At 41.2% G+C, this 72,089-nt stretch overlaps 1 protein-coding gene across 4 annotated transcripts; it reads right to left on the reverse strand.

Moving 5' to 3' along the window:
• Nucleotides 1-25,055: 25,055 nt before the first annotated feature.
• hmg20b (high mobility group 20B) lies at nt 25,056-53,074 on the reverse strand. 4 transcript variants are annotated; one of them, XM_041205222.1, is made up of 12 exons: nt 52,903-53,073; nt 50,798-50,893; nt 48,917-49,014; nt 48,631-48,682; nt 46,141-46,285; nt 44,444-44,653; nt 38,889-39,009; nt 36,850-36,887; nt 33,048-33,126; nt 31,303-31,518; nt 28,982-29,114; nt 25,056-26,252 (listed from the first exon to the last, which is right to left on the reverse strand). In XM_041205222.1, exons 4-12 carry the CDS (start codon nt 48,669-48,671, stop codon nt 26,240-26,242), a joined length of 996 nt encoding a protein of 331 aa, XP_041061156.1. In that variant the 5' UTR covers nt 48,672-48,682; nt 48,917-49,014; nt 50,798-50,893; nt 52,903-53,073; the 3' UTR covers nt 25,056-26,239. The 4 variants fall into 4 exon arrangements, with proteins under 4 accessions (XP_041061156.1, XP_041061155.1, XP_041061157.1 ...); XM_041205221.1 differs by lacking the exon at nt 50,798-50,893 and having other exon boundaries at nt 52,903-53,074; XM_041205223.1 differs by lacking the exons at nt 48,917-49,014; nt 50,798-50,893 and having other exon boundaries at nt 52,903-53,074.
• Between the last annotated feature and the right edge of the window lie 19,015 nt (nt 53,075-72,089).

A 72,089-nucleotide genomic window follows, 5' to 3' on the forward strand; every position in this document is an offset into this window, starting at 1 on the left:
TTGACATCAAGGCAGCATTTGACCTAGTGTGGCATCAAGGAGCCCTAGCAAAGCTGGAGTCAATGGGAATCAGGGGGAAAGCTCTCTGCTGGTTGGAGTCATACCTAGCACAAAGGAAGATGGTTGTGGTTGTTAGAGGTCAGTCATCTCAGCTCCAGGTCATCACTGCAGGAGTTCCTCATGGTAGTGTCCTCGACACAGCCATCTTCAGCTGCTTCATCAATGACCTTCCATCATAAGGTCAGAAGTGAGAATGTTTGCTGATGATTGCACAATGTTCAGCATCATTCGCAACTCCTCAGATACTGAAGCAGTCCATGTCCAAATGCAGCAAGGCCTGGACAATATCCAGGTTTGGGCTGGCAAGTGGCAAGTAACATTCACACCACACAAGTGTCAGGCAATGACCATCTCAAACAAGAGAGAATCCAACTCTCGCCCCTTGAGGTTCAATGGCATTACCATCACTGAATCCCCCACTATCAACATCCTGGGGGTTACCATTGGCCAGAAACTGGACTGGACTAGCCAGATAAATACTGTGGCTATAACAGCAGGTCAGAGTCTAGGAATTGTGTGATGAGTAACTCACCTCCTGACTCCCCAAAGCTTGCCCACCATCTACAAGGCACAAGTCAGGAATGTGATGGAATACTCCCCACTTGCCTGGATGAGTGCAGCTCCCACAACACTGAAGAAGCTGGACACCACCCAGGACAAAGCAGCTGCTTGATTGGCACCCCAACCACATTCACTCCCTCCACCACCACTGTAGCAGCAGTGTGTACCATCTACAAGATGCACTGCAGGAATTCACCAAGGCTCCCTCAACAGCATCTTCCAAACTCATGACCACTACCACCTAGAAGGGCAAGGATAGCAGACACATGGGAACGCCATCACCTGGAGGTTCCACTCCAAGTAGCTCACCATCTAGACTTGGAAATATATTGCCATTCCTTCACTGTCGCTGGATCAAAATCCTGGAACTCCTTTCCTAACAGCACTGTGGGTGTAGCTACACCACATGACTGCAGCGGTTGAAGAAGGCAGCTCACCATCACCTTCCCAAGAGCAACTAGGGATGGGCAATAAATACTGGCCCAGCCAGCGAAACCGACATCCCACGAATGAATAAAAAAAAGCTTTAAAATAAAATTGAAGGATAAATTAAAAAATAATCTTAAAATGTACCGCCAAACCTTGGAGTCATGGCAGAATGCTGCAGAATTTGTGACAGGGAGGACATTATCCTTTAGATCGTCCAGTTGTGGACAAAGGTCAACAGGAAAACATGTTGAGAGACATCTGAATAAACTTTCGCGCACCCACCTAGCCCCTGCAGAGTTCATACTGATCCCATTGCTGAACGCTAACATGGTGAAACTCCCTGATTGCCTCCTAATGACTACCAGCCAGTGCCGCCCACTGCGATAATGGCATCAACACTCCCACACCAGGCCAAATAAAAAGTTCAACATGGAATAAGAAACTGTGGAATTAGAGCAAGCTGAGATAATCATATACTCCCTGACTCAAAAGCAGCGGGAAGAGGACATATCAACAAACCTCTTCCCACTGCCCACATAGATTATACACCATGGTACCGGAGCATGCTCCATCCGTACCGAATGGATTAACTGTCAAACTCTAAGGGCATATCTAAATCCAGAACGTGTCAACAAAGCAGGAAAATACATCCCAATACAACTTCCATTTACGGAATTAGGTCGATAGCATTATCCAAAACGCTCAGCATAGCACATTAATGTATTATTGTACCATCTGCGTGCTATACTACAGATGCAACCTTGCCAGTATTCTTGATTCTGTAACCAAGACCATTTGCAATTTAAAAAGTACGTTATATTGCCACCCTTTGACAAAACTTAGGTATTATATTGTGGAATATTTGGATTTTTTCATAAGCTTCTTGAAGGACTGTCTCCTGATCTGCCGTGGCGATTGGAGTTTTCACTGAACTGAGACTAATCGAATGGGAGATAATTACTGCTTTCCACTAGAAACGAGGATTTTTATTTTATAAGTGCTTGGAAAGACTCTTGTTTGCAGGGGAAGAAAAGTAGTTTTAGCCGTGACAGCATTATGTATGAGCGGCACAAAGACATTTTTTGCTGACTTACCTCGTTCCATTTTTTAAAGATGAAACGCATGTTTTAGTTTAGTGAGGGTGCCTGTTTGACATTAGTGATATTGCACATTAAATATATACGTAATGTGAATGGCGGAGCTCTGAATAACCTGGTCATTTTGCTTATTTATTGACAATTATTATTCCTTAATGCTGGGTAACTGTAAACTTGAATTAACATACCATGTACGATTACAAATTGCCCACAGAAACATTCCTCTCTTGCCCCAGAGGAAAATAACAATTAAGTTTCCCCTTGCAGGACCTGTCATTAGCTGGAGATAACTAAAGAAGATTCAATCTCCTGTAAAAAAATAGGTTCAAACACAATTCGCTCTCATCCAACTCAAATACCGGGACCGTCAGCAACTCATGGCTCAATTCTTGCACTAACCTTTTGTTTCATTTATACAATTGGCAGAGAAGTTGTTAAGAGCTTGTTAGTTATGTTCTCAAACATCTACAATTAAACAGTAGTAGTTAGTGATATAGGGCATTGCTCCGTCGTCATTTAGATATTAGCCTTCTGGAAACTAATCCCTTGTGTTTGTTGATAACATGTTTTTATTAGCGAGTTGTTTTAACTTTGTAACTGGCAGATGTCGTGGGGCAGGAGAACTGGGGCCGTTCTGAACATTGGCTTGTTGAAAAGTAGCGGGGGATTTCCCGCGGGTGGATTAAGGCGGAGGGAGTGGGGGGAGGGGAGGGGGTGATGAAGAGGTTGGGACAGACAAGTGGAAAATCTGGTCACCCAACACCACGTTCATGCAAACGGAAAACTGAAGATGCTGGAGATATTCAGCTATCCATTGAGAACTCAGTCCCGAGGACTGAACGTCACCCTCTCGTATCTTCTCGGCTAACGCAGTAGGACCCGTTTGGGTTCGGATTTCCTGCATCTGCGGTGTTTTTTTCCTTTTGTTCACCACTTTCATGAATTCGTGCCCGCCAGTCTTTTCTGGAACCGTTCTGACCAAAACTTGGAAAGACAAGACCTGAACCTTCAGTTCATAATGGAGACCACAAAGAACTGAGCAATGACAAAGTATTGAGGGTGAAGAAACAACATTGTGGTCAGGAAGAGTGTAGGGAAAATCGATTTAACTGTTTCAGGGCCGCATGTGGTGGCTTAAGTTTTGATAGTTCGCTGCACTTTTGTTTTCTCAGATAAGGAATAATTTATCGCCGCGGGTTAAATCCAGAATAAGCCTTTACATGCAGCTGCCTCAAACTGCCTCCATTAACATCACACCTTTTAGGGTTTCAGTTCCAGTTCCCTTGGTTGGGTGTGTGATGAATTGCATCACCTGAGTACTTAATAACCGGCTGTGTTCAAGGAAGATTTTGGCACTATTAATAGAATTAATATGTACACCATGCAACAAAAGAGTCGTGTGGGTTTTTTTAATGGATGGGGAAGAGGCTGGAAAGTAATCCCCTTTCTATAGCGACATCCCACCTCGGCAGTAGCGCGTGAGTCAGTTCATTACATAAAAGGTGGTCTTACTGCCTTGGTGAAAGGGAAGCTGGAACCCGCTGTCACCAGCGAGACGGTCTGTATTTAAAACCATCTGCGAGTGTCCTCTGGTCATATTCAATGTATTCCCATAATGTCAAGCGAACCTGGTTCAGGTTTGTGTGTGCATGGACAGATTTTTTTTGTAGCAGTTATGAGATATTTGTGTTGTAAAACGTTACTAATCCATGCTCACAGAAAGCTTTCCTTCACTCTGTGCCCATGCCGCTCTTTATTATTGCTTCCAAAGTGAATACTCACCACAGCGCAAGCACCCGTCAATTATTACTCGATGCTGGAACCGCGTTCCACTTTCCTGGACGTTTCTTTACTCAACCTGAACAGTTGACCGTAAGACAGATACAATGTAGAAGCGGTAAAGTGAAATTACTGCTGCTTAATTCCATTTCCCCCAGAAGAAGAACAGTGGGGTCATCACATTTGTAAATGAACGAAACTGGGTGGACTGTTCAATGTTGCAACAGCCTGCAAATAACATTGTGAGTGATGCCAAAACTGCATTGCCTGACATACCGGGAAAAAAAGCAGCCATTTCACAAAATCAGTGTAAGAGGCATTTGAAAGGTACGCCCCAGTGGAACCATTTTAAATCTGTCAAATAGTGCAATCTTTATACACCTTCACTGCACTCGAGGTGTCCTATCATTTACCATGTGACTGTTGGTGTGTTTGAAATTCCATGTTCTGACATGAAAGCAGTGAATCATGATTTATAGGGCGACCTACTTTCCGTTCTGTCTGTAAACCTGCTAACGGCAATTGAATTCTCATAACCACATAACTAATCTATCTAGAAGTGCTATGGTTTGCTCTGGATTTGAGGGCAGTTTACAATATTTGTGACTCGTTTAATCATTTATTCTGTAAGTGTATCTAAATTGACAGTATAAAACACCGATAACTTGCTAAGATAAGAAATGGGTGACCCATAGGAAGTGTGCTGTGCACCGAAATCAGAAATAGTTACATTATGTATTTAAAGGGCACTTATTTGATGCATCAAACATTCGTGTGTGTGAGAGAGAGATAGAGAGGGCCAGAGTGCCTCAGTACACTGGAATATGGTCAACGTTGCGATGGTGAGGGTCAGTGGCTGTGTTCCACATCATCGATCTCAGATGCTAATAGCGCGAGGAGAACTCCTTCTCTGAGAAAACTGAGACGATGCAAGCTCAGGAGGACAATTATCCATGGCCGCTCGTTTTTTTTAAATACTAGTGACTGGTTCATAGTATCATTGTCACAAACCTAAAAGCAAGGCAGCCACCAATCTTTTTGGCTACAGACCATGCATTCCAGTGGAAGACGAGCAAGGTTGGGGAGGTGCGGGAGTATGTCTGTAACACTGGAACTCAGGCCAGGCCTCAGGAACAATAGCGCAAACTCGCCTCGCATCGCAATCTGCGGCGTGTGCACCGTTTCTCCCACTGCTGATGGTATTGGTGTGATGAGCCTTCGCTATGCGGTGGTTCCGACCCCAACCGTTGCGAGCCAGCGTCTACTTTGCCGTCATTTCAGGGTGCCAAAATGGCATTGTTTCTCACCACGCACTTGGCAATCTCTGCCTTTCACATCACAGTCAGCTTATGCAAAATTCACATGCAGGAAATTAGATAATGTGAACCTCCTGGCAGCCTGGGAATAATGTACACTAAAGTTAAACCTTGTAAGCAGGATTTACTTCTGGGAAGTTTCTACTAGGAGGGGGGGAGGGGGGGTGGCGGCGGTAGGGGGGTAACATGGCACGAATTCCATAAATCGTCTTCAGCTTCTGTACATATCCATAATAATAATCAGAGCATTTCAATGCTGTCTTTGACATCACAGACAGTGCAAATACATGTGCAGCAAATGCGCCCTCTACAGTTCTGGCATCATCGAATTAATATAATACTTAAAGAATATGATCCTTGTACAATCCAAATAATGTTGTCTTATGGATTTGCGGTAGTACAATATTACGTAATTGTCACTTGAATGCACTGATCCCTGTTCTGAGACTGCTTCTGATGTAATTTCCACACCTGCTTAGCACTAGTCGAGCTGCTCCATCACACAAAGAGAAAATGCTCCATTGATCATAAAGCAGTCTTTCTATAACAGTTATATTCAAAATGGCCAAAATAAGAAAGTGTTTTTGAGTTGGAGGCACCTTGAGATGTCGAGATAGACTGATGTGCAATTCGGAGGGCTAGAAGCCGTCCTGGCTTTGGGAATTTAGTCTTAGCCTTCATTCCTAATCGGTTAGGGAAGGTGAATCTGCCTCTGCTTTTGGGTAGCTAATTTTTTATGTTGTATTAATTTTGGTGTTTTTCCCATGTCAACATGGTTCTACAGTAGCATTGTTGCTCAGAAACAGAAAATTGTGAGTTCTAGCCCCACTCCAGAACATTGTCACATAATCTAGCCTGTCACTTTAATGCACTACTAAAGGAGGCCTGCATTGACTGTGGTAATGTCCTTCAGTGAGAAATTAAACTGAGGCTGTTCAGGAGACATAAAAAAATCCCCTTGCACTTATTATAGAGCAAGGAGTTCTCCAGATGTCTCAGTCAATACTGAACCCTCAATTAACTTCCTCATTTGCTATATATGAGATCATGCTGTATGCAAATGTTCATTTGCCTCAGAATGACAGTGACTACATTTCAAAGGTAATGTGTTAGCTGTGGTTCAGTTTCAAATGTCCTGATAATGTGAAAGGTGCTATATAAATAAAAGTTTGTTCTTTATTTCCAGTTCATTTATCTGCCTAGTAATCCTAAATGGGACCACACATAAAAGGTATAGGAGTCAAGCAGTTCAAGAACACTTTCTTTACCTAGTAGGAAGATTGTGAAGGTCATTGGTGCATAGAGTCTCAACTTCCCACAATTTTAAAAAGTGCAAAATAAAATCAACCTTCATACATAACATGAAACTTTATTAAAATGTTGGAGAGATTGTAGTAAGGAGACCACAATATTCTCCATTTTCTGATCTGGTCATGCAAAAGGCCTTCCTCACATTCCAAGAATGAATCAAAATAACTTTCATTTAAAAATTGTTCTGAAAGCAATACTAGAGTTAGTGATTGATGCAGTGATCTTGTCAGAATTTAATGATAGGTTAGATAGGTTTTTGAAAGAAAGGGAAATAAAAACACGGGGTCAAACACTTGCATGGGATTGAGTTTATTGCACAAGTGGAGATAAAGATCCACATGGAATGGTTGGCCTGAATGTCCTCTTTCCCTGCTGTAATTTCTATCTAATTTTCTTCATCTCCAAGGCCGCAGTCACTAGTAAGGTTATCTGTGCCTTATTTTTCATTTCTTCATTTCTCTTGTCGCATACATTTTCCCAGTCCATTACAACTTTATTCACCTTCCACCCTGGAAAAATACTCTCGCTATCTCTCTCTCAATTCACTTTCCTCTAGTGTTCCACCAATTACAGTACCTGTAGTACTGCTGACCTGTTCAATTCCTTCCATGTCTCCACCTTCAACAATCTAGTCATGCATCATAACCCACTTCTGCAATTTCCCCATAGAGTTCACATCTTCATCCACATGTGTCTGTGGGCCAAAGATTTGAACATATTTGGTGCATGACTGATGTACGCCATTGGATGCCAGTTCGAGCTTGACAATGTTAAGCAATACCATGCCTCCTGCTCATTAGGCAAAGCCTCTATTACTTCAAGTTTATTTTGGTGCAAGGACAAAGGTCCATGTCTCTTTTTCTCCTGGGTGAACTGTCCCCTCAAGCTCCTTTCACTCACCCCATGTACCCTCACCTCCAACACCAAGGAGATCATGTTTCTTTGTTTCAAAGGATGTGACCACCTGTGTAGCTGCCTTTTCTGCCAATTCCTCCTCTTCCTAGCTCTTGCTGCCACACTAACCCTATCTGAATTCCCCTTCATTCTGCCTCCACCTTCTTAAAATTCATCTATTCCTTAAGATTCATCTTCTGCTTTGTCAATCCCCTCTCCACCTAATTCCAAATCACTCATTTATCTTTCCTGACTGTCTTACATGATAATATTCTTAGTGATTTATTTGCTTAGGCACTGTTCCTTTCTCTTTAAAACTCATGATCTCCACCCCTTTATTCAAAAATCTGCCTTGACCCATTTGTTCTTTTCAGATATCATCACATTTCTAACTTTCCCACCTTGTTCAAGGACCTTGAACATATCACAGCCGCCTAGTTTCATTTCTCTGATCTAAGCTGCCTGCAGCATAAAACGACCACCTAGTCGAAATAACAATTTCTATGTTTGCAACCACAGTGCATTATCCCTATGTTCTCCTCAACCTTTCTTTGGCATTAATGTGGGTCATCTTCACTATCCTCCTCTGGCATCATTCCCCTGACTTTGCATTGCTCAACTCCTGCCTGTGCCAATGAAACAGGGCATCTCTAACTATGGCATCTCTTCTCACCAGTGTAAGCTTCAGAATTTCTGAAGAATCTATCTTTTATTCCTCCAATACATTCTATCTCTCAGTGATTTGACCATATTTATGCTGGAAGTTTACTCATTTGCTTCCCTACCACTTATTCACCTGACAGACACTGCAGTGCTGTCAAATTGCCTGTCTGATAAGTTGCAGATGAGTCAAAATTTTCTTCAACTCAACACTGGAAGCAATCATTTTGGCCCTAATCATAAACTGTGCTCCTTTGCTGACTCCAACCCTCTCACTGGTCGCTCGCTAATGATAACCCTGTGAAATTCTGACACCCTGACTGCACCAGAACTAAGTTTCAAGTCCTCTATCCTATTCATCACCAATATTGTGTCCGCCTTCATACCATTAGTTCTGCCCTTATCTGACCACCACTAAAATAGTTACTCATGGTTTTGTCATCTCTAAGCTTGGTTTTTCAAACATTCACCTTACCAATTTCCATCCCATTCTCTCTTCTTTCCCTCCCCACCTACCCCCCAATCCATAAACTCAAATTTGTTCAAAACTCAGGTGCAATAATGTCTCACTAATCAGTCACCCTCATCTTCACTGAACTACACTGGCTACCAGTACCCCATTGCAATTAATGTAAAGTCCTCATCCTCATCTGAATTCCTTCTTTGAACTTCCCTACATAACTTTTAATTTCAGCCTTATGTTCCCTCCTGTTTGATCCTCCAACTTTGCTGTACCCATGACCCATCTACACTCAGTTACTATTATCCCTTTTTTAACTTCCTTCAACTGACCAAACCTAATCTCAGGAATTCTCTTCCTAAACAACTCCACATTTTTACTTCTTGCCTCTTGGCAAGTATTTATAAAAAAAACGTTCTGTACCAAGGTTTCAGTCTCCCCTCCTAACTCTCCCATTAAACCTCAATTTTGCCTTTGCAAAATGCCTTGGGATGTTTTTCTACTTTAAAGGCACTTTGTAAACTACAACAACTTGTATTTATAAAGGCATAGCCAATGTAGTGAAAATAAAACCAGGCACTAATATTACTGCAACCATGCCAATAAAAGCCATTAATACTCAGAAGAATCCGCTCCAGGGTAATCCATAAACTGCTTTGTAAGATTCAATCCTATCACTTTGTATCATGGATACTGGACCACATATACTTCACCCTGACCCAACAATTTACAATGTTGTAACTGAGAATGGATGCAATAAAAAATGAACACTTATTGATTAGAATAAGTGAAAAAGATCATCTTTCCTAACACAAACATGTTCATAACATGAAGGAAAACTGTTACTTCATAAGACTTTTTATTGGATTGCTAAGCAAAATTTTCTACAACAATCAGACTGGTTAGTTAATAGCATATTTTTTGATAGAACACAAATTATATTAGTCAAGGTTCGGTTTGCAGTAGATAGACATTGCACAAGATGTATACATAAAATATCCAATATACTGGTATATAAATCTATGAACCATGCTACATTGGCAGTGTCAATCTATATATATATAAAAATGAAACATCTGTCTGTTTGTTTGCTAGTTTGTTTGTTTGTTGACTTCCAAGCACTTTGGGCCAACCTTAACCAAATTGGTGGGATGATGCCTTGGACCAAAGAGCATGTTGTAGAGGAGTTGATATCTAAGCATTGCCATCAGGAAGGGGAGCTTTGGCTTCCTGGCAGAAATCATGCAGCCCTGCTTATCCTGTGTTCCTGCTGACACCATATCTCAGACATGCTTTAACCAAACTTAACCATTCATTCCAAGCAAGAATACAACAAATTTATGACATTAATCCCCAACTTTCTTTCATATTTCATTTTTTCTCATATTTTATTTATTTCATGTAAGTTATGTTCTGAGACACTACACATTATTATTTGGTAAGGGAAGCGACAGGTGGCAGGCACACAGAGCTAGGAAAGTGGAGAGGCTAAAGCAAAAAGGCAAATGGTTGATAGAAAATGACAGCCAGCAATTAGAGAAAGGGAAGATGACGAGGCTGGAGCGAGAAGGCAAAAAGTTGACAGAGGGCGATGGAATGCAAAAAGAGCCAGTTCTGCAAGTAAGAGATGAAGACTCTTTACAGAAGCTTTCACCTATGAGCCTCATCGTAATTATTAGTTTGACCTGGCAATAGATCTGAGGTATTTTGGTGCAAAAATGTGGAAAAAAGTGCCACCTTCAATGTGTTGCACAACTGGTAAAGCACAACTGCTATCTTTAAGTAAGGCACCTGATCCACTGAGTGCTCTTCTTATGGGGAACAACAACAAAATCAAAATACTTCTTGAAAAACATCAGAAAATATAACAGGTGCTACCTCCCCTCAAGGAGTCAGGTCGGAGCCCTTGGGCACCCGAAGGGAGGAGGAGCGGCAGCTGGATACCCCTGGGTCATCCACTGAGGAATCTCAGAGGCTGTCCACTCCCTCCGAGTCTCCTTTGCCTGTGACCCTCTCAACCATGTCCTGTGTCACCGCAGAGGAGCAGCTGACCCACAGGAGGACAGCCAAAGCAAGCCGAAGCCCTCAAGAGCTTGGAAATAAGCAGCCTGGAAGACCCATCACAGCGCTTACCCACATCCTCCACCAGCGCAGAGACACACACCTCGGTGGGAACCCCAATCTAGAGCAGGCTCGGGTTCACAATCTGGTGGTCACCACACGGACATGTGTCCGCAGCAGGAGGAGGAGGCAGGTGCAGCCGAGCTCCCTGGCACTTGGAGGACTGATGGGGAAGAGGCATCTGTGAGGCCTGAGTCAGATGACAAGCTCCTGGATTCGGCCTTCCCACTCATCCTGGAGAGCCAGCAGAAAGCGGGGGAATATCACGCAGACTTGGAAACCCTCAACATAGTGGCACGTGAATCAGAGGATTGTGTCCGCCTGCTCTCTGATGAAGTGGTGCCCACATGTGCAATCATGGAGGTCTCTATGGGAAAGATGGCAGACGCCATGGAGACCCTGGTCCAGCAGATTGTGGAGATATGCGCAGACTTGCACTCCATCGCAGTAGCCATTGGAATGTGAGCTGTGGAGCCGTGTCCCAGCATGCAATGCACATGTTGCTCCAGGCACCGGTAGCTGTGGGGCTCCAGCATCTTCTGCTCCTCGCATGTCTGTAATCTGAGCAAGAATCTTAAGGTAAGTCCTGACTTCTGCACATCTCACTTGTCCAGCTGTGTTCCAGGCCAGCATGTTTTCTCACCGGCGTAACGGTAAAAAGGTAAACCGATTCCAGTCGGGCTTTATTTTTGCATCCCATTAGCAGAATGCAAATTGTGTTCACATCGGCCACTAGGGGGATTCAGGTTCTACCATGGCATAGCCCATCGGATGATCCCGCTGTGAATTCATTCACACCGACATGAAACCAATTCCTGCCCCTCACAGAGAATTGTGTCTCCCTCCACCGCCCCCCCCACCGCCCCGTCCACCAACAGGACTGGATAATTCCACCCTTGGGCAGGATTTTCCAGGATTGTGATGGCAGGACCCGCTGCAGGGGATTCAGCGGCCCTACCAAAAATCCATTGACTTTTGGCAGAACCAGATGATCCCAGCAGTGGGCAGGGCCTGAAAGGCCTATTGACCATATAACTGGAGTTTTGAGCCTGTAGGGCAGATTGTCATAGTAATTACAGAAAACTTTCAAAAAGGGACAAGGAAGAACATTCTGAATGAATTGGACACAAAGTCAGTACTGTTGTTGTCTGGCTAATGGGACATTATGCCTACACAGAATTATATAGAAATGACAACAGGCATTTGTCCCAGTTAGTTCACTCTATCTAATTAGCAGAAGCCAGTACCTTCAGCAGGAGAGATTTTGTTTTAAACTTTTAAATTATTTAATGTTGTGAAAAAGATAGTAGCAAACTGTTGCAATCTTTGGATACTGTTGTTATTGGCAACTGCTATTCATAAAATTATTCAAATTATCAACAGTAGAATTATAATGACATTTTGCTATGAATGTTATGCCTGGGTAAGAAATTGTACATAATTGCTCCAATAGTACAACATATAAAGTGCTTTAAATTGATAGAAGCCTTATTTAGTTACTTATATGGTCCTTTGAACTTACGCAAATTCTGCTTTGAGTTGGCAGGAATCACAAAATACCAAATTTATTATTAGCAAATCACAGTGAAATAAATCCACAGGGATGTTGAAGAAGGAACACTCTGTTCTATACATGCCACTCATCCCGTTTTTACTTGAACAGTCAGCATATTTAGGTCAGTTTCTACTTGCCTACATTCATGGATGAAAATCACTCCCACTCACAGCTACTGTAGGCGGAAATGTTTGAGACGATTTTGCAAGATTAGGAATTCTCTCCCACAGCAATGTTCCATCTGCTAGAGCAGAAACTGTGGTGACAGTAAAGGACAAAGGGAAAAGAGTACCAGCATGAATTGGACAGAGAGGGAGAGAGAACCAACATAAACTAAGCAGAGGACAGACAGGCATGATTTGGGGAGGGAGGACAATACCAGGATGACTTGAGAGGAACGGAGAATGGCAGCATGAATTGGGAAAGTGTGACAAGAAGAATGTCTCCATTAACTAGGGGAATGGGGAAGAGAATGCCATTGTGTCACTATGATAAACATGGAGGCTGTTTTTAAAAAAGTATGACAAGTTTAGCAACAGAGATTTCACAGCGATACATATTCACAGTAGTCAACAATGAGGGAATGTGATGGCATGTTAAGTATTCCTTCAGCATAAATTCTGACAAGCCCACAACCCTTTGCATTTTCAGTGTAACTACGTCACAGATTAATATTCAGAGCTGTTTTTGAGGTGTTAACTTTTTGAATCTGTCAATTGGCCTAGCAAGCCACTCAATCCAAGGACAATTGGGAATAGGCAACAAATGTTGGCCTTGCCAACTCACATCCCATGAAAGAAGATTTTTAAAAATGTTTTTAAACTGTTAATCAGAAAGGGGAAGATTTTCTGTGGGGTTTTCCAAACTTTCTACTGTAAGTTTGGAAGATTGGGAGAAACCCCATAGAAAGTCTACCCTGGTTTCTAGTATAAACATAGGTAATTTGTTAGAATTAGTATAATTGTGGTTAACTTAATAATAGGGTACATATGATTGACTAGAAGATGAGGAAAATCATTCCTTTCATGGGATGAAGTAGTTGAAAATGAGTATAAAAAGTATAAAAATGACAAGGGGTGTGACATAAGGAGAAAAAACAAGATCTGCACACTTCCCAGAGGATTAAATGTTATTGCATTCTCATTTTTCCTTAAATTGTTGTTTAAAATCTTAAGTACATTATACTTGGTATTCCTTGATTCAATAAACTAAACTGTCATATACATATCAATTGTCCTCTCCCCCTAATTTTCTTACACTAGGTCGTGAATCACCTATGCTCTCCAACTGAGCATTTGAAACTAAATTTCTTCAAAGAGAACATTTTGAAAGAGGTTTTGAAAATTATCCATTATTTTACATCTGCCAATACCCATTTTTGCATCTGGTGTTATGTTCTTTCTCCAACACAATTACATGTGAAATGTTGTGCTTTAGATTCACCTATACAATTCATTGTATTTTTTAATTCTACAAGCCAGCATATATAAACTTGACCCAAAAAAGTTGCTTGATTCAATCACAAACTCTGCAACGAAGGGACATTGGCTCAAGTTCTGAAAAGTGAAAACAGAAAGGAAAACTACAGAAAAATAATTCTTGGTCCACTTTCACAATTAGCCTGCAGCTATTTTCAGTGCAGGTTGCTTACCAACTACTCTTTTAGTTTCTGATTAAACCAAGGAGTACATTTCTGAAAAAGGGACCTTAACCCTAAATTTAAGTGTAAAATGTATACTCTGCTAAATGCATTTATCATTCCCTCATAAAAAATTAAAAATTCATGTTGATGAGTCTGCTGTCTAGTGGTGAAGATAATTTAAGACCTTTATACTTGTGGTTTAAAATTATCTATTGCCCTTTAAAGTCAAAGCAGTTGTATTGACAATTACAAAGCTGACTTTTCTCACTGCTTCTCATTAGCAACGTAAATGAGAATAGAAAAATCAGTGCAGAGGAGGGAATCAAATCTGTAGCATGTGATAAAGGACTTGAAAGACTTGCCTTTGATAATCACTAGACATCCCAAAGCACTTTACAGCTAATGAAGTTTATTGAAGTGTAGTCACTGTTGTAATGTAGGAGTTGTGGCAGCCAATTGTGCACAGCAAGCTCCCACAAACAGCAATGTGATAATGGCCTGATAATCTGTTTTTGTGATGTTGATTGATGGATAAATATTGACCAGGATACCTGAGATAACTCCCCTGCTCTTCTTCAAAATAGTGCCATGGCATCCTTAAGAGAGAGTAGGTGGGCTTGGTTTAATGTCTCATCCAAAAGACAGGATGCAGAATATTGGTGTTGCAACATTCGAATGTCAAGATTTGAGTTCAGACCCACAGGCCACTTAGTTAAAAGTCCTCATTTCATCACTTCATACTTCTATTTAATGAAGGGGCCTAAATATTGTCAGCATTTATGTGGTGGTTTAATTTGGGTCTGCCTAACAAAGGAAACATATTTCATGTTGTGACCTATCTGTATATTAATTAGGCTCATATAAATAACTGGCTGAAATTAGTAATCTTTCTTGATCAAGTTGTAGCTCCTCCGACAATACTCAAGAACCTCCACACCATCCAGGACAAAGCAGCACACTGATCAGCACCCCCTCCACCATCAGCACACAGAGGCAGCATAGTGTACCATATAGAAGATGCACTGCAGAAACTTGCCAAGGCTCCATTTCGACAGCACCTTCCACACCTCCAACATCTACCACCTAGAAGGACAGGAGAAGCAGATGCATGGGAACACTATTACCTGCAAGTTCCCATCATTGTTACATACCAGCCTGACTTGGATTTATACTGCTGTTCCTTCACTGTTGCTGGGTCAAAACTCTGGAACTCTCTCCTACATAGCACTGTTGGTGCACCTACACCAGATAGACTGCAGTGGTTTAAGAATGTGGCTCACCACCATCTCCTTCTCAGGGCAATTAGGAATGGGCAACAATTGCTGGCCTTGCCAGTGATACTCACATCCCATGAAAACATTTAAAAAGAAAAAAAAAATTACTGTCAATTAGCTATAAACAAGTGTGCTATTTGTTAGGATTTTTATTTGATCCATTTAATGCTGAATATTACTTTCCTTGAAGAATAGGACTGTTTCCAAACAAACTGTTGGACCAGGCTGAATAATGTTTTGCTTCTTCTTCCCCAACACTGGGTTACCCGGAAAGAGAAAGTCATCTCTGCTTAATCTCCCTGTTACACATATATTACTATGCATTAATCTGTATTAATTTTAAACATCTGCTGCTGTGTTTTATGCCTCAGAGATATGCATAGGTGATGCACCAGGTTTTGCATATGCACAGGTGTTTTATTTACTGCTTTGAAAATGCCTCCTCTCATACTTCCAGCTGTTTACCTCAGCATAGTTTCTCTTTCTCAGTAACGACACTCAGGATTAACTAATCACACACAGAGAACAGATACCAGACTCTTTTCCCCCCTCATAAAACTAAAAACCTTATTTTAATTTAAAGCTTCCCAAACAATAAACCTATATTTATCAAATAATTTCTTAGAGTTCAGCTTGTCCATTTTCTCTAAGTACAGAAATAGTCTTTGAGGCATGAAAGTCTCCGATCGGACACCGCTGAGAGCTACAAATTTGAAGTTGTGGTTCCATGTGATACTCAACCTCGAACATGCACTGATGAAGACGATTTGATAACCTGGAGATATGGAGAGGTGTAAGACCAGATACTTACATGGTTAGCAATGTATACAGTGCTTGGTGATTAGTGCAGAGAGTGACCATTCTATCATAGAGATACATGTACTAGATGCAGGCTAGTGCTTCTCGCTCTCCAACAGAGTATTTGAGTTCAGGTTCCAACAAAGTGTGTGAGGTATAAGCGATTGGTCATTCTCTTCCTTCAATGTACTATTAAAGTGCAACTCAAATCACATTTTCGGATACATCTGTTGTAACATACGTTCCTACATGTGGGTTGAAATGTGTAAAGACTGGCGGTAAAGCTACCTTCACTTATAGCGGGTGAAAGGCTGTTTTCTGTGCAGTTGTTCAATCCCATCGTACAACTTTGCGCAGTAGCTTCCGAAGAGACTCCACAATCTCTGTGTTCTTAGGAATGAATTTATGATAAATTTGGTAGTGCCGAGGAATGATGCCACGTCTTTTAAGTTAGATGGGGTTGAAAGCGCATTAATGGCTTTGATGTTGTCAGGTGTACGTTTACTCTGTGTGCTCTGGTGGGGTCTGCAAGTTTGAAGCCAAGCTTATCAAGTACATTTATCTTCATTAGGCTTCTGCCTTTGGCTACTAGGGTGACATTTTGTAGTGTACTGGAACTGTGATCATTCCCAAAACCGGAATAATCGAGTTATCGCAACATTGAAGAGTGTCAGTAACAGGAGTGAGAGAAAGTTGCACAAGATACCAATGGGTGAGTTTGTCGCTCAGTATAGATACTTTCAGGCCAACATTGGATGAGAAGTGACACTGAGATGCCTGCAACCTCAACTGAGCTTTCCATAAAATGACATAGTGCTTTACTGTGTGTGATGGTATACCACATGCCATTCATCCCTCTCAGGAAGACACTCCTTGTTATGATTTGCCAGATGATGTGTGCCAAGCAGATCAAATCCACGAGGAAAACTTGATCACACTATCACAACAGATTTTCAATTTGTATTTATTTCAAGACGCGTGCCCTGAATTCAGAAGTAGTAAGTCTTCAGAGATATATTTTTAAAAACTAAATTAAACATTTATTAACAAAATAAAAGATTTCAAGCACATAAATGCTTGAAGGTCTACAATATACTACGATAATAACTTGTAAAATCCCTAATTCATCTGGCTTCCAGTTATACCCCCATTAAGGCAACAGTAAAAAAAATAGATTTTAAACAGATGCCAGGACAGTAGAATTCAAAATGGCTTTTCCCAGCTTCAGGTTCTGTAGGCAGCAGCCTTAATGCACAAATACTGAAGGCTTTTCACACTTCTGGTAGACCTCACAATGCCTTCTCTGACACATAGCTTCATTCTCCTTTATACATATTCCATTGTTTCCATATGTCTTTGGAACTTTACCTTCCTGAATAGTATAATTTTTTTTCATGGTGCTAATATAGTCAGTAACATTTGGGAAAAATAAACACGCTGCTTAGCCTAGCTTCTCTGGCTAGGTGTAAACATCCTACCATCTCTCTGAAATTCAAACTGCCCTGATTTATCTAAAAAATGCAAATCCTTCTCAACTTACATTCTAAGACTTCTAGCTTTTCAAACCTAGCTTCTGTTGAAGCCTCCAGACCCACTGTCTCCAATTCAATTAAATCCCACACACACACATAGCAACTTAGCAAGTATCCAAATCCCAACTATTAACCTACTTTTACAATAAATCACAATAATATTATGTGAATTGTTATACTTTCATGACACTCCTCCATGTGTGAAACTGAAGAAGTGTTCTTCAACTGGCACACCTTTGCAAAGTGATTCCATTTTAAACGTGAGTGACACTTTTTCCCTTGAGCTGGACATAGTGTTGTGAATCAGTGATCACTTCCACAATCTGGGCACAATGTTAAAGATAAAGATAATGTGTTGAGGAGGCTTCTGAGGTCTCTTTTTCCATAACCCTTGTATTTAAGCTGTTTGGGCAAACTGTGTCGGAAACGGAGTCTGAGGGTGGGTTTCTGTGTTACTTCTTCAAATCTAACATGGCAGACTGGATTTGGACTCCCAACTCATGGCATTTCCCCAGGTTAAATAATCATCCTCCATGAGAAGGCATTCCCTAATTCATGGAATTGAAGTCTTTTCAATTAATTAGTCACAAATTAGTTCATTAATTAGTGTGTCAAATTGACATGTAGAAGCCAAATATTACAACACTGCCACATTTTGTTTTATGGGCTTACCATTTCCCTGGCATCCCTGGCAGAATGTATATCATTTGATCATCAAACTTTTATTTGGCCCAAAGTACTTTTTGAGAGCACTTACTACCAGGGGACATTGACACTGTTCTCTGCAGTAAAGAGCGAGAGTCCAGAAGGCAGTGTTGCTGCATAGGAGGCAGAGAGTGGGGATAAGGGGGTCCTTCTCAGGATAGTAGCCGGTGACTAGTGGAGTTCCGCAGGGGTCAGTGTTGGGACCACAACTTTTCATTTTATACATTAATGATCTAGATGAAGGAACTGAGAGCATCCTGGCTAAGTTTGTAGATGATACAAAGACAGGTGGAGGGACAGGTAGTATTGAGGAGGCAGGGAGGCTGCAGAAGGATTTGGACAGGTTAGGAGAATGGGCAAAGAAGTGGCAGATAGAATACAACGTGGGGAAGTGTGAGGTCATGCACTTTGGTAGGAAGAATAGAGGCATAGACAATTTTCTAAATGGGAAGAGAATTCAGAAATCTGGACTGCAAAGGGACTTGGGAGTCCTAGTCCAGGATTCTCTTAAGGTTAACTTGCAGGTTGAGTCGGTAGTTAGGAAGGCAAATGCAATGTTGGCATTTATTTCAAGAGGACTAGAATATAAAAGCAGGGATGTGCTGCTGAGGCTTTATAAGGCTCTGGTCAGACCACATTTAGAATATTGGGAGCAAATTTGGGCCCCGTATCTCAGGAAGGATGTGCTGGCCCTGGAGAGGGTCCAGAGGAGGTTCACGAGAATGATCCCAGGAATGAAAGGTTTAACATATGAGGAACATTTGAGGACTCTGGGTCTATACTCGATGGAGTTTAGAAGGATGAGGGGGGATCTGATTGAAACTTACAGAATACTGAAAGGCCTGGATAGAGTGGACATGGGGAAGATGTTTCCATTAGTAGGAGAGTCTAGGACCCGAGGGCACAGCCTCAGAGTAAAGGGAAGACCTTTTGGAACAGAGATGAGGAGAAACTTCTTTAGCCAGAGAGTGGTGAATCTATGGAATTCATTGCTACAGAAGTCTGTGGAGGCCAGGTCATTGAGTGTATTTAAGACCTAGATAGATAGGTTCTTGACTGGTAAGGGGATTAAAGGTTATGGGGAGAAGGCAGAAGAATGGGGTTGAGAAATGTATCAGCCATGATTGAATGGCAGAGCAGACTCGATGGGCTGAATGGCCTAATTTCTGCTCCTATGTCTTATGGTCTTACGGTGCCAGGTTTACGACATCTGCTCAGGGCTGGAGAGGAACGTGCAATGGAAGGGGGAAGGATCCAGTTGTGGTGGTCCATGAAGGTACTAATAACATGGGCAGGACGAGGAAAGAGATTCTGCATAGTTAGTATGAGGAGCTAGGCACCAAATTAAGAAGCAAAACTTCAAAGGTAATAATCTCTGGATTATTACCTGAGCCAAGTGCAAATTGGAATAGGACAAATAAGACCAGGGAGATGAATATGTGTCTTAAGGACTGGTGTGGGAGAAGTCGGTTCCAGTTCGTTGCACACTGGCATCAGTACTGGGGAAAGTGGAAGCTGTACCATTTGGTCAGTCTACACCTGAACCATATTGGGACCAATGTCCTAGTGAGCTGCATAACTAGGGAAGTAGAGAGAGCTTTAAATCAATCAATGGGGAATGGGATCAAGCTTTGGTAGATTGAGCAAATCAAAGGATAGAGTCAAGGCAGGAGAGCAAAATAGTAAAATATGGGAAAAGAGGGTCAGAAAATGGCAAGGAGGGACAGAGAGAAAAAAACCTAAGAATGCACCAACAAAGACCACATGTTACAAAGATGACAAAAAGACAAAACTAAAGGGCCTGTATCTTAATGTGTGTAGCATTCTTAACTAAGTAAGTTAATTTATAGCGCACATTGAAGTAAATATATATGATCTGATAGCCATTATGGAGACGTGGTTGCAGGATGACAAGCATTGGGTCCTAAATATTGAGGGGTAAACGACATTCAAGAAGAATAGGAAGCTAGGTAAAGGTGGAGGGGTAGCACTGTTAATCAAGGATGGCATTGGTGCTTTAGTCAGAGATTACCTTGGTTTAGGAGATCACGATATAGAATCAGTTTGGATGGAGATGAAGAGTAGTAGGGGAAGAAAGTCACTAGCGGAAGTGGTCTACAGGCCCCCTAACACTAACCACAATGTAGTGCAAACTATACAAGAAGAAATATTGGGCTCTTATGATAAAGGAATGGCTATAGTCATGGGTGATTTTAATCCATATTTAAACTGGAAAATCAGATTGGCAGTAGCCTAGATGAGGAGTTCTTTCAAGGTAGTTTTGTAGTGCAGCACGTTCTGGAACCAACCAGAAAGTAGGTTATATTAGACTTGGTATTGTGTAATGTGACAGGATTAGTTAATGGCCTCAGAGTAAAGGCACCCCTCGTTAGCAGCGAACACAAAATGATTGAATTTTACATCCAGATTGAAAGGAAGAAGAGTGGGTCGAAGAATAATATTTTAAACTTAAATAAGGGCAACTATGTGAGCATGAAAGCTGAGCTAGCTAAAGTGAACTGGGATACTAGGCTAGAGGATAGATCAATAGAGAAGTAGTGGTAGACATATAAGGGGATATTTCAAAATACTCAGAATAAGTATATTCCTAATATAAAGACAAATTCTAAGGGGAGCACCCACCATCTGTGGTTAACTAATGAAGTTAAGGAAAGTACCAAGCTTAAGAAAAAAGCATATAACTGCGTAAATTGAGTGGCAGGGCAGATGATTAGTCAGAATATAAAGAACGGCAGAGAATAACTAAAAGGTTAATCAGCAGAACAAAATTTGAGTATGAGAGGAAGCTAGCCAGAAATTTAAAGACAGATAGCAAGAGTTTCTACAGGTTTTTAAAAGGGAAAAGAGTGAGTAAAGTGGGTGTCGGTCCTTTAGAGAGTGAAAATGGGGAGTTAATAGTAGATAATAAAGAAATGGCAGGTGAAATGAACAAATATTTTGCCTGTGTTCAATATAGAGGATACAACATTCCAGTAATAGTGTCTTCAGAACAACATGCCTTGCCCATTGGAGCTGGTATTGAGTGATTATCACCTTGATTCTGGACATGTTGGCTTGGGAGTGGATGCTGCTGTTGACCACCTTTCATGCCACCTGATTTGGAAGATCTTGTGAAGGCACTGTTGATGGTACTTTACCAGTGCTTTGAGATGCCTGCTGCAGGTTGTCCAAGTCTCTGCAGCATTTGGGGCGCAGGAATCACTGCTGCATTCAGTTACCGTGAGGTGAAGAGCCTTCTTCCCAAGCAGAAAAGCTTGCATATTGCATAGAAGTGGAGTCACATGTAAGTCTGACCAGATAGGGGAAGCATAATCCCTATCGCAAATTGAATTTTTAACATCAGCTTTAAAACCTTAATTCCCGCCCCCCTTAAACATCCTGTAATTGGCAATGTTACTGAATTCAGTTCACAACATGGAATATAGGAACATGACTTAGGAGCAGGAATAGTTCATATGGTCCATTTACCCTGCTTCTTCATTCAAAAAGATCACAGTTGATCTCTACTTTTACTTGAGCCTATTTGATCGGTTCAGCTCCATATAAAAATTAAAATTCCCCATGATTATTGTCTTATTATTGTTGGCTTACTTCTTGATCATGGAACTACAACTCAGCATTGGGTCGTCTTCAAAAGTCAATTCCTTTTAGATAAGTTTTTTGCTCAAAACACATCCAGTTGTTAGCCAAAACATCTCTAATGGTGACAATTGACAAAAAATCAATTTTCCATTACTTACTCCCATTGTATTAATCTGGTTTAATTTAAATCAACACTTTTATTGCCAATTGATTTGTGATGCTATTCCACAACTGCAACATTTCAATTATTTTAGTTTAGGTTCTGATGGCCGTGTGAGTGAAGGTACCGTTGGGCTACACTGCAATAAGCAGAAGACTCCAGATTTGATTCCAGTTCTTTGTTGCAGAAGTCAGATGGCCACTCAGCTCACCTGGTCTATCCTGGCACTAATGTTTCACACAGGTCTCTTCCCATCCCTATCTCCCTCACGTGCTTATCTGGCATCCTCTTAAATGCACTTTGATAATGTGGCATAAGCTATAAAAGTTAATAAGATTTTCTGTATTTAAAAATCAGTAGCAAAAGTTACATCTCAATCCACAATCCCGCTCCCTGCAGTGCTCCCATTCTGTCCTCTCTGGCTTTGGTTGTTGAAAAAAAAAACGGCACCCCCAACTCAGGTGTTGAGCTGATCTCAGCCAGAGTGGTGACTGGAGTGCTACAATTGTTTGGAACGTTCCTAGATTAGGAAGGGCAAAAATAAAAAAAGTTTCCGAATGCTACACATCAGTTCCTGCAGGATCAGGACCTGCGTGTATCTCAGGAGACAGCAACTTCAAAATAGAAATGAGGGGATGGTGAGAGAGAGGAAGTCACAGGGGCAGGGCCAAATGAGCAGAAACATTTCAAAAGATTACACGGATTTTTCATCCTCCTTGCTAGGAGAGGAAACAGTCAGAGAAAGTCACTCTTACAACTTTTAGTAACATCAAGAACCAATTAACAGCTAAACCTAAAAGAAAGAAGACATTTCTAAGGGGATAGAGTTGCACTTTGAACACATTTAATTGACCACCCTTGCTAACTTACTGCATTCACCTACGATGCCAAGACAGGTATTTATTTGCTCATTTTAAACATTTCATTGGTGCTTGCGAGGTTGGCGAACAGAGCTATACTTTAAACAAAAACAAAAATACCTGGAAAAACTCAGCAGATTTGACAGCATCGGTGGAAAGAGAAACAGAGTTAACATTTTGAGTCCGTATGACTCTTCCTCAGTGGTAAAGAGGAGTAGCAATGTGATGGATTTTATGCTGTTTTAGAGGGTTTGAAGCAGGTGGAGCAAAATGGAAAGTCAGGGATAGGTGGGAGGTCAGGAGAAATTAACAAAGATGCCATGGGCACAAGACAAAGGGAGTGTAGTGGTAGCGATTGTGGCATTAACAGTAAGACAGTATCTATCTTATCTTTATGCCACTATCATAAAGATAGCAGATACATTCTGCTATCTTACCATTATGCCACTATCAACATCTTTTTAGTCTTTAACACTACCTTTGTTTCATGTCCATGACATCTTTGTCAATCTCTCCTGAACCCCCACCTATCCCTGACCTTCAATTTTGCTCCACCCCCTCTTATAAGAAAATCTTTTTATTTCATTCATGGGATGTGGGCTTCACTGGCTAGGCCAGCATACAGTATTACCATGTATTTTGGTGGACTCCCAGCACTGGCCAGGGGCTAGTCCGCACCATGTAAGCGATGGTGACTAGGCATAAATCAGATGTTTTTAAAAATCAATGTATGGGATGTGGGCTTCACTATAAGCCAGCATCTATTGCTCACCCTTAATTGCCCTCGAGAAGGTGAGCTGCCTTCTTGAATCACTGCAATCCCTGTGGTAAAGGTACACCCAGTGCTGTTAGGGAGAAGGTTCCAGGATTTTGACCCAACGACAGTGAAGGAACAGTGATATATTTCTAAGTCAGGATGGTGAGTGACTTGGAGGGGATCTTCTAGGTGGTGTTCCCATGTATCTGCTGCCCTTGTCTTTCTAGACGGTAGCAGTCTCGAGCTTGGAAGGTGCTGCCTAAGGAGCCTTCTTGAGTTCCTGCAGTGCACCTTGTAGATGATACACACTGCTGCCACTGTGCATCAATAGGGGAGTGAATGTTTGCAGTGCCAATCAAGTGGGCTTTGTCCTGGATGGAGTCAAGCTTCTTGGGCGTTGTTGGTACTGCACTCATTCAGGCAAGTGAACAGTATTCCATCACACTCCTGACTTATAGATGGTGGACAGGCTTTAGGGAGTTAGATGAGTTACTCACCGCAGTATTCCTAGCCTTTGAGCTGCTTTTGTAGCCACAATATTTATATGGCTGGTCCAGTTGAGTTTCAGGAGCGCTAATCCATCAGCTGAGGGTGGGGGAGGCGTTGAGGTACATGGCTATCAGCAGGAAGCTTCCTTGCCCATGTTTGACCTGAAGCCTTAAGACTATGTTAAGGACTCCCAGGGCAACTCCCTTCCAACTCTATACCACTGTGCCACCACCTCTGCTGGGTCTGTCCTGCTGGTGGGACAGAACACACCCAGGGATGGTGATGGTGGTGTCTGGGACATTATCAGTAAGGTATATTTCCGTGAGAATGAATATGTCAGCCTGTTGCTTGATTAGCCTGTGAGGCACCTCTTCCAATTTTGGCAATTTAAGCCCCCAGGTACAAGGAAGACTCTGCAGGGTCAACATGTCATTTCCGGTGCCAAGGTCAATCTGGCCATTTTCATTCCTTTTAGGCTTTTTAAGTGGTTTGACACAACTGAATGGCAGTTAAGTATCAGTCACATTGTTGTGGATCTGGAGTCACGTGTAGGCTGATTTCCTTCCCTCAAGGGCATTCGTGAACCAGATGGGTTTTACAACAATTGGCAATGGTTTCAGGGTCATCATCAGACTTTTAATTCCAGATTTTTTTTTTAAATTATTGAATTCAAATTTCACTGTGTGGTTTGAACTGGGGTCCCCAGAGCATTACCATGGGCCTCTGGATTACTAGTCCAGTGACACTACCACTACACCACCACTGGTGTAGCTATAAAATGATGTGAGGATGCATGGTGGAGGAAGAAATAAAGAAAAGAGATCCTCTAGTTTATTATGAAGAGCTTTTTATAGTTACCCCAGTGTCAGAGGTGACTTGCCTTTTTCAGTATCACAAGTGAGCTATGAACAATTTTGCAGTTAGGTTGGGAGGGAGAAAAAAAGAGCATGAAAAAGGAAATATGGTCATTTTAAAGTAAAAGAGAATAGACGTAACTTGAATATTTTTATTCCAGTACACTGATTTTGTCATACAATTTTATTGGGCATATAGGAACAGCAGTATGAAATGTGTCTTTGCTAGCAGAAGAATCTATCACAAATTCCAACCACCAGCAAAAGACTACTGTACATGTAAAATAATTCTATTCACCTTCCATCATGAATCTATTCTAAATATTCTAGTTTCACCTTAAAAGTAATTTACAGAATTAGATTTTCTTTTAATATAATTAAATGTATATCATGCTGATTTTAACTGGATCAATTCTAATTAGTGCAGAGTTGTTAACAATTTACGACCTATATAAATAGATACCTTCTAAAAAGAACTGCAGCATTTTTGTACCAAATGTAAAAAGAAATTCTACAGAATTGTTTGCATGAGAAAAAGACTAGCATGTTCCCCATGTTCTGCACCACATATATCCCCTCTTTTCTGTACTATACATATCCCCTCCCTAATAAATTTCTGCGGAATGTAATCTTAATTGGTAAAAAAAAAGTGATAAAATTTCTAATTCCTCATTTGATCTCAGATCCCAAAGAAACTCACTTAATTCAATCCTTTTATCTTACCTTTCAGAATATATTATTTGTACAGGTGTAAAATATTATAAATTGCTGACGTTTTTTAGTCTAGCAATTTCTTACACTAGAAGTAATGCATTTTGTAGAAAATAGTGTCTGAAAACATTAAAAAAGATAAACTGAGACAGTAAGATCTACTGCATCATGTATAAATGAAATACTCATGCTTTTGGTTGTACAAAATACCAGAAACTAGTCAGTAAGAATCGGAAAAAAATAATTCATATATATATAATATAATCTAAACCTCCTAGCTATGATAGCCTTAGGTTCCTATCTTTGCACATAATTCAATTCATATATTCTAGTTTACCATACATTAAAGATATTCAAACATTATAAACATGCATACAAGACAGAGCAATACCTTTCAAATCACAGACATCCCAGTAGATCATAGGATTATCGAAACCAGTGCACCAAATATATGCAGTCACAAGGAGACTAAAAAGTTAACATTTTGCATAATTTCAACAGTTTGTGGTGAAAATTAGCTATTTTAAAAAAAATCCAAGTTCCACAAGTTGCAGCCCATGGTTTTGGATCAGCGATGAGTATGGTCATTTTGTGAATATTTCTTCCCATGTTCATAGTTTCTCACTGAAAGGCAAAATTTAATAAAGTAAAACAGTCACAAATCAAATTTCAAAACACCAAACCATTTCTATTTTATAAATTATTTTGGTATGATAATGAGTCAAATATCATTCTCACTCAAGGAAAATTCAAGAAAGATTTTAGATTTCTATTTTGGGGAGTTGTTGAGCAGCTGTAAGTAATTTTCCCACATTAGACTTCAAGTGTTGGCAATCACTTCAAGATTAGATACACAGTCAGGATCATACTGTTTATGCAAACCTCAGACCGTTAACTCTAGCTGCATTAATGTGATTTTTTTCCATCTCCTACATCATTTTCTAGCCTTTGAGTGAGACTGCTAATTTAATGCTACAATATGGAGTGTGTACACAGAATAATGAGTAAATGTTTAAATATTTTATATAATGAATAAAATTTGTATCGGACTTTTGTACATAGATATAACAAAGGTATAGAATTATATGTTGCTGAGTGTGTCAGTTTGCACAATGGGCAGATAATTCTGTTCACTGCAGTAAATATGTGAAAGTTGATCAGTCAGAAGGCAGGTTGAGGTATAATGCGTAAGTAGTATATTGCTATTTTAAAAATGATGGAATTGTGTGTTTCCACAGTTGGATGTATGAAGGGTAGATGTTATGGGTCAAGGACGAATCATGTCAGTGGTGAGTAGGTACGATGCAAAGATGGAAAGAGGAAGAAACAAGTGGAGATGACGATGAGGAGAGGTTGATTATAGCAGCAGAAAATTCTGTTCCAGGCCTACAGCTGAGAACATGCAGGATGCCAGCTTAGGGTTAACAGAGATTCCAAAAATGTAAACACTGCTCCACGGGGATTCAGGTCAATGTAACTGTAAAGCACACACCATCTAACTTGGGGAAAGAAAAAACTACATTAGTACTTTTCACAGCCATGGTTCATCCCACAGAACCTTGCAACTAATGAAGCAAACTGCGAGCTGGGTGGTTTCAATGTAAGTTTTAAGTATGATGAAAATACCATGACTAGAGGAGGTAATTATTTGTTACTAAACAGGAAGTGCATGTGTGAAGATTTTAATATCTTGTGATGCCACTCATGGTGAGCCAAAGTATATCTTATTTTATAACTGGTATTATCAATTTGCAATGAGCAAAGTGCTGCAGAATGTGCAAGTTATACACAAAATTTTCATGTACATTGCTAATAGATCTCTGTGACATTACACACAAGAAGCCAAACCAAATGAAGTCTTATGCTCAAGCAGAAAATAAGGACATGTAGAATCCCCCATCATGAAGCCATAATTGTATTTATTTATGTCCACACTTAAAATAGAAACTTCCTATGCAAACTTGTCATGCTGTAATGATATTCTCCTACTAGAGGCAGCAAGGCAATACCTCCACTGAGAATGTAATTACAGGGTGACATATTTGGATAGTTGGCTTCCATCAAAATGGAGACAGGAATTTAAAAAATGGGGGAAAAGTTGACTGATAGTATGTGAAGACACCACAAGTGTATGATTATGCTCGATGCAGCAGCAGATTCCTGACTGGTACAGTGAAAAGTGATATTCCAAGGTCAGGGTTAAGGTAGTGAATTGAAAGACAATCAAGGGATCAGCAAATGCAAAGTTTGGCTGCAATACAAATTCAGATAACTTCAAAGAATAATGTGGTAAAGGAATCCAGCTACACGTGGGCACATGTATAAAAAGGACACCAGATTCATTGCAGGTTGGAAATGATCCAAAGTGTGATAAGCCTTTCAGAAGAGTGAAAGAATTGGTGAGACACAAACATAACATAGGATTGCTTACAGGTCTGACCAGGGTTGAATAACACTATTTCTATAAAGAAAGATAAAAATTCATATTAGAGAAATGCCTTGAAGTCAGTCATTTTTCTTCTGTTTGGTTATCCCATAATCTGTATGATAAATCCCTACCTAAATATTATAATTAATTTTCCATAGATTATCCCACAAAGGGTGCAACTATTTAGTACAATCAACATTTTTCCTTTAGGCTGAGGACTTCCCCATTAGGATTTGACGGACGACAAATATCACCAGCCACTTAGAAACTTGATAAAGATATTATAATTCTGGCTATCGCGGAACTGTAATTTTGTCCACAGCAAGATGGAGTTCCCATCCAAAGACAGACTAATTTCCTCATGATCCAAACTATAGATCCTATGTGGCATGGAAGGGAGCAGCATGACACAGAATTAACAATATATTATTTTACACAGGGTTACTTTGCACTGGAGGTTACACATCCTGCTCACCACACATTTATTTCAGTTGGGAAACACCATGCTATTAATCTGCATAATTCAGGCTACAGCTAGTGGTCAAATTTACTTGCACAACTAATTATGCAGAAGCAAAATGTTTACAGAAATGCATTTAACATTCCAACAACCTACCATGTTAGTAAGCTATTCAACCACAGGGACCACCACAACTGAGCCCATTCCTATATTTACCCAACATGCACATATGTAAATCTCTAGCTGGTGTTGCTATATAGCAAGGAGTGGGAACCTTGAACAATCTTCCCCTTCCTATCCTGCAGTGAGGTCAAACATCAGGCCCAACCACTAGCTTGATGGAGATGAATTAATCCAACAAAGACTAGAAGTCAAATCTAGCAATTAGATTCAACATTGCTCAAGATTTGAATTTAAAACAAGTAATTTTCCTCATTTTTATCCAAATTATTTGTCAAACCTTACCTATCTATCTGGCTGATGATCTCCTGCACCCTTCCAACCAGTTTTTCATATTCAATGGGGCTGCTCCCGATGATATTGTGGAGTTTGGCCATGTATGTATCAAGTGTTCCTTCTGTTGGTGTTTCTCCAGTGCCTAGTTACAGAAAGAAGTGAGAGAGTATTGGATCTGATAGCCTGGAGTTGAAAACATGAACATACAGATTTGGGCAGAAATCTCAATCATTCCCCGATGACATAGAAGAGATTGTAGTGCTTATTTGAAAAAAAAATTCCATATTTACTACTACCAAATAGTAGAAAAGAAATTACATAAGTCCACAACATTGTTGATGAAATGAAATCTGAATGATGGTGCTCCGATTTCTGGACATGTTAAAATCAAGTGAAAATAACTTGAGCAGAAAAACAAATCAAATATTTTACAATGGGAGCAATACACACCCTTGCACTTTACTAAAATTCTAATGAATATCAAATCACTGAAAGATACAATCGGCTCCTTAATAAGATCCTGGGTTGGGTAAGGATGTTACTGTGATACATTCATTTAGGTAGAGGTAGACTTTGAGGAGAGTTGATTGGAGTCTTTGAAATAATAAAAAGAGAGAGGCTAGACTGGCCAGCTGGGCAGACAGACAATTTCAATTAAATAGGATAGGGAGAGCCAAGAGTCTTGCATGTAAGCGACGCTAGCACAGAATTAGAGGTTAGGTTCTTTTTGTTAGAGGGTCATCAATCTTTGGAACATATTGCTAGGTCATGCAGTGAATGTAGATTCGCTGCAAGCATTCAAAAGTGAGCTGAATGAGGCGCTGGCTGTGGCAGTGTATAAAAGGGAGTTAGTAGTATGGTCAGTGATCTCCTGGAACTCTTTTTTGATTGCTTTCCGGCTGGGGGTTGGTGGTGGGGGGTGGGGAGGGGAAAAAGTTTTCCAGATTTTTAATTTCCTTAACTTGACCCAGGGTTGTTGATTAATTTTTGATTAAATCTTTTTCTTTGCCTCTCCCAGAAAATTAAAGTGGTTGCTGTTGGGGGAGTGATAGGGTTCATGATGCTCAATTGCACCTTGATCATATGGGTCAGGGTCAACAGATGAAGTGAGCTTTCATGCTCCCATATGTAATTTAGCCTCCTAATCTCAACCACCTCCATACATGAGTCATTAACAGTAGAATCTTGTAATCATGCACGCAATGGAAAATAACACTCCGGTGCTGAGGCAAAGCTGTTTCATTTTCAAAAGTTACTCATTAGCTGTTTTATAAAATATGAAAAACAGGTAGTTGCTATGAGATATTCATTTCTACTGCTGATTCAACTTTCTAAACTCAATAAAAGCAATTACAGGAAAGATATCAAGCTATTTAAACAACGGAAATAAATATCACAGGACATAGGAGGTCACATCTACAACAGAGGCAAGAAACTTTACATGGTTATGCTACAATATTGTTTATACAGCAGACATTGTAATGATTTTATTATACTTGTGTTCAATTTCCAAATTAGTGGTATTTTTGTTCAATGGCAAAAAAGAAAATTAGTGAAGCAGAGCCCAAATGTCAATAGTATTGTCTAAAAACTCCATATATTTCTGCTTAAATGACTGACAAAAAAAGGAGCACTATTATGTGATGCACAGCAGGAAGATGTGGGTTACCAGCTTTCACTCCTAGCCACATCATAGTAGAAAGGAGAGGCAGGTACTTCCCTAAAGAAAGAAGAGAAAACTGAGGGACGGTGCTGACCAAGTTGAGCCCATACACCTTTGAAAGAGAGTCAGAATGAGTCTATTAAAATGGGGCACCTATTCTCCCTTCACTTGGAATATGACTATGGTTAAGTACGGAAGAAAATAGCTTACAAGGACAGTTTCATACAACCTCCCCACAGATTAATACAATACTATGGTGGAATAGCCTATCTTGGAAGCACCAGATCCTCGGAACATAGGACTTCGGAGCAGGAGTTGGCCATTTGGCCCTTTTGAGCCTGCTCCACCTTTAATAAGATCATGGCTGTGGTCTCAACTCCAATTTCCTGTTTGCCCCCCATCCCCATAACCCTTGTCTATCAAAAATCTATCCAACTCAGCCTTGAATGAGTTCAATGACCCAGTCTCCACTGCTTTCTGCAGAAAAGAATTCCACAGACCAAAACCCTTGGAGAAAAAGTTTCAGGGAAAAGTTAACATAAAAAAACCCCAACAAAACTGCATTATGAACTACACCAGTTATTCGAATACCCCAAAAACTATACCTACACAAAAGAGGATAAATATTTTAATTACAATTTTCTTTTAAACAATTTCCTATTCTCACCTGGAATGGGAATAGAAGCAAAGCTAGCAGTCAGGGCCTGGCGTACAGCCTGTAGCTGATGTTGCAGTGTCAGTGTTTGTCTCTCTTCCAGTGCCAACTCCTGCTCTAATTTCTCTTTGGCATTATTCATACTCTCTATGTGTTTCTGTAAGATAACATTCTGCTCTTCAAATTCCACATTTGACTTCCTTAATTTTCGCAGTTCTGATTCACGAGCTTAAAAGAAAAACCAAAAACAACTTACATCTCAGTGTTGGTAAGAAAAGAAGTGACAAGTTCATCATAGTCAGAATATGATTTCCTCAACATTTTGCCTAAATAGAACAGAGTATATTCATTAAAAACGCTTGACTTATATTCTGTTCACCAAAGATTAATGCACTGCAGGAACACAAACTTAAATTAGTCTTAAATTAGCATGATCAGTCCCTTGTCAGAGCAATCAAGGGTGGATGTTATTCTTTCTGGACCCTGTTGAGATTTTGCTGTTTGAAGAAATCAGCAAAATACAAAACCAAAGCATATCACATATATTCAACCCAAAAATAGACCTACCATACAGATAACAATGTTTGGAAGCAAACATGCTCTAGGGTCGCCTGTTTGGTCTAAAATTACGCTAATGGCTGGCAAAGTAGCTAGTTTATGCTGCTCTATGAGATCTATAAACATATATATAAAACAAGCACACATTTAGGAAAAAATTATTTGTTACTCAGGCAACACACCTTCTCAGTCACCAACATAAAAGGTATCATACAACTGCATACAGTACCTGATGAACATCCTACCTTTAAGGTTTTACAGCCTCACCTCTGCCAGCTGTTCTAGAGACAAGCCGAGGGGACTGGTGAAATCAGGGTACCTGTTAATTTTTCTCATGCAAAGTATTTCTATACGATTTGCTTCCTCATGAGGGTGGACCAACATCGTACAGCTTTCAAATGTAACTTCGCTAGTTACCACTTTACGTCAAAATAATTAAAACTTTAAGCTGAAATAAGGGGCCAGTAAAAGACTAAAATAATCAAAGTGAACCTGCTAAGTAACTCTCATGGGCCATAGCAACTTGATTGCCTTATCAGCTGGATCACTTACTATTTTTACTTAAAGTTGCTGAGAAAAAATTGTTTTGTTTCCCTAATTTGTCACTCTCCTGAATTGGGGAGCTGAATTCTGCATCCCACTGGTCCCTGAGGCCATTCAGTAGCTCAATAAATTGGTCATTTATTTTACTTATTAGTACTGCAAGGAGGTTTTGGCATGTTACTTGACTGTGGGGAAACACAATCCTGTCCTCATCCATTAAAAACAAATTGGGAATTTTTTTTGCAAAGATTTACTTTTCACTAACGTCCATTTATATTCTCTGACTTTATACTGTTGGGAATAAATGATTATAGTGAAACATTGATTAATATTAATAAAATTTTAAGGGTAATGCTTAAATAATGTTTTGCATACTTCAATGTTTTGCATAATTACCTTATTTAATAGATTAATGTTCATCATTGATGCCAAGTTTTTAGTGGCCCTTTCTAGCAAGAGTGGGAACTGACAATTTTTGTGTTCTCTTCAAAAAGATACTGTAACATCTCATCACCACACTGGAGACTAGCCAACTAGATCAGACACGAACCCTGAGATCACCTTGGTCTGTATGCCTCAGCACAGTATCTATCCAGTGAACCAAATTTTGACTTCCAGAAAAGGCAAACAGCATGAAAATCATAGTATCAGAATACCTTTGGTTTGGTCAAGGAACTCTTCTGTAAAAATTGGGGTGTCAAACATGGAAATCCTGTCTGGTGAATCATCAGTGGCCTGAATTACAAACGATAAGACACATGAAACACTGGCCAAATTCACTGAATTCTTTGAAGATTTAACAGAAAGAGTAGACAAGGGTATTGCAGGAGAAGTGTTTATCTAGATTTTCAAATGGCTCCAATAAAAATACTATATAATAGACTGATGAATAAAGGTTAAAGTCAGAGTCGGGAAACAAGAGGCAGAATGGATAGCCGGATGAAAGACATAAAACAGAAAGTAGGGGTAAAAGATAGCTAGTCAGAGTGGCAGAGATGGAAATCGGGGCCCCATCAGGATCAGTACTGGAACTAATCTTGCTCACAACTTCTCAATATTTTAGGGCTTGGAATAAAAACACAATCTCTAAACTTGTAGACAACACCAAATTGGGAGAGGTAATCAACGATGAAGAGGGCTGCAAAAATCATAAGACGACATTAATAAACTCGCAAAATAGGCATTTCATTGGCAAATGAATTTCAACATCGATAAGTCTGAGGTATTACATTTTGGTAAGAAAATAAGGTCACATATAATTTAGAAAATAAGAATCTAAAGGTATAAAAGGAGTAAAGGGATCTGGAAGTGCAAATACGCAAATTACTAGAATAGAGATTAACAAGGCCAGCAGTTGGGTTTATTTCCAGAGGGAAATATGCTAAACTTCTTTCAATCTTGGTTCGACCACACTTAGTACCATGTACACTTCTGGTCAGCATATTGAGCTATTGAAGAGGGTGTAAGAATATTTATTATGAAGAGACCAGAACTGTGAGGTTAAACCCATCAGGAAAGGATGAACAAGCTGGGTCTCTTTTCTCTTAAAAAGAGGAGCTGTGGTGGTGAACTAATAGAGGTCTTAAATTGAGAGGTTTTGATAAAGTAAACAGAGTGCTTCCACTCATGGGAAGAATAAATCTAAAGGCCATTAATGTAAGAAAGTCCCAAGGAAGTCAAACAGGGAATTTAGGAGAAACTTCTTTACCCAGAGAATAATTAGAATGCATAACTTACTAATTCAGGGTTTAATGAGCAAATGGTACAGATGCATTTGAGAAAAAACAAATAAGTATATGAGAGAGGGAGGTGGAGGGTTATGCTGATAAGCAAGGATGGGAGGTAGATAGAGTGGAGCATAAACACCAGTATGAACTAGATGAACTGAATGGCCAGTATGTACACTGAGATTCTGTGCAATTTCTAAACAACTTTGATATTTCATTAATAATTTACACCACTCTATAATACTGCACAGAACATCATTCTACTATGTCGATATGTGCCTTTTAGTTTAAATTAGGATTTTATGTAAAAATATCAGTAAAAGTTAACGACATTTCTAACTTATTTTTAAAATTTATTCTTGGGGTATGGGTGTCGCTGGCAAGGCTAGCATTTATTGGCCATCTTAGCTGCCAAGGTTGTGGTGGTGGGCCACCTTCTTGAACCACTGCAGTCCAAGTAGTGTACTGGTTTGATTCTCTCAATGGCTTTCTAGGCCAATTCAAAGGGGATTTAAGAATTGAATATATGCCAGGGTGGGCAAGAGCAGGTTTCCTTGCCTAGAAAGGCATTAATGAAACCAGCTGAATTTTTACCAAAATCCAATAGCTTAATGATCACTTCTTTTATAAGAAATTGGTGTCAGACTTTTTCTAAAATTTGAATTCAAATTCTCAAACTGTCATTAGTATGATTATTAGACCAGGCCTCCAGATTACAGGAAAAATAAATACATTCTAAAACAATGGCCAAATCTTCAGGTCCCCAGATGGTCATACCCTGGACATATCCTGGAGGATGCAGTATGAGATCTTAGAAGTCCTAGCACAAGGACTCCACTGAAGTTACTCAGCAGGTCTGGCAGCATCGGTGGAGAAGAGTACAGTTGATGTTTCGAGTCACGAGGGTCATGAGGACTCGAAACATCAACTGTACTCTTCTCCGCCGATGCTGCCAGACCTGCTGAGTTTTTCCAGGTATTTTTTATTTTGGATTTCCAGCATCTGCAGTTTTTTTGTTTTTAACTCCACTGAAGTTGCCCAGGCAATTTCAACTGCCAATGGACAATTCCCCAGGACCCTCCGAGATTGTCTCCAACTCCAAATTAAGAGTTGGAGACTTTGGATAGTTCAGACACACTTACCCAGATAGTTTACCAGGAAATATTAGAGACTGAAGGGAAAAAAAAACAGATCTAACCCATGGTTAACTATACAGCTGACACCCCCAACTATACAGCTGACACCCCCAACCTTTCCTTCACCCCCCAACCCCACCTAACCTCACCATCCTGCCCACTCTGTCACCCTCCCCAGTGGCATTCCAGCACCCTGCCAGCCTACCCACTTACCTCACCCACTCATTCACTAACACAGTAAAAAGCTATTTAAATGCCACAAAGCTTTCCAGTGAGTTAGTGAATGAAAACTTACCAGATTACAACAGCTAGTGCCATAAAAAGGGGGTGTGGCTTAGCTTTCCCAACAATCCTACAAAGGGGGACTCCCAGAACGGATACGCTTGGCATTTCTGAAGAGGCCTGGTTCAGAAGTCCAGGCCAGAAATGCGGAGTTCCATCTTAGTGTAAAAAAGTAGGAGTAGAGTGGCAATCTGACGGTGATTGCCAATCCTCAGAAGATTCGGCCCATTGTTTTAATTTTCCAGTAACTCATCAGTATGAAGTTAGAAATCGTGAATCCATTCACTATTGTATCTGTGTAGGACAGTTGGGCCAGGAGAGATAAACTCATTCCAGTATCTTTAAGAAATGAGCAAGAAGTTAAGAATTTGGCCAAAATTGCAGGGTTTTTCCTGTGTACAAGGTGGTTGTCAATTTAAACCCAACTTCTTAGGTCTCAGTCTTTATGAACTGGAGATGCAAAGACCATTGCAGTCATAGGAATCAGTAAGAATGTTACCCAAAGAATGCAATCATCAAATCTAAACCATATTCATGGATTTAATAGTTTTATCCACGTGGAAAAGAAGCTTTACTTGTGGCATGTGCAAGTTCAGATAAATTGTGCAGGTTATGAACAGTCTACTGAAAATTCAAATTTGATGATCTGAACAACCGTTTCTCTTTTCATGCTTCACATTTTTAAAGCTAATGTAAGCAGTTGTAAATAGGACTATTATTTTTTTAAAAATTCAGTCTGGGGAGTTACGGGGCCTCTGAAAAGTTGCATCTGGACGGTGGGGGGGGGGGGTGGGGGGTGGCTGGTGCAGAAAAAGTTGATTCATTCAACATAGTGAAGTATTAATAATAAACACAGAAAGTACCGGAAAAACTCAGGTCTGGCAGCACCTGTGGAGAGAGAAACTGAGTTAATGTTTCGAGTGTAATATGACTCTTCTCTGGAGCTGAAGATCTGACTTTGGTTCTGAAGAAGAGTCATAGTGGACTCAAAACATTAACTCTGTTTCTTTCTCTCCACAGATACTGCCAGACCTGATGAATTTTTCTAGCACTTTGTTTTTATTTCAGATTTCCAGCATCCACAGTATTTTGTTTTATTATAGTGAGGTATTAGTCACCTGCCATGCTAATGGCCTCTATTAAATATAAAAATAATTTTAAAATAACAAAATATTTGCATCACATTATAAGATGTTCCTTACAGAACGAATGGAGTAATGCATTATGTATCTTCCATTCTATTCGAACAGTACAGTTATAAAAACTTAAATTAACAGTTTTGTAATGTTTTTATTAACATTTTTACAGCTCACCTTAGGGACTGGTCCATTAACTCCTGGCCATAATTCTTCTAAAATTATGAAGTAAAAGATGTTAGTTTTTTAAAAATACTAAAACCTCTATAACAACTTGCATTGACATAGCACCTTTGCGGTGTCAAGGTTCATCACAGGAGCGACCAAACAAAATTTGATTCCGAACCACAAGATATTAGGACAGCTGACCAAAAGCTTGGTCAAAAAGGTAATGCTTAAAAAAAGAGAAAAAAACAGAGAATTAAATTTCTACAGCTTAAGATCTAGACACCCAAAGCACAGCGGCCAATGGTGGAAATGTTTAAAATCAGGAATGCACTAGATGCCAGGTTTGGAGAAGAGCAGAGATCTCTGAGGATTGTTGAGCTGGAGGGGTTACAGATTCCTAATAAGGATGAGAATTTTTAAATCAAGGTGTTGCCGGCCCAGAAGTCAACATAGGTCAGTTAGCACAGGGATAATGGACCAACTGAAATTGGTACAAGTTAGGATAGGGGCAGTAGAGTTTTGGATGAGTACAAGCTTATGGAGGATAAAGTATAAAAGCCATAACAATCAATACAAAGAAAATTCCACATCAAGCATCACAGCTCATCAACCTAGATCAACTTGCACATTTCTCTCCTTCACTCTTAACTCCTCAGTTCACGCAACAGTCCCACTGTCAGACCTGAACTTAGCATGAGGGCCTTTTCTAGCCAATCATTATTTCTGTCACTGTAGACTCTTTTAGCCAATATTGTTACAAATAATCTTTAGTATGATATTTTCCTATCACCAACACCTCACCAGTGTACCAATGGCACTTGCAATATAGTCCATTCAGCTTTTGTAGAAAATAGTTAATACTGAAGTTAATCTAAAAGCTATCCAGAAATGTTTTATTGTGCCTCACTCCCTGTAGTCTACTCCAGGATGATCATACAGGGCAAAGTTCCTGTTCTCCATAACTAAGTACCTCAAAAATTCCTTTTCCTCAAAACTCCACCCACTTCAACACTAAACGTGAAGAGTTCATGGATTTCTTCATCTCCAAAATAGAGGTGTTCCATGCAGTTACTTCTGTTGCTATGTTTGCTTCCGCTCCATGCTCCAACCTTCCAATAGTCTCCCTTCACCATAACCCTGGATCCTCCTAGTCTTCTTCCAGCTCATCTCTTCCATAACTTTTACCTCCTGCTCCCATTCAGCTTGATGACTCAACTACCTGCTCCCCTAACCCCCACCCAGTGCCAATGCTTACTGGCACCGTAAGTTTCTAAATAGTTCCCTATTTATCTATCATTCCCTTACAAAAATCATGGTCATCTCCCACCCTTTTTAAAAGATAATTCACCCTTAATCCATCCATTCTTTTGAACAACTGCCAGCTCCAACCTCCTTTTCCCTTATAAGGTCCTTTAATATATTATCACCTCCCAGCTCAATGCCCATCTCTCCCCAAACTACTGAGTTTCAATACTTCAATCTGGCAACTGCCCTCAGCTGCCATAGCCAAATCTCAAATTATATTCTCAGGTGACTGTGGTTGCAATGAGCTTCCTGTCCACCTCCTCTCCATGTTTGATATGGTTGACTATGCAAGTAAAACAAACAATGCTCCTCCTCAGCACCAATTGTAAAACGGAGGAGGGAGAATAGAGATTATATGTTAATAGTGCATGGAAAAATGAGAATATTCTCCCTTTACAAGATTTCAAAGTATTCTCATGTACTATATTTTCCCAAATTTGCAACAAATAAATGTGGACCAGGACAAGGTGAAAGGATTTCATATAATGTGACAGTGCAAAAACTAAATTTTGTGTCACAGTTAAAATCTGACAACAGCAGGAAGTCTACACTGCTCGTCCTGTTGAAGCAGAATATTGTAAGAAGGCATCCGTTAAAACAAATGGCAGAAATTATAATCTTAAATATTGATAAAACTTACTCTCGTACAGCAAGAGCATTAAAAAGTGAGGGGAGCAAGAAAGATGTTAGGTATGATTCAGCAATGATGACTGGTGGCACGGTACTCTAATCCAGGGTCCTACCTTTCTTTAGTTTCTTCTCCTGGATTTTCTGTGTGCTCAGTTTATAGGCCTCAGTTTGCTGAAATTCTTTAAGTTCCTTTAGGTACTGTTGCTTGTCCTTTTCTGCTTCATCCAAATAACGCTAAATAATAAGATTAAAACAAATCTGAATTTTCAACTGTGGGGCAGATAGCAGGCTGTGACAAAATGAGTATTAAACTTATGCCTGCATGTCATTCATTCCAATCTTATTCAATTTAATATGTAGCACTAGGCTTTCACAAGATTGAAACTCTTTTGTGAGAGTTGAAATTGTGGAAGAAAATGACTGAAAAAACAAGGCCATAGGCTACATATATTAATACACAGGGCCCTGTTCTTTGCAGACAGAAAGAACATGTAGACACATTGTTTCTGGTTTCAGCTAAACAAAATAAGTGACAGCCATTAGCTGGTTCATTCCTCAAGGAAATGTCTTGACCAGAGTCAAGCTGCCTGCTTTAAATTTCATACAATGCTTGGCAGCTGTCAGTCACCATCAACCAGTCCATTCTGCATGGCAACACCTCTACCAGAGTCCACCTGCCAACCAATCAGCACTCTCTTCTCACACAGTATAAATCGTTGATCCCTTTACATTTGGTATTCTTGTGAATTGTCCTGCTGAGCGCAAGATGCAAAACTCTGATAAAAAGATCTTTTTTTCCCAGCAATAATCAATTGTGCAAAATGTCATAATTCCCATTTCTTTTTAAACACTTTCACAATTGCTACATTTTGAATCTAAATAAATTTTTAAAAATTAAGTCACATTGTTTTCATCCATTTTCAATAGATCAACCAGCCCACGACTTCTTCAAAATTTATTTGAACAATCAGGTACCCACAATATCCAAGTTCACAGAGATACTTAGTTTCCTTCAAACCCCTTTTCCCAAGACACTTTTGTGATGCGTGCCTGGTACTTGGTAGTGAGAACAGTTGTTTCTTGATTAACAGTACTTTTAAGAAAACAATTGAAACATTTCCTGCCACTAGTCTACATGGATGAAATATATTCTCAAACGCTCCATGCAAGAATTATAGTAAATGAAAAACACTCATCAATTTCCATTATAAATGATTTAAGTATGTTTATACATAGCACTTTTATTTTTCTTAGCGACATGGGATATGTACATACATACACTAATTACCTAGGACAGAAAATCAGCTACTAAAGTGGGAATGTGCAGTGCAAGAGATGGTTTACTGCTCTTAGGGATCAAGACTGGAAATCACTGATGAACTGTTTACTGTTGGCCCTGCTCTGCAGAGTGGTCATTCCAGGATCACTCTGTGCTGTAAGTGAAAGCTTTACACATAAATCAGAAACTCTGCTCATAGTGATGGCCGATCCCTGAATAAAAAACAGCATTAGGTACCACCTTCTGGAAGGATGAGCAGTGGGGAACATAATAAAAAAGCAGAGTGTCTTGGGAAAAGGGGTTTGAAGGAAATAGAATACCTCAGAGCTTGGATATTGTGGGTAAGGGTTTGTGCAGGTAAATTTTGTAGAAGTCATGGCCTGGTTGGTCTGTTGAAAGTGGATTTAAAAAATTAAGTATATTTGTTTTAGATTCAAAATCCAGCAATTATCAATAAAAAATTCCTATTTCATTTTAAACACTATGAAATCTTGCACAATTCACAATTCCCTGTGGCTGTAATCATTTCTACCACAGTTTCTTAAAAATTCATTACTGGGATGCAAGCATTACCAACAAGGCCAGTATTTAATGGACATCCTTAATTTGCTTGAGAAAATGAAGGTGAGCCACCTTCTTGAAGACCTATAGTCAGTGTGGTGTAGGTGTTCCTGTAGTGCCACCAGGAAGGAAGTTCCTTCATTGTAATGTCCTTTAGGGAAGGAAATCTGCCATCCTTACCTGGTCTGGCCTACATGTGACTCCATACCCAGAGCAACGTGGTTGACTCTTAAATGCCCTCTGAAATGACCAAACAAGCTACCCAGCTGTATCAAACCACTAAAAAGTCTCAAAGGAATGAAACCAGATGGACCACCCGGCATTGACCTAGGCACTGGAAACAACAACAACAGCAAACTCAGGCCTGTCGACCTTGCAAAATCCTTCTTACTAACATCTGGGGGTTGGTGCTGACATTGGGAGAGCTATCTCACGAGCAACAGCCTGACATCATCACTCACAGAATCATACCTTACAAAGTCCCAGACACCACCATCCCTGGGTATATCCTGTCCCAATGGCAGGACAGGCCCAGCAGAGGTGGCAGCACTGTGGTATACAGTCAGGAGGGAGTTGCCCTAGGAGTCCTCAATATCAACTCCAAACCCCATGATGTCGCATGGCATCTGGTCAAACATGGGCAAGGAAACTTCCTGCTGATTACCATGTTCCCACCCTCCCCCAAACTGATGAATCTGTACCAACTCTTGGAGGAAGCGCTGAGGATGGCAAGGGCACAGAAATTACTCTGGGTGGGGGACCTTAATGCCCATTCACCAGGAGTGGCTCAGTAGCTCCACTATTGATCGAACTGGTCAAGTCCTAAAGGACACAACTGCTGGACTGGGTCTGCAGCAGCTGTTGAGAGAATCAGTAAGACAGTATCAGTAGGAGTGACCACCACACAGTCATTGTGGAGACGAAGTTCTGTCTTCACATTAAGGATACCCTCCACCGTGTTGTGTGGCACTACCACCGTGCTAAATGGGGTACATTTCGAACAGATCTAGCAACTCAAGACTGGGCATCCATGAGGCACTGTGGGCCATCAGCAGCAGAACTGCACTCAACCGTAATTTGTAACCTCATGGCCCAGCATATCCCACACTCTACCATTGCCACCAAGCCGGGGATCAACCCTGGTTTAATGAAGAGTGCAGAAGGGCATGCCAGAAGCAGCACCAGGCATGCCTAACAATGAGATGTCAACCTGGTGAAGCTACAACACAGGACTACTGCGTGCCAAACGGCATAATGATGGGGGAGCCGAGCATGTCAGTGCAAAAGATAAGGCTGAAGCACATGCTACAATCTTCAGCCAGAAATGCTCAGTGGATGATCCATCTCTGTCTCCTCCAGAGGTCCCCCGCATCACAGATGCCAAGTCTTCTGCCAATTTGATTCAATCCATGTGATATAAAGAAACAGCTGAAGGCACTGGACACTGAAAAGGCTATGGGCTCTGACAATATTCCGGCAACAAGTATTGAAGACTTGTGCTCCAGAACTTGACGCATCCCTACCCAAACTGTTCCAGTGCAGCTACAACACTGATATCTACTCAACAACGTGGAAAATTGCTCAGGTATGTCCTGTACACGAAAAGCAGGACAAATTCAACCTGACCAATTACCACCTCATCAGTCTACTCTCCATCATCAGTAAAGTGATGGAAGGGATCATCAACAGTGCTATCAAGTGGCATTTGTGTAGCAATAACTTGCTCACTGGTGCTCAGTTTGGATTCCGCCAGGGTCACTCTGCTCCTGACCTCATTACAACCTTGGTTTAAACATGGACAAAAGAGCTGAACTCCCAAGGTGAGGTGAAGAGTGACTGCCCTTGACATCAAGGCTGCAGTTGACTGAGTGTGGCCATTAAGGAGCTCTAGCGAAACTGGAATCAATGAGAATCAGGGGAAAACTGTCTGCTGGTTGAAGTCATACATTGCACAAAGGAAGATTGTTGTAGATTTTAGAGGTCTCTGTTCCAGGCCATCGCTGCAGGAGTTCCTCAGGGTAGTGTCCTAGGCCCAACCATCTTCATCTTCATCATCAATGACCTGCCCTCCATCATCAGGTCAGAAGTGGGGATGTTCGCTGCTGACTGCACAAATGTTCAGCATTATTCACAGCTCCTCAGATACTGAAGCAGTCCATGTCCAAATGCAGCAAGACGTGGACAATATCCAGGCTTGGGCTGCCAAATGGCAAGTAACAGTCGTGCCACACAGTGCCAGGCAATGACCATCTCCAACAAGAGAGAATCTAACCATCGCCCCATGACATTCAATGGCATTACTATTGTTGAATCCCCCACCATCAACATCCTGTGGGTTACCATTGACCAGAAACAACTGGACTAGCAATATAAATACTGTGGCTACAAGAGGTCAGAGTGTAGGAATCCTGCGGCAAGTAACTCACCACCTGACTCCCAAAGGCCTGAACACCATCTACAAGGCACATCAGGAGCGTGATGGAATACTCTCCACTTGCCCGGATGAGCGCAGCTCAAACAACACTCAAGAAGCTCAACATCATCCAGGAAAAGCAGCCCGCTTGATTGGCACCCCATCCACAAACATTCACATCCTCTACAACTGACACACAGTGGCAACAGTGTGTACCATCTACAAGATGCACTGCAGAAACTTATAAAGGCTCCTTAGGCATCACGTTCCAAACCTCCGGCCACTACCATGTAAAAGGACAAGGGCTGCAAATTTATGGAACACCACCGCCTGGAAGTTCCCCTCCAAGCCAATCACCATCCTGACTTGGAAATATATCGCTGTTCCTTCACTGTCACTGGGTCAAAATTCTGGACCTCCCTCCCTAACAGCACTGTGGGTGTACCCACGCCACATGGACTGCAGCAAGGCAAGAAGGCAGCTCACCACCACCTTGTCTAGGGAAATTAGAGATGAGCAATAAATGCTGGCCCAGCCAGCAAAGCCCACAACTCTTGAATGATTAAAAAAAAATTGTTGCAGAGTCAAAATCCTGGAAGGGATTAGGATGGTGTGTGACTTGCAAGAGGTGGTGTTCTGCTGTCCCTGCCTTTCTAGATGGTATAGGTCACAGGTTTGGGAGGTGCTGTTAAAGAAACCTGGGCAGGCTGCTGCACTGCATCACAGATAGTGCACACTCCAGCCACGGTACACCAGTGGCGGATAGGGTGCCAATTAAGTGGTTGATTTGTCCTGACTGGTATCAAGCATTTTGAGTGTTATTGGAACTGCACTCATCCAAGCAAGTGGGGAATATTCCATCACACTCTTGCCTTGTAGATGGTGGACAGGCTTTGGAGAGTCAGGTGAGTCAGTCGCCACAGAATTCCCAGCCTCTGACTTGCTTTTGTAGTCAGTGTAGCTGGTCCAGTTAAGTTTCTGGTCAATGACAACACTCATGGTGTTGATGTTAGGGGACAGGGAGGGATTCGTTGATAGTAATGCCATTGAGAGTCAAAGGGAGGTGGTTAGCCTCACTTGTTAGAGATGGCCATTGCCTGGCACTTGTGTGACGCAAACGTTACTTACCACTTAGCAATCCAAGCCTGAATGTTGCCAGAGTCTTGCTGCATGTGGCACAGACTACTTCATTACCTAAGGAGTTGCAAATGGAAATTAACAATGGATAATCATCAGAGAATATCCCCATTTCTGACCTATCAACGAATTATATCAAGTCACTATTGCTCAATACTTCAGAAACTTAACTTTTGAACCTTCCCTTGCCCCATCCCCAACAGTTGAAGAACAGCAGAGTTACAAGCAAGTATTTTTCTATCTACACTAATGGAAAATACATAAATAAAAACACACACCTGTTTTTCTAAAGCAGGAAGTTTGCTCCATTCATTTCCAAGCATGCGTGTGATTTCTGGGAAAGGCAGATCTGGGTGTTGCATACGAATTTGCTCTCGACGCTCATTAAGAAATCGGACATACCCAGTCACAGGTGCTTTGGGACCATTGGGTAAAACTTTCTTCCTTTTCTTTCCTTTTGGCCAGCCTCGCTTTTTCACTACACGTTGCTGTAAATCAAAGACAAGCAAGCAGGTGTACAGTTAAAATAAAAATCGACAACAATAGCGAATAAGAATTCAATCCAGAATCACTGTGCTGTACCTCCAGTCAGAACATAAGAGGAGAAAAGGCTTATCGAGACTTGCCTTCATGCACTACCCTCTGCTAATACTAGTAACGCAAACAATTTTTGAAATATATGGTACAAACAAACAGGTTAATTTACATAAATTTGATTTCAAGAATTAAAACCCAAGCCTATAGTTATTAATAATACTGGCACAATTATGGGCATGCATCTAATTAACTTGTCACATTGATGGATTGAAGTTCTACCTTAAGATTACAGGTTAAAAGGTTTTGTCGCAGATATTAAGCAATGAAGGCCACCTGTACTGAACTAGAAAATTTGGGGACAAAGTGTGTGGAGACACTATGTAAACTTCAATTGGCCCGAATCCCATTTTGAGATTTTTTTTGGCCTTTGGCAATTTTAAAATTCACAACAATTATTAAAATTAACAATAACTGTCACCTAAATAGATTTATCCAACAATAATTGACATCCTCCAACACCGATGAACAACAGATGGTGATACCATTAATAGTACCAAGAATCCTCTATTAAGCCTGAGCAGATTGAGTTCAACAAATTAGAATTGTATATCTTCAAACTCTGCACATTAATCTTTCACTTTGCCTAGTCACACCTCTTAATAAAACTGAAATTACTCACCAATTAATCTAAAACTGCAAAATATATTTTGCATTGCAGCTGGCTGCTAAGGCTATTACAATCTTTAGTAATTAGTAGATCTCCAATGTGCTCCTTACAGATAAAAGCTTTTAAAAATGATGTACTCAGCAAGAAAGTGAAGGCACAAAATGATCCATAGGAGGGACCAGATGACAAGAAGGTATGTTGTAGACTCCCATTCAGCATGGTTAGAGAACTTTTCTTGTTTTTGGTTTCTCTCTTCCCTTATTTTCCTTCCCTCTCCCAAAATCATCATCATCTGGCTCCCTGCATCACAATGCTCAGTGTGGGGGTGGGATTCTATTTCAGTGTGTAGGGTGTATCAGACTGAGGGAGGAAGGAGAAGGGGGAAAAAAAAGGAAAGGTTACTTCAGTGACTGTAAAGTGTGTTGAGTACATTTGTGGTTTCTTTTGATAATTTTTTTTTTACAAAAGGGCATATAGTTGGACAGGTGCCAAATGGGCACTGAACAGCCACAGTGGCTATGGCCTGTAAATTTGAGCTTTGTTCAGTCATTGAACAGAAATTGCATTAGATAGGATTATGGTTTCAATTAGTTAAACTTGCAGATTGATGGTACACTGGTCTCTCGTTCTTGTGTATACTAGTGTCAAATGGAAAACACAAGGACACTACATCGTAATATAAATGTGTCATATACATTTTATGCAGACAAAATTTCGACAGAGTGAATTAAAGGCTTTAAAATTCAAACACAACATAAATCATTTTCTTACCTCTTCCTCACCATTATTTGCACCCCCAGCTGTATTTTTGTCAGATTGCTTGTGAGGTGATTGACTTTTGGAGTTCTCAATGGCTTCTTGTTTAATAACAGTCTGCAACACTCCATTGTGATTAAAAGCCTTAGAAACAAGGCTCCTGTATATAAATATGATAAATGTACATTTCGTTTTAAACCATAGTTCCATCTATGCATGTATATGGAACAGACAGGAGTTATCACATCATCATGCAATCTAAATGCTAATTTTCAGAAATCTAATTACGCTTGTTCTGCACAAATTCTGGTGGTGATTAGTTTGTGAAAGCATGATTTAGAAAACTAGAATTTGATTAAGGGTTAGATGCATAAAGTATTCAGGTCAGTATAAGAATTTATTTTCCATTCAAATAAGGGCACATGCAAAAACTTTGAATTGTCTGCAAAGTTTAGTCCTTCCCAGTTGGTCATCCTCTGAGAAAGTACTCCCCACTCTACCAAACACAATACACGAAGGAGTAAATAAAGAAAATAGCTTTTTTTTTAGAAAAAAATAACTTTACAAATTGCAATAATGAATCAGAATAGCAGCTTCTTTAAAACCCACCTCTTTAATAAAGCTTTCATTCACCCTGAACTTGCCATCCCTCTAACTCTGGCCTTTTATGCAGCCCTAATTCCTTCCATTTCACCATTAGTAGCCTTGCCTTCAGTCACCTACGGAACTATTTTACTCAATCCCTCCATTAATCCACTTCCCTCTCTTCCTTTAACATTCTCCTTAAAACGAACGTCTTCAATAAAGCTTTCATTCACCTCTCCCAGTATCTCCTCTTTTGATCAGCAGGCATTTTGTAATTATGCATTTTGAAGTTTTTGGGATGTTTCTCTATATTAAAGGCAACATAAATGCAGCTCATGTCGTTGAGAAAAAGAACATTGAAGTTTTTTAAAAATTGCTAATTTAAGTATTTTCAAAAATACTTTATATCACTTTTCCTAAAAAATTCAAAGAATAAGATTTGGATTTATATATTTCATAACATAATTAACATAATAAAAGGTCCCAAGCATTGTCAAACAAATTCTGACTCTAAGACACAAGGAAATGACAAGGCAGATTACCAAAAATGGTCAAAGTAGTAGTTTTGGAAAGAGAGGGAGATTCAGAAAGAGAATTCCAGAGTTTAGGGCCTTGGCAGCTGAAGGCACATCCACCAATGGTGGAGATTAAAATCAGGAATGCTTAAGAGGTCAGAACAGGCTCAGCACAGGGATCCATGGAAGTGGTAAAGCTGGGGGAGATCAGAGATAGGCAGGAGCGAGGCCATGGAAGGATTTGAAAACAAAGATGAGAATTTTAAAATTGATGTGTAGCTTAGCCAAAGGCCAATGTAGGTTAAGAGATGGGTAACTGGGGTTTGATGAGAGTTAGGCCATAGGGAACAGAATTTTGAATAACTTCAAGTTTGTGGAAATTAGAATTAGGGAAATAAGCCAGCAGTACAGTGGAAGGGTCAAGTCTAAATGTAACAAAAGCACAGATTAGCATTCCAAAACCAAACGAGCTGAGGCAAGTACTGAGGCAGGCAATGTTACTGAGGTGGAAATAGGTGATTTTAGAGATGGTGAGGATGTGTGGTAGGATGCTTATCTTCAAGTCAAATATGACACAAAAGTTGTGAACAGTTTGGTTCAACCTCAGACATTTACCAGGGAGAGGGATGGAGTCAGTCACAAGGGAAGAGAGTTTGTGATGGGCGCTGAATACCATGGCTTGTGTCTGCTCAATGTTTAGTTGGAGAAAATTTCTGCTCACCCAGTGCTGGATGTCAGGCAAGCAATCTGACAGTTTAAAGACAGTGGTGGGGTCAAGGGAAATGAAGGCGAGTTACAGCTGGAAACTTGCACTGTTTTCAGATGATGCCACAGAGGGGCAGCATGCAGATGACAAATAGGAGGGGAGCATAGGAAGATCCTTGGAGGACCCTGGAAGGAAAGGACAGGCGTGCTTAGAGGAGTCATTGCAGATAATTCTGGGGCTGTGACTAGATGGATAAAATGCAATCAAGCATATGAGGTGCCACCCAGCCTGACAATCATGGAGAGATGTTGGAGCAGAATTTCATGGTCAGCCATGTTAAAGACTGCAGCCGCTCAAGATGGACAAGGAAGGAATGTTTATCTCTGTCATAGCCAACTAGATGTCATCTGTGGCTTTGGTAAGAACTGTTTTAGTACTATGGCAGAAAGCTGACTGGAGGCATTCGGACTTCTGAGAAAGGTGGGCATGATTTGGAAGGCAATAACACATTTCAGTGAGTTGAAAGGAAAAGAAGGTGGGAGATGGAGTAGTTTGCAAGGACTGAAGGATCAAGAGGTTTTTTTGAGAGGGGTAATGATGGCAGATTTGAAGGAGTACCTGAGGAGAGAGAACAGTTAATAATGTCAGCTGACACAGCAGGGAAGTGAAATTGGGTGGTTAAGTAAATAATCTACTTACCCGGCCATAACTACAGATTCTTTATTATTTTGCGACATCATAATAGGTGAACCTATGACAATTTTTAAAAATTACATATTAAAACAAGCCTACATATTAGTGTTCTTACAATCAGTAATAAGAAATAAGTAATTGGACATATGCCATTTTTCCCCTCTTAAATTCCATTTTAATATTCTTACTAATGTGAAAATTGTTGTCAACATGACATCTTTTACGTTAATTTTATGAACATGGTGATCCAAAGTGCGTAAAAAAGCTGAGGCTAGTGACCAATAGCACTTACCACATAAAAGGTTGTTAAAGATTTAGTGACCAGAAGCAAAGAGCAAATGGGAGTGGCTTATAGAGACTGGATCAGCTCCATATCACAGGGCAGTCTTCCTGCAGGCATAGATGACAGGAAAAAAATAGTACTGGGTGAAAAGAAAAGGTAACTCAAACCATCATAATGAAATCTGACTACTGGAAGTCATGAATAATAATTTTGTAAAATGAACAGTGCATAAGAATCACGACTAACTTGGTTATTTTTGACATTGTGCCATTTGCTTTGAAATTTAAATGAAAAGAAATTATGATCTAGAATCATGCTGCTATATTTCCTGATTTGAAACTACTAACTATAAAAAGATCTTTGCTAATTTTAAAATTACTTCAGAAATTAAATAAACTAGGTTGCTTGCTGCCAAAATCAGACTGGTGGACAGTTTAAGACTAATTGCTTTCTCTCCTTGACTTTTACCTTATTATGCTTCTATCTTTCTGTGTAAAATATTTGAATTTCAACCTTCAACACAGTTCATGCTGTTAACATTGAGAAAAAATTGGAGAAAAGAGCAAGATGGATGACATGGATGGTCAGTTAAGAGTTCAAGTGTTAAAATTAAATGAAGTCCTTATTTTAGTTTAGGGATAATATTACAGAGCTGCAGTTGCCCCTGGCATTCAAGTAGCTTTATTTACTGGTGTAATAAGTGGCTTTTTGGTGTCACTATGTGCAAGCTAAATGTTTAGGTGACCAATCTGCCCAAAGGAAAGAACTCCCTGGCCCAGAGGTAAAGCCTGCCAACTGTTGTCTGGTCAATATTTTGTGCTTAGAGTAATTGATCTAAAAATTACAAGCAGACTAAACAGGATACACAGCAGGACTTGAAGCTCCACTCAAATTAAATTACACTGTGCTATAAATAATATGGTCTACAATAATAAATATTAAAAACTTAGTGCAAATAAACACAAACACTGAACAGGCAGAAATTTAGTTTTCACCAAATTGGTCAGCTTTGCACAATAAAGGCAGTGGAGGGCGGTCTCGTCTGCTAACTGGAGAGCAGCATGAGCCCCGTAACGCCTCTTTTAGGGAAGTCCTGCCATATTAAGTGCCACCCAGTCACTTCACCGGATAACGCTGGCCTGCCCCAGGATCAAGGATCCTGGAGTGGATGTCCTGCTTGCAAAGAGCAGCTCCAATGGCAACATCACCAGGGAGGCATGGTTGCTGCCAGGGTGATACTCACCTGAGGTCTAGTATCGTCGTTGGACCTCCAGGCCACAGGCAAGTGATGGGAGGGTGGGTCGGTCACAGTTTGAGGACTGTGGTGGGTCATAGGGGAGGTGTGGGAAAGGGGGTAGGGGGTCAGCAGCAAGGACAGTGTGTGGTGATCAGCAGGCAGTCCCTTTCTGATGCCACTGAGTGCCTTTGAACAAAATCCCCTGCCTCGGAGCCTGCAAGCAACCCCACACAGATTTGCTGGTCATGTCCCCTCGTATGATGAGCCCCGCATCTGTCACTGGGTTAATCCCAGCATTGGCAGAATGAGGCCCTTAAATGAGCATTAATTGCCCACTTAAGGCCTTAATTGGAAACAGGGCAGGAAGGCCAACCAATGTATGTTCCCGTCACAGCCTTAAATGCGGAGGCAGTGTCCCCACCTACCACCTTCCCGCCTGATTACATGCCACTCTACCAACTTGCCAAGAGGGTGGGCATAAAATCCAGTCTAAGGTTCTAAATCAGTTTAATTGTTAAAAGAATCATTCACTGTTAAATCTTCAAATGTAAAACTGCTTTAAAATAATTTCCAATACATAAGCAATTCCAAATAAAATCAAAATTCTGAATCATGATAAAATGATATAGCACAGAAGAATTTGTTTGACTCACTGAGTGTGTGCCAGTTCTTTGATGGAGCTATTCAATTAGTCCAACATTTTCCCCATAGTCCAGCAATATTTCCTCTTTTGAGTATTTCTCCAATTCCTATTTGGAAGTTACCAATGAAACTGATATTTTTATTACAAGAAAACCTTAAGGTTGCAAAAGCCCCTCCAGATTAATGTTTTAGCCGCAATAAATGTCCTCCTACAACAGTCCTCTCTCCACAACCACAACTGGCAAAAACAGGCAGTTCCATGGTGTAAAAGGCACTGCTCTCGTCTATGCCGGTGTTACCTCTAAAACTGACTATTCCAATGATCTCCTAGCCAGCCTCCCATTTCTGTTTTCCATAAACCTCATTTAAAACTCTATTGCCCATACCCTAACCTGCATCAAGGCCCATTCCCCTCATCATCTTCATGCTCAATGACCTTAATGGCTCCCAATCCAGCAAAACCTCAATTTTAAAATTCTCATCCTCTTTTTCAAATTCGTCGATGGCTCCATCTTTCCCCATCTCCATGACTTTCTCCAACCATATAGGTCTCCAAGATCGCCAGACTCCGCCAATTCTGGCCACTTCAGCGCTCCAATTTTAATCACTTCAACAACCATCACCTGCCGAGGCCCTAAGCTCTGGAATTTGCTTCCTGAACCTCTCCACCTCTAATTTGTTTTCCTCTTTTAGAACACTAACTGTTTGAACAAGCTTAGGGTTCCATGTCCTAATTTATTCTTACGTGGCTCACTTCCGTGAGCCTCCGTGGGAGTATTTTTTTTTAAAAACTATGTTAAAGGCACTACAGAAATGGAAGTTGTTGTTGTACTCTGCAATTGCACTGATTGTTCCTCTAGTTGTTGTTGTACTCTGCTATTGCACTGATTGTTCCTCTAGTTGTTGTTGTACTCTGCTATTGCACTGATTGTTCCTCTGGTTGTTGTTGTACTCTGCTATTGCACTGATTGTTCAAGTTGTTGTTGTACTCTATTGCACTCTGATTGTTCCTCAAGTTGTTGTTGTACTCTGCTATTGCACTGATTGTTCAAGTTGTTGTTGTACTCTGCTATTGCACTCTGATTGTTCCTCAAGTTGTTGTTGTACTCTGCTATTGCACTGATTGTTCCTCAAGTTGTTGTTGTACTCTGCTATTGCACTGATTGTTCAAGTTGTTGTTGTACTCTGCTATTGCACTGATTGTTCAAGTTGTTGTTGTACTCTGCTATTGCACTGATTGTTCCTCAAGTTGTTGTTGTACTCTGCTATTGCACTGATTGTTCAAGTTGTTGTTGTACTCTGCTATTGCACTGATTGTTCAAGTTGTTGTTGTACTCTGCTATTGCACTCTGATTGTTCCTCAAGTTGTTGTTGTACTCTGCTATTGCACTGATTGTTCAAGTTGTTGTTGTACTCTGCTATTGCACTGATTGTTCAAGTTGTTGTTGTACTCTATTGCACTCTGATTGTTCCTCAAGTTGTTGTTGTACTCTGCTATTGCACTGATTGTTCAAGTTGTTGTTGTACTCTGCTATTGCACTCTGATTGTTCCTCAAGTTGTTGTTGTACTCTGCTATTGCACTGATTGTTCAAGTTGTTGTTGTACTCTGCTATTGCACTCTGATTGTTCCTCAAGTTGTTGTTGTACTCTGCTATTGCACTGATTGTTCCTCAAGTTGTTGTTGTACTCTGCTATTGCACTGATTGTTCCTCAAGTTGTTGTTGTACTCTGCTATTGCACTGATTGTTCCTCTAGTTGTTGTTGTACTCTGCTATTGCGCTCGGATTGCTCCTCAAGCTCGCTCGCGCTCTCCTGCACGCATGCGCACTCGGAGAGACAACCTCCTCCCACCACCACCGCCCCCCCCCCCCCCACCCTCACGGTCACTGGCTGGGCCGTTAATTGTTTTTTCCTCAGCACCGTCCCCAAAGCCGCTGATGAGCCGCAATTTTTAAACGTGAACTTTATATAAAATAAAATACAAAATAAATCGGAGATTTCCTAAATTGCAGGTTTCCTCCGCTCATTTTAGATCCAAACCGGCGGATTATAATCACCCTCCCTGACAGTTAAAACAGTTAAAGACTTTATGAAAATAGACGTTATTTAAAATACCTTTTTTTTAAAAAAAATTATCAATTTGTCGCCGTTAAACCGAAATTGCGGATTTTTTTTTTTTTCCTTTTCTTTCTTTCAATAAAAACCCAATTACAATCTCCGGCCCCCTCGGCGATTTCTCTCTCCTCTTGTGTAAAGGCAGGCTCCTCACAACCAGCCCTGCTACCGGAAATCCCCGCCCACCTCTCGCTCATTGGATGCGGCGGCGTTGAATATTTAGACATGGAAATTCGGGGCGGCCTTTCCTCGCTGCGATTGGCCAGGCGGCGTGTCAACTGCAAACGTCACAAGCCATCCTGAGCAGGTTAGGGTGTATCTCGGAGCCAATTGAAGGGCCTCATGCAAATAGCCCCGGGCCGTTGTCCCGCCCACTCGCCTGCTGTAGCTTTTGTGCAGTGAGCATTGCGGGGCCACAAAGGCAATTTTTATCGGAAGTAATTGCATCATAGCAGCCATTCCCTGTATGGTCAGCAATAAAAAATGCATAATTAAAAGCAATAAGTGCTGGCAAGGCACATTAGGTTAATCACGTTTTGAATGAGAAAATTTAGGCTCGGGAGCTAGAGTTTATTTAGAATGTTCCTTAAACGTTAATGTGTTTAAATGAATGCATTTTCGATCTAATATCCACAGAATCCCAAATGGTTACAGCACAAATTGGACCATCCAGCCAATGCTGGCTCTCTGGGTGAGCAATTTGATTAGCCTCGCTCCCCCTGCCCTTCCCCTGTTGCTCTGCAAATGTTTCCCTTCGGGTGCTTGTTTCGAAAGCCAAAATTGCATCTGCCTCCATCATCCTTTCCAGCAGTGCATTCCAGATCTTAGCCACTGGCTGCATGAAAGTTTTTCCTTGCCAAGCGTTTGGTTCTTTAGCCAATCACCTCAAGTTTGTGTCCTCTGGTTTTCGACTCTTCCACTAATGGGAACAGTTTCTCTCTATCTACCTTTTCCGGACTCCTCGTGAATTTGTATACCCCAATCAAAACTCCTCTCAACCTTCTCTAAGGAGACCAGACCCAGCTTCTCCAATCTACCAACCTATCCAGGAAACTGTTTGTTTTACTACATTATCTCTACACTATCTCCAAGAAGGAAAAAACAGTTTGGACCAGTAACCTTGCTTCTCAGTTTTTACTGGTGTTCCATTTTAAAGTATACAAGACCAGTTCGGACCAGTATTCTTATTTCCCAGTTTTTACTGCTTTTTCGTTCTGCAGCTGTACCTTCCCTAAAGCCTTCACAACTTTCCAAAAGTGCAGTGCCCAGTAATGGACACAATACTCCAGGAAAGGGTTGCATGCTCAGGGTTGCAAGTCATAGCAATAACAGAAGCAACTAATTTTCAGTGGTGATGGCAGAAGAGCTGGGATCTCAATGGTTAATGGCTGCTTACTGGCAGGGAGTCCTTTGGGAAGAATGAGGAAGGCATTGGGAAACTACCTCATATACTCTTGTCCATTGTCATATTGTTCATCTAAAATTTAAAGTGGGAAGCTCCTACAAGCAGCTGAAGAGGGAAGTGCTAGACTATGGGGTGTGGAGAAGTGGGCGAAGGGCCTAATGGCAGGTCACCACTACTCCAAGTGAGGCCAAACTGGTGTTTTATTAAGGAATATCAATCTTTACTTCAAGAAAGCCCCAATCTAGTCTCCTCCTTACTTGCAAGTAAATGTTTAGCAGATATGCATTAGTAGATAATGTCATATGCACATCAAGATCTGGGCACATATTTAGTCAAATAATAAATAAAGCAGCTAATAAATTGATCAGATTCAGCTATAATAATAACCATAATTTAAAATACGTTTAATTTAGCTGATTTGTCAGAATAAACATACTGCCAGGATAACATGCACAATCTTTGTAAACTGGCAAGCAAGTCCTAGTATACAAAACTAAATTGAATAAAGTACTGTATTAAATGAAAAAAGTTATTTTTCTTGAATACAGGATCCATTTGAATTTCATTCATTTTTAATTTATTTTATTTTAAGACAGTCATTGGCAGCAAAAACCTTGGATGCATAGTTCAGCCTTGTTAAACTCCAAAATCACAGAAGAATGAACAACACGTTTCACAATTTCCACAATTCACCCTCTGTGCTAGCAGAAAATAGCAATAATCGAAGTAACTTGCCCAAATGGCAAAGATCTGTCTTACAAGACCACTATTCAGTTCAGGTCACATTTGATTGATCCAACCAAATATGGCTAGGGTATGAGCTCTAACCAACTGACATCCCTGATTTATAATTAATTCATTGAACACTACACAGTGATGATATTTGTTGCAGCTACAACCTAATATAATTTTGCAATAAAGGTACCATCTGGACACTGCGCAGGAGTGGGAACTGCAGAGACAATTCCATATGGTGCACTTATTAGTATTTTTTAGGCATATCTGTTCATTTTTTCCCTTTCCATCTGTTGATCTCCCAGTCATAGCATAGAATGCCTATACTTCTGCTAATGACTGTCTTTTTCTCTTTGCAGACGACCACCTACCTCAGCTGATGAATCAGTACTCCTCTATGTTGAACATGACTTGGAGGAAGCACTGAAGCTGGTAAGGGCACAGAATGTACTCTGGGTGGGGGACTTCAATGTCCACAACAAATGGTGGCTCAGTAGCACCTCTGCTGACTTGAGTTGGCTGAGTCCTGAAGGACATATCTGTTAGTCTGGGTCTTACAATCAGGTGAGGGGAGGTGGGCTGGCTGCCCTCTTTTCCACAATCCTTGTTTGAACCCAAACAGAATTTTTAAAAGGATGTGCTTGCCAATTCAATGAGTGTTTAATTGTGTACATGCTGTGACTATAAGAGACATAAACAGACAGGTTTCCTTAGGTTTTTTGAAAAGAAAAGAGGGTGTTTTTTTATTGTACTTAACTCAGTCTAAGAAAAATAATAAAAAGTGCTCCAACTTTCATGCGCACACACTCTCAGGTTCACACATACAGCTGATTTGGTAGATTAGGGAATAATTTTAAAGTCCAATAAAGGCGAGAGTGATATGGTTCTCATAGGTTTATGGCTTGGATAAACCTAGGCTGAGCTCGGTGGTCTTTTGGTTCCAGTGTCGAGGCAGTTTAAAGCTGTAGGTGGACGATTTATTTATTCTTCTGGAGACAGCAGATACTGGGTTGGATTCTTTAAAAAATATCTTTGCCTGCAACACATGACTGGTCAAAAACAGAAGACAGGGTTCAAGCTTGCAAAAAAAGGTGGTGAGGGAGAGAGATCCACACAGCTTCTGTACTGTTTATTTACAGTCTGGCTTGTTTCTCCCTGGTGTTTGCATTCAGTAAGGTTATTTATCTGAAGTCAGTTTCAATCAGGTGATCAATTGACCAATACATCCATTGTCCACATAAGTGATTCGCATTTAGAAGCCATTGCTACACAATGGGGAATGGATTGTGACTATTCACATCTCTCATGATGAATTGGTTTCTCTATAGCTCTTTTTGTTAAGTATCAAGTTCAGAGACAGTAAGACTGGGAGTCCATGGATTTTGTGTATTGTTAAATCCACAGACAATAGAAGTTGTGAATTCCACAGATTGTTTTGTCTCAGCATGTCAATTTAAGGAAGGGCACCCCATTCAATGTCAGTTAACATTAACTCTGTTTCTCGCTCCGCAGATGCTGCCAGACCTGTTGAGTTTTTCCAGTACTTTTTGTATTTATTTCAGTTAATTAAGAGCTTTCTGGAGACTTGAGGTAATTCTAAGTCTGCAGCAATTAATTACAAAAGTCACCTGACCCACTGTGGCCATCTTAAATGCTTGAATGTTTTAGTCCTTTTAAAACTCAGTGATTTCCAGTAAATAAATTCATGAAATCATGTTTTTATAAAACAAGGCTTTGTAACAATGGGCTTGCCATGGGTGTTGAGGGAACTAATGAAAGGGAAAAACCTATTAGCCCTTGTCCTCACCAATCTACCTGTCACACAAACATCTGTCCATGATAGTATAGGCAGGAGCCACCAGCTCACAGTCCTCATGAAGACAAAGTCCCATCTTTACTCTGAGCATACCTTCCATTGTGTTGTGTGGCACCACCACCACTGTGCTAAATGGAATAGATTCAGAACCAATCTAGCAGCTCAAAACTGGGCATCCATGAGGCACTGTGGGCCATCATTAGTAGCAGAATTGTATTCGACCACAATCTGTAACCTCATGGCCATACATATCCCTCACTCTAGCAATACCATCAAGCCAAGTGATCAATGCTGTTTCAATGAAGAGTGTAGAATGGCATGCCAGGAACAGCACCAGGAATACCTAAAAATGAGATGCCAACTTGGCGAAGCTAAATGCAGAACTACTTGCATGCCAAACTGTAGAAGCAGCATGCAATGGACAGAGCTAAGTGATCCCACAGCCAACGAATTAGATATAAACTCTTCAGTTCTACCACTTTTGTTTTATTCACTCATGGAATGTGGGCTTCACTGGCTGGGCCAGCATTTATTGCCCATCCCTAGTTGCCCTTGAGACGGTGGTGGTGAACTGCCTTCTTGAATCACTGCAGTGCATGTGGTGTAGGTACACCCACAGTGCTGTTAGGAAGGGAGATCCACGATTTTGACCCAATGACAGTGAAGGAACGGCAATATATTTCCAAGTCAGAATGGTGAGTGACTTAGAGAGGAACTTCTCGGTGGTGGTGTTCCCATCTATCTGATGAATCAGTCATGAATGGTGATGGACAATTAAACAACTAACAGGGGGAGGAGGCTCCACAAATATCCCCCTCCTCTATGATGGGGAGAGCCTAATATGTAAGTGCTAAAGATAGGCCATCATCAACCAGAAGTACGTGGAGGATCCATCTCAGCCTTCTGCAGAGATGCCCAGCATCACAGATGCCAGTATTCAGCCAATTCAATTCACTCAATGTGATATCAAGAAATGGCTGAAGGCACTCGATATTGCAAAGGTCATGGGCCCTGACAACATCCCAGAAATAGTACTGAAGTCTTGTGCTCCAGAACTAGTCAGGCCCCTAGCCAAGCTGTTCCAGTACAGCTAAAAGACTGGCACCTACCGACAATGTGGAAAACTGTCCAGGTATGTGCTGTCCACATAAAGCAGGGCAAATCTAATCTGACCAATTACTGCCTCATCTATCTTCTCTTGATCATCAGCAAAGTGTTAGAAGGTGTGGTTACCAGTACTATCAAGTGGTACTTACACAGCAGTAACCTGCTCACTGATGCCCAGTTTAGGTTCCACCAGGACCACTTGGGTCATTACAGCCTGGTTCCAAACATGGACAAAAGAACTAAATTAAAGAGGGGAGGTGGGAGTGACTGCCCTTTACATTAAGGCAGCATTTGACCAAGTATGGTGTCGTTTTCAATGGTTTAATTGTTCTATGTGTCTGATTCGCTAGTCTGGTTCACTGATCCTTGTACACTTGCTTGATTACTTAAGCCTGTGGGTGGACCTAGACAGATAAGAACTGACACCATACTGGGAATGTTCCAGAAATGTTCTGGGCTCTTAGTAAAGACCATATGTGTGTGTTGGAACTCCTGTAAGTTGAGATGTTTTAAAGTTTGTAAAAAAACTGTTTGGATTTATAACTAGTGTCATCTCTGCATTGCTCTGAGATAAATAAGATATGCAGTAACCTGGTACAAACATAAGATGTGGCACCAAGAAGCCCTAACAAAATTGAAGTCAATGGGAATCAGGGGAAAAGCTCTCCGCTGGTTGGAGTCATACCCAGCACAAAGGAAGATAGTTGTAGTTGTTGGAGGCAAATCATCTCAGACCTAGGAAATTGCTGCAGGAGTTCCTCAGGGTAGTGTCCTAGGCTAAACCATCTTCAGCTGCTTCATCAATGACCTTCCTTCCATCATAAGGTCAGAACTGGGGATGTTTGCTGAATATTGCACAATGTTCAGTTCCATTCACAATTCCTCAGATACAGAAGCAGTCTGTGCCAAAACGCAGCAAGACCTGGAAAACATTCAGGCTTGAATTGTGGCAAGAAACATTCGAGTCATACAAATGCCGTACAATTACCATCTCCAACAGGAGAGAATCTAACCATTTTGCCTTGACATTCAATGGCATTACCATTGCTGAAGCCCCTTATATTATCATTCCAGGAGTTATCATTGACCAGAAACTGAACTGGACCAATCACGTAAATACTGTGGCTACTAGAGCAGATCTGAGGCTGGGAACTCTGAGGTGAGTAACTCGCCTCCTGACTCCTCAAAACCTGTCAATTATCTAGAAAGCACAAGTCAGGAGTGTGGTGGAACACTCTCCACTTGCCTGGCTGAGTGCAGCTCCAACAACACTCAAGAAGCTTGACACCATCCAGGACTAAGCAGCCAGAATGATCAGTACTCCATCCACTACCTTAAACATTCAATCTCTCCATCACTGACACAGCGACAGCAACAGCAGTGTATACCATACACAAGCTGCACTGCAGCAACTCACCAAGTCTCCTTCACCAGCACCTTCCAAACCCACAGCCTGTACCACCTAGAAGGACAGCAGATGCATGGGAGCATCACCACCTACAAGTTCCCCACCAAGGCATGCACTATCCTGACTTGGAACTATATTCCTGTTCCTTCACAGTGGCTGGATCAAACCCCAGAACTCCCTTCCCAGCAGAACTGTGGGTGTACCTGCATCAGATGGACGGCAGCAGTTCAAGAAAGCACCCCACCACCATCTTCTCAAGGGCAATTAGGGATGGGCAACAAATGATGGCCTTGCTAGCGATGCTCAAATCCGGTGAAAGAATTAAATAAAGTGCATTCTTCCACAATACTTTTCTAAAACAATATATGGGGACAGAGGTTACTCGAGTGTCTGATCGTCAAAAGCTAAAAATCTTTTATGACGGGGCTATCATTTTTTGTGCTATGTAAGATTGTTTCCTGCCTGCCACTCAGACATGATACTGGCATGATTGTGCTAAATAAAATTAATTCAATTGTGTGAAACCAACACTTAGGATTTTTAAAAATATAGCATTTGGAGCATTCTTTCAATCAACTTTGTTACAGAAACATAATTGCTTACAACATCATTATTTGAGCTGGCATAACAAATGACTATTATGAAACTATGCATGAAACCTTTGGAAACAACAATTTTGTATAATTTGAGAAAATTGCAAAACATGTAGGTTAAAAAAAAGGGCAAACCTGTGAAAATAGTTTGAGTCAGATGTCCTATTGTTACCTATTTTGGAAAACCAAAACCACTTCAGATGAAAACCATCCCCACAGCTGGGATTTTGCCTTCAGATTTTTTATTTGTTTGCATGTCTGGTTTTTTCTTCCATTCTTGGATTTAAGTGGGCAGATCTGTCCCTCGTTTCTTTCTCTTTTTACTGTGTTACTCCTTCTTATGTATTTGTTACTTTCCTTTTTGTTTCCACTTTCACTTTAATATATTTTCTTCCTATTTCGTTACCATCACCGTTATTTTCTATTTTACTTCTGTCACACTCCCTTGGTTTTGTCCTTCTCTATTTCCTGATTATCTCTTAGGTTGGCCGAAATTAATTCTATTTTAACAAATATACTGTTCAATACAAATTTTTAACAAGACTTTTTAACAGTGTTGAAATGACTAAGGTGATGAAGCTCCTCAACTTAAAGTGAAACCTTTACTTAATGTACATGTGATTTGGTATTATTGCAAACATAATGTGGAATGGGCACTTATGAGTCCTAAAACAAGGGCTGAATGATAGAAAAATCAGAACAATAATATCACTTTGGTTTGAATATTAACACAATGAAAGTTTATGGGTGGAATTTTCCATTCTGGAAACTAAGTCCAGTGGCAGAAAAGTTGGCATGGTTTCCGCTGGGCATCTGGGCGCATTAATATGCGGCGAACTTCCACTTTTCAGCTTATTAATAATGCATCAGTGAGGAGCTCGGTGAATCTTGTAGCAGGGTGGATGGTGACTCACTCACTCTGCCAATACCACATGGGGTATACCACTCCAAGTCTGACCGTAGTAAGGTTTTTTGTGAATTTAGAGAGGATGGAAGTATTTACTCAATGTCTGTGCTCAGCCATTTATGTCATGATTCCAAGGAAACTAATCCAAAGGCTTTCTTGCATTTAAAATGAAAAGGGGTTAGTTTTTATTGAGTTAAAAACCCACCCAGGTAAATGTATTAAAATATTTAAAAAGGTAAACCCATGCCCAACCTTTGCAATGCACACTCAGACAAGCATGCAGAATTACAAGATATACAGTAGGCAGTTGCTTTCTTAGCCAAAATAGGAATTCAATGCTAAAAGGTCAAAAAAAGAGAGTTCACTGTTTATGATTCCTTTGCTGGTTACGTGTGACTGTGGTATGTTTTTCTCCACGGTAATCTTGAAATTCCAGGAGTTGAAGCCCATGTAAACTGCAATTGCCGGAGACAATTTCTTTTTAAAATGTAATCCACCTTTTCTGGAAATTGAGGATTTTTGTACCTGAGGTGCCTTTCAGCAGAAGTTCACTATGTCTGTAACAGAGATTGGGTCTTAACTTGGGAAAGAAGAGAAGGGAGCTTGTTATTGCTTCATTGACAGTTTTTACAAACTACTTTAAAAGCTTGTGTGCTGTATTAAAAGACGTTCAGAAAACGGTTACTCTAGTCACATGGCCTCTTTCCCCATAATGATTTCAGAAGGTATTTGCTTAGCTAATGTCTGAACAGACTGTGGCTATTGTCCCATGGCCTATAATGTCTCAACCATTAGCTTCTGAATGATTCATTATCTATCTTGATGAGATAGGAAAAACACCTTTTCATGTAACTATTGCCCTAGTAGACTTTTTGTTATCACTTCAGGGGTAGCCTTATAGAAGTGTAAATGTGAGGTCCCATACTGTTTTAGTAAATCATTTGAAGTAGTCCTTGACATCAGCAGGCGTGAAATTCCATAGAAGGATGTCGTGGCATGTCTAAATTGTAATTCAGATTGGAACTTTCCAGAAACTGGTCAACTTGCAATACCATATGTCAGGTGACTTGTGACAGCCATCTTAAGTCAGTGTCTTTGCTTGCTTTTTTAAACTCTTTCATAAATATTTTAATATATACGTTTGATAAGCCAATGAAATTGAAGTGTAATATCACTCATGCACAAGCCAGATCATCGTGACAATATTCAGTGTGATTCAATGTCCTGTGTTCATTCAAGTGCCAAAAATGTAACCCCTCCACCCCCCCCATGAAGTCCCATCTGGATCTTCAGTTGTATTAATTTTCACACAATCTCACCACAGTGAGTAGCCTTTAGTTCCACATTTGCAACATCAGCAAAAGCACATGTGACTATATGGCCGGACAATACACCTGTCATCCTTAAATCTCAGGCAGACATTATTTGGACTCAGGAGAATTGCTTATCTAGGTTAGTGACTTTCCTGCTGTTGTTGTACTAATGTCTGTCATTTGTGGATGGCACAATTATTCATCGGGACCAATGTTATAATCATTTTTCCAATGTGCGCTTTGCAACGGAGCTTACTTTATGAGAGTGAGTTTTTGGAAAACGTAGTACCAAAAGTCGAACACCGTAGGTTACCATGTAATTCTACAGGTTGTTCTCATCTCTGTGTTTAAGGCTGAATGTCATTCCATGCTTAGTCCCCACTCTCCCCATGCATGACGCTGAACTAGGAAAGTAAGGATTAGTCAGGAAAATTACAAATGCCTGCAACAGGAGTTTGAGTGTGCGATGTCAGTGCTGTCTGCTCATCTTGATGAAGCTGTCTCCTTACCTGTGACAATATTACATTCTCCTAGACAGTTGCTTAGTGGTGCTTTACATGATCTCTCTAAATGCACATCACACAACTCAATATATAATTCATTGCATGACAGGGCACTCATTGACTTAGGGTATATAAAAAGGACTGGCCTTTGTGAGCTGGACCAGGTCGAGGACTGTCACGGTCTCAAAGCAATGGTTTGCAAATCTTCTAAATCCCCAACAGGGTCTATGAAGGGAAAAAGTTGCTGTATCAATATTGACTGGACCACATTTCCTCCTAATGAATAGGTCATCCAGGACAGAAGCTTGGCAGGCTTCCAATGATTGCAGGGTCGTCAGTAATTGTAACTAATCAAACCATTGTCCTGGTAAGGCATTCTCTGTGAGGACAATGCAAACAAACCTCGCAGCTTTGGGTGCATGATGTAGAGTTACAGATCACTGTATCCTGATGTGCAAAGGGCAACTGGAGGTCAGTAGCAAGATGATGCCTCTGCATTATGCATCTATGAGAGCTGGTGATGGGCGAGATGGAGTTTTCTGGATGCTCCTCCTCCTTGAAACGTCCATGTGCAAACCATTGAAGAATGTTTTTTGTGTTTGTGCCACCTTACGACAACCTGGTGCCACACTGACATGAGTGCATCCATATATGAATTGGCTTTTCTGCCACTTGAAAGCTTTCATGTCCATCGACTTGGTGGCACCATGGTTGAAATGACTTTATTATGTGGAGTTGCTTAAGGATGTGCACTAAGGGAATACTAATCACATTCCATAGTGGTTACACGTTGTCAAGGCTATTATGCCTTCCAAAGATCACTTCATCGTTAGGGCAGAAGGTGACTAAGGCTACTTTCATGATCATTGTGAGATTCTTGACCTTTCCTCTGATGTTCAAGCTGAGAATGAAGGTGTTGTTGCTTCCCCTGCATCGAAAGCTGAAGAAAACTTTGATGGTGAAAATTAGCCTTCAGCTTATTCCTGCTGGAATCTTATAGAAATGAGGATGTCATGGAATTTCTGTCATGCCATGCCCATGTAATGACATCCTCATGTGGCTCATTTGAATCCTCAACCCTCTTGAGAGTTATCCCCTTCAACGTTCTCCTCATCCAAGGAGATGTCTAGCTCCTCAATGTCTCCCTCAGGCAACATGTCCCACCTTTGCAGTGTAAGGTTTTACAGAGCACAGCAAACAATGATTATGTGAGAGACTCTCTGTGGTGAGTATTGGAGAGCCCTACCTGACTGGTCCAAACGTTGGAAACACATCTTCAGGAAGCCAATAGCTTGCTCTACTAAGGACCTTGTGGAGGAATGTGCTGCATTGTATCTCCCCTCAGATGTAGTCTGTGGCCAATGAATGAGCATTATTAGCCATGTCCTTTGGAAGTAGCCTTTGTTACCAAGGAGACAACCCTCTAAGCACCTAGGGCCCTCAAAGATCTATGGCACCTGCGAGTGATTCAAGATGTAAGAGTCATAGGAGCTCCTCAGGCACCTAGCACAAACATACTGGATCTGACTTCTGTGATCACAAATAAGCTGGACATTCAGAGAGTGAAATCCTTTTCTATTTATGAATCTCACAGGCTGTTGCCAGGGAGCTCCCAAGGTCACATGTGTGCAGTTGATGGCACTTATAGGAAACCTGGGATTGCTGCAAATCCCACAACTCTGGCAGCCTGCTTGCATCACCCATGTGAAATTGCGGGTAATGGTGAGCTTTATTGAAAAGGACATCTGTCACCTCCCTTATGCATTTGTGTCTTGCTGATTTCAAGATTCCACTGGAAGGATCCAGTGGTGAAAAAGTTTAGTGTGGTGGTAACTTTCAGAGCCACCAGCATGGGATACCCCTCAGGTTTTCACGGCATGAGCTCATCACAGAGAAGGTCACAAATATGCACTACCACATCCCGACACAAGCAAACGAAAACAGAAAATGCTGGAAAAACTCAGCAGGTCTGACAGCTGTGGAGAGAGAAAAAAAAAGACTAGACAAACAAAGTTGCCTCCAGCACTGTCTTTTGCTCATCTCCATGTATGAGCTGCATCTTCTGTAGACCCTTGGTCACGCCAAACGTCTTTGTGGATTTTGCCTCTCCTTGGGAACACCTGAGACTTCCTGAAGCCCCACTGGCTCTTGCTGCTCAGGGCAATGGTCTTCCCAGAGTTGTGCCCATTGGTGACAGGCCCTTCTCCTCATTGTAGTCAGAGCTATCAACAAGGCAGCATTGCCTGCAGTCTGTATTCTCCACTCCTCCTTCTATCCGAGAATGAATACAATTGAGCAATCAATGGTAGTTCCTCCATTTCAAAGCCAGGCAACCAGTCTCGAATCCTTGACCTGCAGTCAGTCTGCACATGGCATCCCAGGCCTCCCCTTACAGGCTGATCACATCCTGGAGATCGACGGCTGGCTGAGCATCCCCCTCAGATATGAGTGCGCATTCACAATGAGGGTCTTCATTAGGCTTAATAGACATGTCCGACCTCAGTCAGGCTGTTCTCAGTTCATCTCCATTAGCCTAGACAATAGCTATTGATACCCAATCCTTGTACTTAAGCATGGTGCCTTGTAAACCGTGAACAGTGCACTGGGAACATTGAGGCTTGTAGTGTCCATTTAGTTTCAGTGCAGCGGCAGGGCCCTTGATTATTTGATCCTCCTTCCCTTTTCACGTGCCCCTGTGAGGATCAGATGGCCATTAAGACCAACTGCACTGCAGAACCAAAACTTCATGGATTCTCACCTGAATGTGCACCATTAGTATGGGAGCACAGCTCGTTCATTGTGTATTGGACCCTCGAGTCTAGTACTCAGCTGAGCCGTGCTCTCCATGGTTTGAGTAGGAAATGAATAGGGTGCCCCTTCAATTGGCCCAGAATTGTTGTGCTGAATTCCTCCCATGCACCCTGAGACCCCTCTCATGTAGTTTTGTTTTCGAACTGCATCATTCATTAATGATTGTGAACATGATTTAAGTCACTTTTGTAAGTGCAACCAGCTTCAGACCTCTCCCTATCACCCACCACATTCCTCCCATCCTCCTCCATAGTCACCAACTCCTAAATCCCATTCCTCCGCTAACCATCCAGCTTCCCCTATTACCCTTGACCCCACCATTGTCAATATTCCTGTTCTTCCCCCCTGAACCTTTCAATGTTGATGTCCCCATGCCCTTTGTCGACCTGACCCCTCCCCTTCTCAAGACCACATGCACATTTACCTTTCGGGACTACCCCATGAGACCTTCCAATACCCTCCCCATGACTTTTCAGCTATCGACATACAGAATACAGAAGCCTCCCTGGATGCTATTGTGCCCTCTGTCTCCCAAAACCATGACTTGAACGCCCATCACCAAATGCCTTAGTTGACTGAACATGCCCTGCATGCCATTCTGTGCACAACTGTCACTACCCAGAGAGGCCTTTCCCCTCCCAAGACCAAGACCAAGACAAGCGTGCCACACACAGCACTCTAACATGGCCCATACAGCCCCAGGAAAGTCTCTGCACCTTCCCTGGGCAGTGCTTTAATTTTTGTCCCAGGACAGTCTTTTAACTCTTGTATAAAAACAAAAAACTGCGGATGCTGGAAATCCAAAACAAAAACAGAATTACCTGGAAAAACTCAGCAGGTCTGGCAGCATCGGCGGAGAAGAAAAGAGTTGACGTTTTGAGTCCTCATGACCCTTCGACAGAACGAAGGGTCATGAGGACTCGAAAGTCAACTCTTTTCTTCTCCGCCGATGCTGCCAGACCTGCTGAGTTTTTCCAGGTAATTCTGTTATTGTTTTAACTCTTGTGCCTGGAAAATTGCTGTTTTCCCACTCTATTCCTTGACCCCCTACCCCTATTTGTCCTGTCTCTGTCTCACCATTCTACATCATCTTCCCCTGCCATCTTGTCTCCATCTCAGCCTCCTCTCTCGTGTTCCCCCTCACCTCCGCCCCAGTCCTGCCCTCCATCTCACTCCTCCCCGCTGGTCCTGTCTCCCGTGCTCAGACTTAGCGCAACTTTTTGCACCCGATATTTAGCTGTTAGTGTTAAAAGCAGTGTCTGCTGACCTCTAAGTCATGGATGAAGTGAAGCTAACCACGCGCACGCCACCTAGATACAGTTGTAAAACAGTCCGTTCTAATTATCTGCTGGCAGGGCTCTTAATTTGGAGGAGGAACTTGATTCAGGCGTGTTGACCTTTTAATGAGCATTCATGAGATGCAAATGAATGCAAATGGGGTCCCCGACATAGCTCAGCGGGAATCAACCTGCCTTTAATCCACTTTGGAAGCCAGGAGAACAAAATTCCAAACTAATTTTCCATCGGCGGGCAATTGAATTTTTCATTCACGCCAAATTTAGTGCCAGTGCCCACCACGATTCCCATTGCTGGCAGAAAGGTAAAATTCTGCTGCATGTCTAATATGCTTTGACCCTTCAATATGTACAGTACAAATTAAAGTGGAAAATAAGCCTTAGCTCATCACTCTAAAAAACAAAACGCTAGCATATAAATACACAGGTACTTAACAATCAGATTTTTAAGTATACTTTATATTATAAATAGAGAGAGAGACAGTCACCATTCACATCATTTTAAATAAAATTGACTGCAAAATACATTATTTTTCACCTTGCTATCCTCCACAGCAGTTGCTATGGGAGACTTGTTGCTATGGGAGACTTGTTGCTAACAACCAGTCAGGCAAACATTGTAGTTTACATTTATTAATCAGTAGCACCATTACAGCCATAGCTGTTACTTACCTTTCTTTGAAAAATGGATTCTTTAGATAACAATCTTTATGTTCCACGAAGAACCTTAGAAGCAAACTTTCCACAGACAGCTGACAGGTAAGGCAACATTCCTTGTTGAACTCTTTATTGTTGGAATGTTTATTGAATTGAAAAAGAAAGCTTTGATCTTATGGAAAGCAAAATAGCAGATGGAGAAATCCTCTGCAGGTAATTTTAGGTGAAAAATTCAACATCATTGCACACATTTTTTTGGGTATAGTATCACATATGGGGCTAGTTTCTGGGAGTAACCTCCAATGCCCGGTCTCCCCAGGATACGTGTTTGTGGCCAATTTGAAATTCGATGCCCTTGAAAATTCTATTAACTTTCCTTTTAGTAGCATTATCAACCTGAGTTGCTGCCTTTAATCTCCTGTAAACCTCACCATTCCAAACCTTCCATTTCGATATAACTACTACTGATAATTTTTTTCCCAAAATGCATCACCTCAATCTGCCATTCCTTCACTGTCACTGGGTCAAAATCTTGGAGCCCCTTTCCTAATAACATGGTGGGAACTGACACAAGATTGAATGCAGCGGTTCAAGAAGGCTGTTCACCACCAGCTTTGGTGGTGGACCATGGATATATAGGTTGTTGTAGGCTGCACTCCCTTTGCAGTTAGTTACTGATGTTTTGTTTGCACTTCAGCCCCATGTGATCTATGGGCACCCGGTGTGGGTGGGTGGAGAACCTCCTCGTGAACCTGCTCCTGGGTCTGGACAATTTGGCCACTAACAGGTCCAGGCAGCGGGCGATCGAGGGGGTCGTCTGACCCGACGGTCTGGCCCTCTTCCGTGGCTACGTTCGCAGCCGGGTGTCCCTGGAGAGGGAGCATGCGGTGTCTGCCAGTACCCTCGAGGCCTTCCATGCCCGGTGGGCACCGCAGGGTCTGGGGTGCTTTATCGACCCCTTTAATCACATTTTGGTTTAAAGTTTGTAAGTTTCCTTTAAATTTTGTCCTTGTTTTTTCAGTCTCCCTAATTTAAGGGTCTGCATTTGTTTTGCCCCTGATTTTGTTAATTTAGTTTAATTGGTACTTCAAAAGAGTTAATTCTCCTTAACTTTCCTAACCCTGCTGCTATGTCTTGGTGCTGCCCAGACATCCAGAGCGAGGTGGGGGCAGCCGGCTGACTGTGACACCTTGTCTGTGATGACTTTGGCAGGCGTCCTCTGGAGGGTCCCGGCCTGCTTTCAGGGTCCTGCTGTGTGGCAGTGACACCCTCCTCGGCCTGTGGAGTTGGAGCTACAGAGGTCACAGGAAGAGGGGTCTCTGATGGATCAGTCACTCCCAGAGTCACCTGGGTGGATGGACTCGGAGTGTGCACCTGCTAATCCTTCTCCCTATGGGTGCCCGAGGTCCCCAGGCTGACTCCGTGAGGAGAAGGGGTAGCTGGAGTGAGATCGAGCTGCCCAGCTCCCCTCTCATGTACACACTGTTGGAGGCCAACTATGGCATCAGTGATGGAGTTAAGCCCACGCAGCAGTGCAGGTGCATCTTCCTGGACCAAGGTCTCTATGGCAGCCACCATCCTGCCAGTGTTGACCTCGGTGCATTGCAATGCTGGCGCTATCACCTCAGCCTGAAGACGGACGGACTCCTCCATCGTGCCTTGCAATCTGAGGAGTGCAGTGGACATCCACTCCTGTTGTTTTCTAGCTTGTCTTTGCAGCTCCAGCAACTGCAACCTCTGTCCAGGCCACTCTGGTCAGACAGGAGGGCCTCCTGCTGCCACCCTTGGGAAACAGGATTTCCTGCCTTTCCTGGATGGCCTGGAGAAGGAGAATCCGCAGGGAGGCATCGCTGAATCATGGTCCACATGTTGTCTGCACTGGGACATCATGAGGCATTCACAATCTGGAGCTCCTGGCTTGCCTGGAGTGAATGGCTGTCTGGGTGCCCTTTAAATATGGCGCCAAGACTTTCAATGCCTGGAGATAAGGGCAGGAATGGCTACTTCCTGCTGCGAGAGTCACCGTGTTCCTTGTGCGTGCATACGTAATGAGCTGAACAGTGCGAGAATGTGCATGGCCAGCCATCCTGCCCCTGAGTTGCTCTCATTTCCACTCCCGCCACCCAACTTATATTCCAGAATGGAAGATACCACCCTGCATGTCTTTTGAAAGTCCGTGTACACAACATCAACCCCCTGTCTTCATCAAACCTCTCCATTACTTCAGCAAAGAGCTCAATCAAGTTAGTCAGTAACTGACTTTTAAATGTTCAGCCAAATAACACATGACTTCAATTATTTTAGGTTGGTTAAGTAAATATATTTTATTCAAAATCGCAGCTTTTCATCTTTGCCACTTTTATAATGATTCACAGGATGAACATAAAAACAGAAGAAATAGAAGAAGTAGGAGCAGGAGTAGGTGATTCATCTCCTCAAGTTTGCTCTGTCATTCAATTAGAAATTGATCAATAAGGTGGTTAAATTGTGCAATGTCATTCAGTTATGGTGTTCTTTAACTGGAGATTATGAAATTGAAATACTTCTTGGTCTTTTGCAATCAGCCATATGGTATAAGAAGATCAAAGGAAAAGCTGCAAATGGTAGAGGTGAAAATGAGCTGTACAGCACTTTCCAGAAAAGCTGACACTTCCTGAGTAATTTTATTTTATAGATGGGTTGTGTCATTCGCATATTTTTGAAATGATTCTGAAGTGAAAGTATTGTTTCAGCTGGGATCGTAGACGCTAAAGTAACAAGCTAAAACCTTCAATACAAGGACCTATTATGCATTGCCAGTAATCCATTCAGTTCTGAAGAAATATATTAATGTCAACAAAGATGTTGCTGTATAAAAGTTATAAAAAGGTTATTTTTGTCTAAAAATTGCTCTGGGTTAAGACATGTGTTATGCTTTATAAAGCTTCGACATTTAAAAATTTGCTGAAAATTATTTCCTCACATGTAGTCTGAGGATCGTGCAGCCTAAAACATGGCAATGGATTCATGCTTTAACTTCTCTTTTTAATAAATGATTATTCTGTGGCTATAAATTTTAAAGAGCTAATTTTCTGTGCGTCTATTCAACAGCAGTTTCAATCAATTAGTAAAAACACAGTCTTTAAGTCTTCTTTCAATATGTTATATTTTCCTGGAATTCCCAACAGTAGTTGCAATTATTCTTATTCAGATAGAGCAAGAGGTTGGTGTAGCACCTTTATCAGATCCTAATGGTGTGACACAATTGCTGTTTCCATTCAGCTCGGGTGACCTGACATGGTCACAAATGCCCTTCTCACTGTCTTTCAGTTGCACAATCTTTCGTTACAATTGTATAGCTCCAGATCTATCCTAAGACAGTACTGCCATCAATGTGTTTAGCCCAAAGTAAAATAGGCTTACATAGCTTTGAAAACACATCTTGGATTTGAAAATGTATACATAATCGCCCGGACATTCTTTGAGACTTCCTCGATTAGCTCCCCTTAACTTTGCCTAATGATCGATGGAGCGCCATTTACACTGAAGATGCAGTGAATAACTGGTAAAATTGCTAATGAAATATTTATTTTTGAAAATTTATACATATTGCCAAACATTTCATTCTTTTTAATCATTTCACTTGATTCCTTTTATCACCCTAACTTGTTATTTCTACTCCCAAGCTGTTGGTGATGCAATGGAATTGAATAAATGTGACACATTTTTATTTACTGAAGGGTCTAGAAAGAAACAAATCAAAGTTAACCTGTTATTAATGTTACTAATACATAGCAGGGAAACAGACTATTCAGCCCAACTTGTCCATGCTGACACTTCTGCAACACTCGAGCATCCTCAAACCCCACTTCATTTAACCCTAATCAGCAAAGCCGTCTATTTCTTTCTCCCTTGTACACACTTACCTAGCTTTCCCTTAAAGATATCTATATTTGTCACCTCAACTATTCTCATTGTAATGAATTTCACATTCTTACTGCTGCCTGAGTAATAGAGAAAATAGTCTGAAGGAGCCAGCAAGAATTTGCAAAGGGTGGTTCATACTTGACAAACCCCATAGCATTCTTTAAAGAAATGATGGGCTGAATTTTCCAGGAATTGCACTAAGTGCAGTAGAGGGCTGGTAAAATAGAGTCCTACCCGCCAGGTAAAATGGCGGCTTTCTCACCATATCTTCCCGAGCCCACCTCGTTATATATTCACTCCCATGAAACACGCTGTTTCCATGGCGAACGAGCTCTCATTCGCCCGCCCGCCACCTCCCAGCTGTTGTATCACACCAGCCGCCATCTTTAAAAGGCAGCCCCCAGCACAGTGCTCATCGCCACCAGTTCACCACCGCTGCCTGGGAGACACGGCCAGCAAAGGTAAAGAGACTGCAGCCCCCCCGCTTCAAAGACAGGTCCCTCGAGTGACTGTTGGATGCCATGGAGGCTCCGGGATGTGCTCTACCCCCGCTCTGGCCATAGGATGGGCAGCAATGTCACCAACTTGGCTTGGGAGGTGTTGGCGCAAGTGCCCAGCAGAAGACGACAGCCACCCAGTGCTGCAAAAGAATGAATGATCTCCTCTGTTCCACCAGGGTAAGTCACTCTTCTCATCACTCCCAACTCACACACTCACAAACCCAACACACA

This window comes from Carcharodon carcharias, chromosome 14 (assembly GCF_017639515.1).
Source record: "Carcharodon carcharias isolate sCarCar2 chromosome 14, sCarCar2.pri, whole genome shotgun sequence".
NCBI lineage: Eukaryota > Metazoa > Chordata > Chondrichthyes > Lamniformes > Lamnidae > Carcharodon > Carcharodon carcharias.

Excerpts from the sequence above, each read along its gene's own strand:
- hmg20b (XM_041205220.1), bottom strand. The coding sequence starts at position 46,993 with ATGCATAATTACAAAATGCCTGCTGATCAAAAGAGGAGATACTGGGAG. Across the intron at positions 36,888-38,888 it reads GGAGAAGAAACTAAAGAAAG|AAGAATTATGGCCAGGAGTT; the intron begins GTAGGACCCTGG and ends TCATAATTTTAG. Across the intron at positions 31,519-33,047 it reads GTTCCTTGACCAAACCAAAG|CTCGTGAATCAGAACTGCGA; the intron begins GTATTCTGATAC and ends TTTTCTTTTAAG.